Here is a 60,948-nt window from a genome sequence, read left to right as displayed (position 1 = left end):
TATATATATATGTGTGTGTGTGTGTGTGTATATATATATATATATATATATATATGTATATATATATATATATATATATATACTGTATATAAATATAATTTATTTTGTTTGATTTCAGTTCAAAACATCCATCAAATTAAATAAAATTTTGGTGTGATATTTTTTGTAATGTTGTAATCATCATTACTGAATAGCATTTTATATATATATATATATATATATATATATATATATATATATATATATATATACACACACACACACATTTAACATAATTAGATGTATTTACACATGTATGTATGTTTATATATATGTATATTAATCTATGTATATACATACATATATAAACATACACATTTATGTGTAAATATATATAATTATGTTAAATGTGTTATTTTGCACAGAATAACACATTTAACATAAGTATATGTATTTGCACATAAATGCATGTATGTTTATATATATATGTATGTATATGTATAACACATTTAACATAATTATATGTATTTACACGTAAATGTATATATGTTTGTATATGTATGTATATGTATATACATATGTGTATATACATATACATACATATACAAACATATATACATTTACGTGTAAATACATATAATTATGTTAAATGTGTTATATATATAATACATTTACGTGTAAATACATATAATTATGTTAAATGCCATCCATCCATCCATTTTCTACCGCTTATTCCATTTGGGGTCGCTGGAGCCTATCTCAGCTACAATCGGGCGGAAGGCCTGGACAAGTCGCCACCTCATCGCAGGGCCTATGTTAAATGTGTTATCCATTTTCTACCGCTTATTCCATTTGGGGTCGCTGGAGCCTATCTCAGCTACAATCGGGCGGAAGGCCTGGACAAGTCGCCACCTCATCGCAGGGCCTATGTTAAATGTGTTATCCATTTTCTACCGCTTATTCCATTTGGGGTCGCTGGAGCCTATCTCAGCTACAATCGGGCGGAAGGCCTGGACAAGTCGCCACCTCATCGCAGGGCCTATGTTAAATGTGTTATATATATATATATATATATATATATATATATATATATATATATATAAAACCTAATTTAGCTAGGGGTGGCCCTGTTCACCTACAAAGGTCAATAAAGTCAACCTTAACATTGTGAGCAGTGTTTTTTTTTAACACAGTGACTCGAAGGACAAGAAAATAATTCCACAAAACAAATCTGTTCACGTCGTCATCTACTGGTGAATGTTTGTATCACAACAACACTTCGAACGTGCATTCTCCACACAGTTTGCACAGTCGTGCATACATTAAAAGGCAGTTCGAGGTTATTGCATATATTGAGTGTGTGTCCGTGACACAAGCTTTGCAGTCCAATGACGGTAAAAAAAAAAAAAAAAAAAAAAAGCGGCAGTAAAAATGATATAGTGCAATGTTGTGGCTGAAGCGTGTTGCTGCTCTCTGATTGGTCAGAAAGACCCAGCCCCCTCCCCTCTTCTGGCCACTCCCCTTTCGCGCTGCACCCCACGTGACTCTGAAAGTTAAAAAGAGACTTTGTTTATCTTGTAGGCTGTTTTCCTCATCAAATGCCTGAGCGTTCACCTGCTTCGCTGGCAGCCTGGCCTCCATGTTGTTTCCTCCAGTCTCCTGCTAGCTGCACCCACGCTTCGCCATAACTCGCAGCTGTTCATAGTCAACCTTCTTTGTGCTATTTAGCGTGCCACGTGCGCTTCTCCTCCCGCCTAAAATTCGCTTATCGTTTCCGCGTTTGACTCGCTGTTTTTCCAGTGGATTGTGTTGCTCCTCCGTGGAAGAAGAAAACACGTCGGAGGAGCGAGATATCAAGCGAGTCTCGTCATGGCGACCGAAGTGGGCGCTTTGTCTTCAGCTCAGCAGGCGGAGGGTGAGTCACTCCTGCGGTTAACGAGTGCTCAATGTCGGGGGTACGTCCTCCATCCTTCTCTCCGCGGGGCCTGCTGGCATGTTGTGGCCGTCCTCCATTGTCCACGCATGGGATGGGCTGCAGAGTTAGCATGTCCGACCATGTGCTTCGCAGAGCCCCCCCCCCCCCTTACCTAACCACCACTCCTCCACGCGCATACCCACTCGTGGTAAACATCGTGCTTGTAACGCTGCAAAAACATCTGTCCTTTTTTTTTTTTTTTGCATTCAAACAAACTTGATTAATCGAGCTTGTTTATGTATTTATTGTGTGTTAAACCTTCGTCGCTGCTGATTGGACGAGAGCTCATCGCTCACTTCCGCCCTGAGCTACACCCACGCAAGTCTCCACAGCCAAAAAAAAAAAAAAAAAAAATCAAAACAACACGCTAGTCATCACGGCGGATGTTTATTTTTATTTTTTTAAGCCAAATTGTGGACCTTTAAATAATTTTACATCACTTTGTGACCCACTCGACGTCACTCATAGATGACAATGACGTCATTATGGTAGCCTTCTATGGGGTGTGTTTATGTAACCGCCTGTGTTTAAATGTTACATAAGCTGCAGAAATGTATTATTAGCGGCTGGTTGTGGTGAATTAAAGACCACACATATATTTATTTGTATAAATTGAATAAAGTATTTATATTATTAACCTATAATACTAATGACATGCGACACACTACTACAGTACATGCATGTTGTTGCTGTGCATGGCTGTAATAATGAAGTGCAAGTTAATGCACATGCACAATACCAACCCTTATCACACTAGATTTTGTTACAACCGAATTGTCCAATATCCGCTTATCACTACTGTGACACCGTTTAATCAGTGCATGGCAACTGATTGTGCAACAACCCACACTGCCATACTTACCGGTACTTTTCCACACATGTATATAAACGGTACAATGCACCTGTTATTTCTTATACATTTTCTTTATCTAATTGCACTATTTTTTTTCCTTTCTTTTTTCCAAAAAATAAATATTTTTAATCTCATGACAACAAATCAACGTGACAATTAAAGGCATTCTAGTCTATTCTATAAATAGCTTAATAACTACGTAATTAAAAGAATAAAGGAGTGTTTTAAAAATGCTGCTAAGTTACTGTGAAATTTCAGTAGTTGCTGCAAGATGAGTACCGGTAAGTCCAAAACACGTCTATGTAAGATCAGCAAAAACATAAAGCAGGGGTGTCAAACCTACGGCCCGCAGGCCGGATCAGAGTTTGCCAAGTATTAAAATGAGCTGCTTTTTTTTTTTTTTTTTAACAAAAGAAACTGCTGTTCTAAATGTGTCCACTGGATGTCACAATAGCAATTCTGTTCGGCAAGCAAACGGTTTATACTGGGGCCAAGCAAGAGGTACACAGTAAAGGGGGACTGTGGCTCCTCCTCTTCGACCCACATGAAACTTAAAACCTGCCGTTTTATGTCTTCTGCTTCGAACACATCGTCATTTGCCCCAAAATGTCTGTCAAACACGAGAAAAGTGAACTTAACCCTTTTGAATAGTTTTACCTCCGTTTCTTACGGTTTGTTGAGTTAGCACTGGATTGATACGTGGACATAACAAAGGAGGTATTTGATACCTCGAACAGTTTACATGTTGTGTTTTTTCTTCAATCCCAGAAAGACTGACTTAAAGTTTTAATCCTGGCTTTGTAGATACACTGAGACAAAGTTTAAGCTCACTGGGTTTTTGAAACGGCACCAATTTCCTCAGAATTTTCAACAAACTTGGATTATTTGTGATTTGTATGTTTTCTTAATGTGCTTGTTCTATTTTTGGCCATAGTAAAACAAAGTCATCAACCTGGAGTTGTCTTTATTTTTAAGTTATCATTCCATGATTTTACCATTCCGGCCCACTTGGGAATAGATTTTCCTGCCTGCGGTCCCTGAGCTAAAATGAGTTTGACACCCCTGCCCTAAATGGTATTAAAAATACTGCGAGATGGTTGGGTAATCCTAGTTATCTGCAAGTTGTGTACTGTGGATTTTTTAATATTTATATTTAATTATTACAAAAAAGTAGGGCTGTCAAACTATTAAAACATTGAATCAAGATTAACTGCAATTAGAGATTGTTTTTTACTATCTTTATGTGTATTTTATTAAAATGCACTCCCATCATGGCCCGGTACCGGTCCGTGGATCGATTGGTACCGGGCCGCACTAGAAAAAAATAAATATATATATATATATATATATATTTTTTTTTATTATTAAATCAACATAAAAAACACAAGATACACTTACAAATAGTGCACCAACCCAAAAAACCTCCCTCCCCCATTTACACTCATTCACACTCATTCGCACAAAAGGGTTTTTTCTTTCTGTTAATATTTCTGGTTCCTACATTATATATCAATATAGATCAATCTGGATGATGAACACCTCAACACAAAATGGACAAAATCACTCTTTTACACGCACAGCCGTAAGACATTTTCCACCTGGGGTTGTCACGTTTGGTGTATCAGGTCAACCGCGACGAATGGGGCCATATGAATCCTCTTTCCACTGTATTTTTCCCCCCCAAAGCTTATTAAATCTCTAGAGCAACTTCAGACCTGTCTGTCGATATAACGTTTTTTTTTTTTTTTTAGGTTTAATGCCCTTTAGGTTAAAAGAAAACCCTGTTTTTCTGGCAAAAACGATGCAACATTTTCCCTAAAAATAGTTTCAAAGAAGAATATTTGATGTAAAGTAAGTGAAATGTTAAATAGGTCAATAATATGTAAATATTGATTTTGATTCATTATATTTTGAGCAATGAGTTAAACAAAGTTTAGGGATCCAAAGGGGCCCCACTCATTAAAGTGTTAGTCATACAATTTATTTTTTTACTTAAATCTCTAGATCAATTTCAGATCTATCCGGCAATTATACGTTTTTTTAAAAATTATTTTTTAAATTTTTTTGTTTGTTAAATGCCCTTTTTATCATAGAAAACGTGTTTTTTATTGCAAACACAAAATATGCAATATTTCCCCAAAAAATACTTTAAAGTGGAATATTTGATGTGAATTAATTGGAGCCTTCCATAGGTCAATAATGCATAAGTAACATTGATATTGATGTGTTTGATTTAAATGCTTGCAGAGGCCCTGCACTATTAACATAGTCCCATTTTATATGAAGGTAACATATAAAAGTTTGCCTGGCTTCACTTTTCAACACGAGTTGTGCAAGTCCTGTTTTGGCAGAACTTTTTCTTCCTTCTCGATTTTCTACTGTACTGTGATTGGTCGGCTGCGTGTTTTGGCACAGGGCGTTGGGTCGGTTCCTAATTTACGGCCTTGTGACCTACATATGGGAGGGGAGGACCAACTGTAGCGGGAGGCGGCGACACATGGGCAGTTGTTTACGCACTCTGAAGGCATCGGGTGTGGCCGTAAAGAGTTGAATCATTTTTTTTTTTTACTGCAGTTTATATACAGTGCAAATGTTTTCCTAGAAGTCCTGGGCATGGCTTTAGTTGTGGTTTGGACTTCTTCCCATACTCTCTCGGGCAATGCGACCTGTAATCTCTCGCTCCAGAAGAGCTCTCACTATCCTTTAGGCCTGTGCATAAGTATTTATTACCCCACCGTCCTGCAAACCAGTCATGTGACCAGCTATGATCCCTACCATACCATATGTAGTCAGGTCAGCTGCTATGAGCAAAGCGTGCAAGGAGTGGCGGGGGCAATATGATAATAAAAAAAAAACAGGCGTCAGCATTTCTTCGCCATGTGCTCCACGCCTGCAGGAACACGCAACTTCCGCCTGTTGTTGCTTCTCACACGTGTGCACACATTCCTAGAACTCAACCAGTGTTTTTTAAACAAGCCACCTAAACAAACACTGCAGCTTCAGCCATTGAGTGTCACATGTACTGTAAGTGCAGGAGGGTGTTGGACTGTGTTCAAGCACAATCTGTTCCATTGACTTCCATGTTCTAAGTCTTAAAACGTATTGAACAGGAAATGATGCAAGGTGGATGAATCTGTCAATCAGTCAAAACTATGACAACATCGGAAATTAGGGGTGGGAACCGTAAACCGGTTCTGTACAAGGGTTTGGATTGCTGAGAATCATTTTGTTTACAATTCCTGAGGGCTGGGCGATATGGCTGAAAACTATCACCATGTACCGCATTTTTCGGACTACAAGGCGCACTTAAAATCCTTTTAATTTTCTCAAAAATCGACAGTGTGCCTTATAACCCGGTGCGTCTAATGTAGGGAACGATTCTGGTTGTGCTTACCGACCTCGAAGCAACGTTATTTGGTACATGGTGTAATAAGTGTGACCAGTACATGGCAGTCACACATAAGAGATACGTGTAGACTGCAATATGACGCCAGTAAACAACACCAAAACTTTAAATGTTCCATTGAAAATGAAGAACATTACACACGGCACTCAAAAATCTGTCAAAATGTTTCAGTACGACTTTGAAGCCGCACCGCTTGATGGATTGTTGGCCCATTACGGCTACCGTAGTCAGAGATACAAGTATTACTATGGTGTGTCATACCTGCCAACTACTCCGGTTTTCCCGTAATTAGTACGGTTTTCATCAACCTATTCCGGGTTACGGTTGCAGTGATAAAAAATACGGTTTTTCATTAATTAAAAAAAATAAATGTTTTAAGTTTTATTCACGAAATCGCGTAACAACAATGACAATCGACACTGCTTCCCGTAACTTCCTATCGAGCCATTCCGAATGCCATGCGCGAGGCTATTTATAGCACCGCTGCCAAGCACGAGGCACCAGTTGCCATTGTTTGCAAACAAGCGAACGATCATGGAATCAGCCGGAGAAAAATCGCAAACGAGTCTTAAACCGAAAAGAAAACTGCAGTCATTCCGTGAAGAATATTCAAAAGCCTATCCGGGAATAATTATCCGTTCCAAAAAGGGTGAAAACTACGCGAATTGCACCTTGTGCAGACAAGATTTTTCGATCGGACACGGAGGAATTAGCGATGTAAAAGACCACGTTGGGACAAAAAAACACAAGTCTAATGCCGTTGCTAGCGATACAAGTGGAAAACTTTCAACGTTGGACCCTGGCTACTAGGTTTTTCTGATTTCAAAAGTTGGCAGGTATGGTGTGTGTATAAGGACCACAAAATGGCACCCATTAGCAGACATATTATCTGGCGTTTTGTTTCACAATATTATGCAAAACCACCTTTTCTTACCTTCTGGTACCTGCTGATGTGTATTTGAGATCTGCATAAGTCCTGAAAATTTGCGCACGTCCGCCACTGTAGTTAGTGGTGATGCCGTAGTCGATAAGCTTCTTCTTTTTAACTATCTTCTTGTTATGGGGCATTCACCCTCTGCTGTTGCCATTTCTAATATAAAGTAGTGTACAATTCTAACTTGTATCTGTATCTTATATTATACATAATTCACCCACGGAACTTTAGTTATTAGAGTTCCGGTCGGATTGTTTTTCACGGGACACATTTCCGGCGTTGTTGCACTAGTGAGCTACAGATGAGAAGATGCTGCTCCGTTGTTGATTTAAGTAAAGTCTGAATATCATTAAAACAGTTAGCTCCATCTTTTGACACTTCTTCAACTCCCACCCTACAACAAAGATGACGGGGGGAAGACTCTCTCGAAGGTGAACCACGTAAATAAGATCGCCCACAAAACGGCGCATCCTGAAGCAACTGTCAGAAAGCAACTTGAAGATGATCTGTATTTTGACCAAGGAACCACCATTACATACTATGTAGACCAGTGGTCCCCAACCGCCGGGCCACGGCCCGGTACCTGTCCGTGGATCGATTGGTACCGGGCCGCACAAGAAAAAAAAAATATATATATATATATTTTTTAATTAAATCAACATAAAAAACACAAGATACACTTACAATTAGTGCACCAACCCAAAAAACCTCCCTCCCCCATTTATACTCATTCACACTCATTCGCACAAAAGGGTTGTTTCTTTCTGTTATTAATATTTCTGGTTCCTACATTATATATCAATATATATCAATACAGTCTGCAGGGATACAGTCCGTAAGCACACATGATTGTATTTTTTTATGACAAAAAAATAAAAAAAACCATACCAAACATACTGGCTCTCAGTCTCCGTTCTAATTCATTCCAAAGGCGTTCTATCGGGTTCAGATCAGGACTCTGTGCAGGCCAGTCAAGGGGCCCGCTCCAAACTGTTCCCACAAGGTTGGGAGCATGGAATTGTCCGAAATGTTTTGATATCCTGGAGCATTCAAAGTTCCTTTCACTGGAACTAAGGAGCCATGTCTAGCTCCTGAAAAACAACCCCACATCATAATTCCTCCTTCACCAAATTTCACACTCTGCACAATGCAGTCTAAAATGTAGCGTTCTCCTGGCAACCTCCAAACCTAGACTCCTCCATCAGATTGCCAGATGGAAAAGCGTGACTCATCACTCCAGAGAAGGCGTCTCCACTGCTCTAGAGTTCAGTGGCGACGTGCTTTACACCACTGCATCCCACGCTTTGCAATGGACTTGGTGACGTATGGCTTAGATGCAGCTGCTCGGCCATGGAAATCCATTCCAGGAAGCTCTCTGCGTATTGTACGTGGGCTAATTGGAAGGTCACATGAAGTTTGGGAGCCCTGTAGCAACTGACTGTGCAGAAAGTCTTTGCACTATGCGCTTTAGCATCCACTGACCCCTCTGTCAGTTTACGTGGCCTACCACTTCGTGGCTGAGTTTCTGTTGTTCCCAAGCTCTTCCATTTTCTTATAATAAAGCCGACAGTTGACTTGGGAATATTTAGGAGCGAGGACATTTCACGACTGGATTTGTTGCACAGGTGGCATCCTATGACAGTTCCACGCTGGAAATCACTGAGAGCGGCCCATTCTTTCACAAATGTTTGTAGAAACGGTCTCCATGGCTAAGTGCTTGATTTTATACACCTGTGGCTGGACCAGGTGATTAGGACACCTGATTCTAATCATTTGGATGGGTGGCCAAATACTTTTGGCAATTTTTTTTTTTTTTTATAGAAAAAAGAATAGAGGTCTCGGTAAGCAGAAACATTTAAGTTTATTCCGGCTTGTTCGTATTTTCCCTTTTACAGGGAATAGTTCTCCCAGATTATTTTGTTCTTAAGGCTGAGATGAAGCTGTCTCAAGTTTGGGGCATCCCCTGTAAATGTTCGCTCCCCACCTATGCGTTCGTCCATCTTGCTGCGCTACCTTGGCGGAGATCGAAACCGAAAGTTAACTACACATCCGTCCACTCTTCCCTTGTCTTGTTCTTGGTTTCTTTTCTTCCAGAACCTAAATGAGGTACAATATGTGCATTTGAAAGGATAGAAAACACAGGGTGTATTCATTGCTTTGTCTGTACATAATGTGCTGCACAAGAAGGGAGACTTCATGTGCAGTTCACTCTGTCCCAAGGTTAGAAAATATTCTCATAACAGGCCAAGTACGCATTAAGGCTATAAAGTGAGTGTTATCCAATTAATGGAAGAAACTAAGCAATAGATTACTAAAATAATCAACAACTGCAGCCCTGTCTTATTGGACACTCTAAAATGAAAGCACTCAATCCCCATATTTGTTTTGATTTTCATGTTTTTTCACTAAACAATAATCATGCTGTCTGAAGTTTCAAGTGGAAAATGCACCAAATGACTGCAATTGGTGGTTTCATTTGAGCAGAGATTGCTTTTCATGGGGCAGATGAGTAGAAAATGCTATTTAAAAAAAAAAAAAGAAGAAGTGGTGCGATAAGTTCCTTCGTTAGTTTAGATGCCATAACTGCTGACAGACACGTCAAACAAGTCGGCTATCAGTACTATCTTCACACTAAGTGGTTCAACTGAAATGTGGCAGTTTGTCTCCCGGGGCAACATTACAACTCAAGACCCCCCCCTCACTCTGCAAACAGGCTTGTTAACAGCCATGGTATGGTCTTCTGTCCGCTCGCAGGGAAGCTCTCTCAGGACAACAAGCAGGAAAAGGCGGCGCGGGCCTACGACGACGACAACGACGACGAACTGAACGAGGCGGAGGTGAACGGAAACTGGACGCCCCAGGAGAAAGCCCTTCACGAGGCGCGTCTCAAAGCCAAAGCCAAGCGACGCCTGCGCAAGACCTCGTCCCGAAACTCCACCAGCGAGTCCCTCTCGGAGTCGGGGGACCCCACTGGAGGCGACAGTCCGAAAGGGAAGGTCTGCACCAATGACCGCAAATCTAGAACAGGCAAAGGCAGGGGCCTGCCGAAAAAAGGTACTTGACACAAATAGACAACCTCCACTAACACGTTTTTATGTTTTTGTCCCATGTCTACGGACTTGCTTACAAAACCGTTGTATTAAAATGATGCACAGTGCATGCCGAAGCAGCAGGTGGTGCCATAGCTCTTAACTGGAAAGCCAGATTAGCCAATCAGGAGCTTGAATTTTGCAAAAAAGTGCTTTCTGGTAAGACGCATAAAATAATGTGAAATTGCCAAAGGATGGAATTTCTATGCGAAAAGTTTAACAAAAACAATCGTCATTTTTTTCATGAAAAATTATTTATTCTAGTTTGTTAATTTAACATAATATTAGGAGTATCTCAATACAAATTGTTCACTTCCGATACCCTACTTCAGTGTTTTTTAGGGATGTCCCGATACAACTTTTTCACTTCCGATACGATACCGATATTGTCGCCTTGAGTATTGGCCGATACCAATATCAATACGATACGATATAGGCACGAATCATACATATATTTATTCCTTATTTTGTTGTGTGGAATGTTAGAAAAGGCCTGATAAAGTGATGTTACTGTTACTGATGTTGTAGTGTTAAAACAGAAAACAATAGTCAGCAAGAGTAGGTATAGGAAAAACTGACCCATTTATTATTAACCAATTGGTTACATAAATTTTAACCTTCAACATAAGAGTATTACCTCAACAAATCCAATAAAAACAAAATGTTATATTTAAAGTGCAAAATAACCACTAATACCAACATAATTATAGAATTAAATAGAATAAATTAAAAATAAATTAGAAGACCCTGAAAAATAACCTAAATACATCCAATTAAAAAAAAAAAAAAAAAAACGTTTTAAAGTGCAAACAATTCAAGTTCACTTCAGTTATTTTTTTTACTGTCAGCATATGTTGGATAGTATAGTTTTGTCTACAATGTAGTGGCGGCTAGGAATAATGTAGCGAGGTTCGAGGTGCTCCATTAAGCGTTTAAACCCGACATTACTCACCACCGACAGGGGCTGGTCATCAAGCACAATAAACTGGGCTATCTTTTCTGTTATGGCCATTGCCTTTTTGCTGTCCCGTGGTAGTTTGTCACGTCTTGCAAAGCTTTCGGCCAGTGTGGGTTGCTGCTTCGCCTTGCTGCTCTCCTCATGTTCTTTTTTGTGGTGTTTTTTCAAATGTGCGATGAGGTTGCTTGTATTGAACCTTCCCGGTTCTGTCCCTCCACGGGACACTTGCGCCTGACAAATGTTGCATTTAGCGGCAACGTCTTTGTCCGAGTTTAGGTTAAAATACTTCCACACAGCCGACATCACTACACTTTGCTGCAAGCACACGCGTTGTCGCTGTTGTGATCACCTGGGCTGTGCATGCTGGATCAGAGATGCTCTTCTTCCGCGGCCGGCACCAACGTTAATTAAGGGGCATTGCCGCCACCTACTGTGTTGGAGTGTGATCAAACCCGAGTCACCTATTATAGACGTGCTGCAGCGGTAAATGGACCGCTTATATCGGAGCGCTTATATCGGAGTTTTTAGATTCAGTCCGATAAAATCCGATATTCACTTTTTTGGCTAATATCGGACTGATTTCCGATATCAATATCGGATCGGGACATCCCTAGTGTTTTTCAACCTTTTTTGAGCCAAGGCACATTTGTTTCATAAAAAAAATACAGAGGCACACCACCAGCAGAAAAGGTTAAAAAATTAAACTCCACCAGGTTGTTGTGCCTTATTTTGAGTTTGTTGTTGTTTCCTGGGTGTAGTGCTTTAGTTCCTGTCTTGCGCTGTTATTTTGGTGAACTTTCCTGTTTTGTTGGTGTTCTCCTGTAGCAGCTTCACGCCTTCCTTTGAGTGCTATTGCCCGCACCTGCTTTGTTTTCGCAATCAAGACTATTTAAGTTGTGCGTACGCTATCCTTCTTTGTGGGGACATTGTTGATTGTCATGTCATGTACGGATGTACTTTGTGGACGCCGTCTCTGCTCCACACGCTGTAAGTTTTTGCTGTTGTCCAGCATTCTGTTTTTGTTTACTTTGTAGCCAGTTCAGTTTTACTTTTGTTTTGCATAGCCATCCCTATTCTTCAGTGCCTTTTTCCTAGCGGGACTTGCCTTTTGTTCATTTTTGGTTTAAGCGTTACATACCTTTTTTACCTGCACGCTGTCTCCCGCATATTGGGATCTCGACAAACCATCCTTGATGCGTTCCGACTTCTACAAAGCAATGAACTACCTGCTGCCACCTACTGATATGGAGTTTTACATGGTTACCCTGCCAAGCTCTACACAGCACAGACTCTAGACAACGGCACATTATTAGCAGATTATAATTATTGATTTTCAAAATATATTTTTTGGACCAATTAGGTGAAGTTGCATAATTTCCCACGGCACACCAGACAATATCTCACGGCACACGTGTGTTCCGCGGCACAGTGGTTGAAAAACATTGCCCTACTTGAGTATTGGCTGGTACTAATATTGATCCAATACGATATCAACAGGAATCATACATATTTGTATTATTTTGTAGCATTGAATGTTAAAGGTTTGCTTAGGGCAGGGGTCGGCAACCCAAAATGTTGAAAGAGCCATATTGGACCAAAAATTCAAAAAAAAATCTGTCTGGAGCCGCAAAAAAATTAAAAGCCTTATATAAGTCTTATACTGAAGGCAACACAGGGTGTTGAAATGTAATATTTACTCTACACATTTTTGCAACATTGGAAAACATTAGGAAAACGGAGCCTTCTCGGAGGGTAAGATAACTTCTGGAAATGACTGGCGTAGAATGGCCACAGGTATAGATGTGTGTGTCCAAGTGAAAAGGAAACGGCAGGCTATCTTCTTCTAATGGATTTATTACAATCTTTGTAAACTGGGTAACGTTTGCTGTGGTCTGGAACAACATGGCACACAAACAACTATCAGAAATGCAGCCAATATTACATACAGATAATGTGTCATGAGACATGCAAATATAAATTAAATACACAGTGGACATAAGTAAAGGAAATGAAATGATCTCAAATATACCTACAGACAACGTATAATGATGCAATATGTACACACGGCTAGCCTAAATAGCATGTTAGCATTGATTAGCTTGCAGTCATGCACTGACCAAATATGCCTGATTAGCACTCCAACAAGTCAAAAAACATCAACAAAGCTCACATTTGTGTATTCACGCACAACATAAAAAGTTTGGTGGACAAAATGAGACAAAGGAGTGGCTAAAAAATGTCTTACTGTGGAAGCCTCTGAGAAAATTGTACATGTAAACTAACTACGGTGCGTTCAAGGTGCACCAAAATTAGTAAGACAAAACGGCATGTTTAAAATAAACAGTGGGATTTTTAACCATTAGGAAGGTTTGTGTCATGTTTGTCAACCTACAGAAATCATATTAAAACAAAAAATTGATATTTTTCCCTCATCTTTTTCCATTTTCATACATTTTTTAAATAGCTCTGGGCGGCTCTAGGGCAGCGGGTTGCCGACCCCCGGCTTAGTCGAAATGACTCAAAATGAGTACAATGGTAGTTAAAAAAACAACATTAACCTATTTATTATTAACTGTCTGTAATGGACCTTAAAGGGGAACTGCACTTTTTTTTGGAAGTTTGCTTATCATTCACTATCCTCCTTATGTAAGACAAGAACGCATATGTTTTTATTTTTTTATGCATTCTTAATTGTAAATAAACATTAGCAAAAATCAGCTAACAATGTAGCCAACGGGAGTCTATAAAGCACTCTAAAAAAACCTCCAAAAGCCACTATCAAGGTTTTATATACCGGTACATGCTCTTAAGAATGTATGTAATGTAGTAACAGGCACATTCATAATAAAGTAATATTTATGTATTTTGCCTTTTTTAAGCATACGGCAGTGTATTAATTTTCCAAATGTATCATAACGTTTGCTATCCCCTTCAACAACATCACTGATAATTACTCACTGCACACTTCATGAGAGCAAACAAACATAAGAAAACATCACTTACTGTACAATGTCTGTTCTCACTGGGATACCGAGTTTTAGGATGTTCATATATTCCCGTTTAGAAGAAGAATGACTCATAATCCTCGCAAAGGGTTTAATTAAAAAAAAGATTGGGTGCAAACCAGCGACTTGCGTGTCTCTCTCTCGCCACCCTGGGTCTAAATTGGCTGTCAAAGTTGACCAACTTGTCAGTTTATGTCCACATCATTTTACTATCAAGGTGAGAGACACTATTTATGATTTAGAAATAACTTTCATGAGCTCCGAGGCGAGAAAGCAGCTCACCAGCGGAGGATGTCACTATAGCAGCATAAGAAAGTTGTCTCTCTCTGACCACTGCTCGCTAAATGTAGGTCTTTAACATTAGCGCTTATTATAAATATCGCTAATACTTGATAGTATTCAGGTCACGAAATGTAAATGGAGTGCTGTTGGCGCTTTTTGAATTGTTATTTATTGGGTTTTATGGTCTGAATAAACGCATTGATGTCATAGTTGCCATTGGCTCTATTGTCAGCGGACTTTAATTTATGTTTATTAATGAGTTAAAATGCATTAAAAAAAGAAATGGGTTCTTGTCCCTCATAAGGATTGTGAATTGTAGGCAAAATTAAAAAAAAAAGCGCAGTTGCCCTTTTAAGTTGTGTCCACAACAATTCATTAGGTTAAGCTCAAGGTGCAGTAAATTGAATGATGCAGACACATTTCTTACTGGGTACTTTCTAATATGCTTCTGCCTTGGAGGCTTTGTATCTGTAAGTAATATTAAATATCCTATGATTTACTACAGTAAACATAGTTTAACCCATTTTTAAATGCCTGAAGCATAAAATGATAATTTGAATCGTCTAAATGTAACCTGTTCATTAGAGGTGTCCAGATTCAACTTTGTCACTTCCAGTGCAATACAGATATTGCTATAATTATTTATTTGAAATATTGTAACTATAATTATTTGATCATTTGTGTGAGCTATGAGTTCCAAGTAGCCTGCAGCCTACCCATGTTTACCTTTTGTAAATGACTCCAAAGACCAACATTTTATGCTTATTGGAGTATATTTAGATGTTAACTGACTGCTGAGTGTTCCACAAATAAAAAATAAAAAAGATTTTAGATGCAAGCCGATATCCCATCCTTTTTTTTGCGGATTATCGGGCCAATATTCAATATCAATATATGATTGTGACACCTCAGAATAGTACGATATGGCCCTAATGTACCTTTTGCAGCATGCAACACATACTGAAACGACTGTATACATATTTAATTATGCATTTAAGACACTAATACACAAAATTGCCATTCTGCTGAGTTTTCAGTTTATCCCTTTGGAGTTCCCATGTGTTCCTATTATTTACCATCCATCCATCCATTTTCTACTGCTTGTACAATTAAGAATATATTTTTGTTTTTTGCTGTACTTCCAGGTGGAGCGGGTGGTAAAGGAGTTTGGGGCGCTGCCGGGATGGTTTATGAGATGGAGGAACCTGATGCACACGACCCCAACTACGATGAATCTGCTCAGGTCAGAAATATGTCCAGTTGTGTTCAAAATAATAGCAGTCCCGCATCACTAGCAAGATAAATCACTGTTTTTGTTAGAATTTCAACTTCTACACTGCAAGTAAGTTTCTAGAATGTTTAGTAAAGGTTTAGAAAATCAACAGACCCAACAGGCATGACGTGCATGCTGCTGATTCTGTGAAACTGAATAATTTACTGAAAGGGGCGTGTTCAAAAAAATAGCAGTGCGTAGTTAAATTAGTGAGGTCATTGATTATGTGGGAAAAAAAGGTGTTAAACAAGTGGCCCTTATTTAAGGATAAAGGCAACTGACGCTGCATATGCTGGCTGTGCATTTGTCCTTGGAAAAACAGAGTAAAATGGGTCGTTGAAGACACTGTTCAAAAGAAAAGCGTTCTTTGATTAAGAATTTAATAAAAGAGGGGAAAACCTATAAAGAAGTGCAGAAAATGATAGGCTGTTCAGCTAAAATTTTATCAAACGCTTTAAAATGGCAGCCAAAACCAAAAAGGCGAGGAAGAAGAAGAAAAACGACTATTGGAATGGATGGGAGAATAACCAAAATGGCAAAGGCTCAGCCAATGATCAGCTCCAGTAGGATCAAAGATCTAAGATGGCCTGTGAGTACTGTAACAATCAGACCACGTCTACGTGAAGCCAAGGTACCTGCAAGAAGCCCCCGCAAAGTCCCATTGTTAAAAAAAGACGTGTGCTGATTTGCTAAAGAACGCATTGACTGGCCAAAAAAGAAATAGCGTAATATTTGGGGACTGATGAGAGTAAGATTGTTCTTCTTGGGTGTAAGGGCCACAGACAGTTTGTCAGACGTCCTGTAAACACTGAATTCAAGCCCCAGTACACAGTGAAGACGGTGAAGCATGGTGGTGCAAGCATCATGATATGGGGATTTTTCTCGTACTATAGTGTTGGTCCTATTTATTATCGTGTACCAGGGATCATGGATCAGTTTGAGTACATCAGAATACTGGAAGAAGTCATGTTGCCGTATGCTGAAGAGGAAATGCCCTTGAAATGGGTGTTTCAACAAGACAATGACCCCAAACACACCAGCAAGCGAGCAAAATCCTGGTTCCAGACAAACAGAATTCAAGTAATGGAGAGGCCAGCACAATCTCCAAATCTTAATCCCATTGAAAACTCATAAAAAATGCTGTTCATGAGGCAAAACCAAAAAATGCAGAGGAATTGTGGAACGTAGTACAATTGTCCTGAGCTGCAATACCTGTTGACCGGTGCCAGAAGTTGGTGGACTCCATGTGCCACAGATGTGAAGCAGTTATCAGAAACCGTGGTTATGCAACTAAATTATAGTTAATAATTCTAAGGAAAGTTGAATCTGCAAGCCTTTCTTCGTTTATACAGTACATTTGAGTTTTGTAAAGAAATATGTCAACACTGCTATTTTTTTGTTTTATATTTCTTGACTTTCTGTAAAATATTGTGAAATTTAATTACATTTGTTCCAATTTTCTGGCTTTGAAATAGAATGTGCAGTGCCCCCAATGCATTTGTGTTCATTAAAATACAATTTATTTGAAGAATTTTGAGGTTTACTCACCTTTTTAAACACACTGCTATTATTATGAACATAACTGTATGAATATCAATATTGGGACACACCTCTTTATCTATTAGTCAATCAATCAAGGGTTCCACTTTAACCTCTTAAACCTAGATGATGCTCCTGTGCAGTCACCATGCCGTCCCCTCCGATGCCATTTTAATTGTTTTTCAGTTCCTTGTCTGAGTTCACCATGTGACGTTCAATTCTATTTTGAAACGCCAGGGGGACAGTGTTTTTCTGAGCGACCACCTTCACTCTCGTTTACAAACTATTTCGCATCCTTGGTAGTGGGAATGAACATTGGCGACAGATGCAACGTCGAGATCGTTGTGGAGCATCAATCGCTTCTATTGTACATATTGCACTTAAACCTTCTTATTTCCATTATTTTTAATTTTTTTTAACTGAAAATGCCAGTAGAGTGGAACAACAAGTTTATATGCATAAATGTGTTTCATAGTATCCATTAAACCATATCCAATTGTATTTAAAATCCACAAAGTATGTGAAAATATTGTCTAAATATCAAAAATGCAACAAATTCAGTCGGCTTTATTGAATGTTCCGCTCTGAATATATTCAGCAAATTTCCGTAGATAATACGTCACTGGAGTAACGCTTTTGGACTCTGACCATATTATCAGCTCATTTTTACTGGAAATACACAATAATTGGAAAGAGATGTGCTGTTTATCATTCACAATCCTTATATAAAACAAAAACACATATGCTTGGCTTTTTTAAGCAGTTGAAAACGTAAATAAATAGCTAACAATTGAGTCGACAGATGGAGGGTCCTCTATTGCGCCCATTATACCCTCAAAAACATCCAGACAAAACATCTTCAAAACGTGCTCATTGTAGCCATTAATCCTGACTTCATCATTTTGATTAAAAAAAGTAATAATAGTTTTTTTTCCCTTTTTGATTTGTTGGTTTGAAAAGTGTCTTATATATTGTGCTCCTGAGTTAAAGATGCTGATCAATTTTAATTTATTGTTATTTATTGGGTTTAATTGTATTTTTCAGTATCAAATGGCTTAGGTCAGTCAAAAAATGTTTACTTTTTTTTTTTTTTTGGCAAATACATGCACTTCAAATATTTTCTGTTAGACTAAAACAATGCCAATAACATATTATTTAAACTATATATGTTTTGTTTTATTTAATGTTAAGCATACAATGTTATGCAGAGGTGTACTTATAACAATTGAATAGACAAATTATACTATTCATAGTCTGTAGTGATGTGCGGATTGATACTGAAAAACGATACTGCCGATACCAAATCTTTATGCTCTACTGTACTATCGATTCATAAACCAAAATATTTGATCATTTTGCTACTTTAGTTAATTCAGATAATGTATATCCTTATCAAGAACACACTGTAAATTAACTTAAATCATTGGGATCTTGTCTAAATGAACAGCGATTGGTGGCAAAAAAAAAATATATGCATAAAATACAGTATATGACACTACACTAATCTCACATAGGATTTATGCAGGTAAAGTTTCATAAATAATTCATAACCGAGGTATCATTAAATTATACATAGCAATTGCAATAAAACAGCAATTGCAAACTTTGTTTAAGAAGATTACTGGCAAGTAAAAACAAGTCACTCTGTATTCTAAAGGAGCAAAATATGTATCCTTTTATTGTAGGCTATTTGGAGACTACATGCAGCGTTGAATATGAATAACAACATATTCAGTGCAGAAAACCACTATAATTTGTTTCGCCCTGTGATTTCATTTTGTTCGAAGATGATTCCCCAAGAGCAGCAACATTTTTAAATTTTACCAGACACATTTGGTATATTTGCACAAAGTGTCTGTATCAAATCGGTTAAGAAAATCAGTGTTATCGCACATCACGAATAGTCGCGGATGATAAAAATAATAATAAATGACAAACATTGTCTTGTCTAATCCTTGTCATACTAGTTTTCTTTTGAGCAGGGACACTGTCAGGAATTCTGGGTCCCTCTGATTTCCCTCTCCCTCCTAACACCTGCCAGTCTGGGGCCCTCGTAATTGTCCCCACTCTGCCGACCTATTTGACCCCCCTGCTTAAACCCAATATTGTGTATAGTCAACCCCCTGTAAATTACTATGTTGTTTTTGTTATGTGGGAGGCCCCAATGACTAGGTTTGCCTTGGGCCCCCAATGATGCACCAAATGAATATAAAATGAATGAATACGTGAGCATATGATTATTTGGTCCAGATGGCCGTTTCCCATGTCAACCGACTGAGCGTTCAATGTTTAATCTCGTTATCAAGCGACGGGTGAAAGGCAGCAGTGGGAACGGAACCTCTGTGGGCAAGAAAAGGGAGAAAAAAAAGTTTAACGGTTTGAAAACTGTTTGATTTTGGCCTTGAATGTTGGATCTCTGTCTGTGGGGAAGTAGAGCGCACAGCCCACAGTGTGAAAGGGGATCCTCTGACAATTAGGTCAACCTGTTCTCGGAAACATTCCAAATTGTACTGATAAACCTTGAGGTTAAATTTGGTGGAGTACTGATAACTCTTTTATTGTAGGCTTGACCGGCCAAGCATGTTAAGAATGAGTATATTATTAGGAATTGTGACAGTTATTAGCAATTTATTGTCGTTTTGAAGCGGTTGAGGCAAAATGGAGTATACTATTTGGCTGCAACCAGCAGAGGCTTAGAATTACGCGATAAAAAAATTGCTCATTCATGTCCCCAGTTATATATTATTTATTGAAAATATGAATTTTAAATGAACTTGTTTGATTTACTATTTATTTTAAAGTTATTTTATGATTATCACGAAGGATGTCCGATAATATCGGACTGCCGATATTATCGGCCGATAAATGCTTTAAAATGTAATATCGGAAATTATCGGTATCTGTTTCAAAATTATCGGTATCTGTTTCAAAAAGTTAAATTTATTACTTTTTAAAACGCCGCTGTGTACACTGACGTAGGGAGAAGTACAGAGCGCCAATAAACCTTAAAGGCACTTCCTTTGCGTGCCGGCCCAGTCAACAGCCATACAGGTCACACTGAGGGTGGCCGTATAAACAACTTTAACACTGTTACAAATATGCGCCACACTGGGAACCCACACCAAACAAGAATGACAAACACATTTCGAGAGAACATCCGCACCGTAACACAACATAAACACAACAGAACAAATACCCAGAACCCCTTGCAGCACTAACTCTTCCGGGATGCTACAATATACTCAATCCCGCCCACCTCAACCTCCTCATGCTCTCTCAGGGAGAGCATGTCCCAAATTCCAAGCTGCTGTTTTGAGGCATGTTAAAAAAAAATAATGCACTTTGTGACTTCAATAACAAATATGGCAGTGCCATGTTGGCATTTTTTTCCATAACTTGAGTTGATTTATTTTGGAAAACCTTGTTACATTGTTTAATGCATCCAGCGGGGCATCACAACAAAATCGGTTGATATCGGAATTGGTAATTAAGAGTTGGACAATATCAGGATATCGGCAAAAAAGCCATTATTGGACATTATTATCACAGCAAGTGTTAACCAATGAGTAATATTGCCACAATAATACACACACACACATAACAAAATAATAAAAAGAGAGTTGCGATTATGTGCAATTATGATTTGATAAGTAATCTAATATTTTTGGGGTTATTCTCCCAAATTTGTTCATAATACTGCTTTTTACATGTTTCAATGACTCATGACTATGTTGTACCACACATGTCTAAAATACAGAAATTAAATCTAAAACCAAATGCTTAAATTTAAAGTGATTATTTGACAATTACCATCGGGAGTCAAATTTTCTGCCGTCATATTTTTATTTTTGACGAAACAATGTTAAATCTATAATCAGGGGTGGTTAGAGTAACCAAAAATTGTACTCACGTAAAAAGTGTAATGTTACTTTCAAGCAGTCCTTCTCAAATAATTTGGCCATTTTAATCATTGCCGGAACTAATTCCTCCGCACATTGATTTCCGTTTCCTTAACAGCACACTTATCAAAGCAGATTTGGTAAACAACAAAGACGACTACTTTTGGACAAATGAGGATTCTCAACCTTATATTTTTGAAGCTGAACATACGGAGGATGAACTGCTGCTTCTAGAAGCCAGCACGGAGGAAGAGTGAGATGTTGGAGCAGACAGAAGCCGAGAGAGTGAGGTGAAAGTGAATCAAAGCTGCAAAATGTGGAACTTTAGGCCAAGCTATTTCGACTTGAATGGCTTACTTATCCCACCCACATCAACAGGAAAAATGTTTGGCGTAACAGAAAATAATTACAAAGCCCTGCTTTAGAGTAATAAGACTCAAGTAAAAGTAAAACATAGTCATCCAAATAATTAATTGAGTAAAAGTATTTACTGAAAAACTACTCAGTAACTGGTGAGTAACTTATTGTTTATTCAGTTACTATCCACCTCTGTCTGTAGTGTTGAATGCATTTTGATTTGCAAAGCTTCTTTGTGTCTCTTAAAACAATATCTAATGTGTCTTTTCTTTATCCTTTAAAGGGAGATACAGTTTACGCAACAGTTGTTCCCGAAGTAGATGAGAAGGAACTAGAAAAATTGGTCAACCCAATCGTCCAGGAGTACTTTGAACATGGAGATACGAAAGAAGTCCAGGTATGGAATGTCTGAAGTCGTTTAGTAATGAACAAGTTAAAAGGTGCACGATATGAGATGAGAAGAGATTAGAATGATTACAGTCATAGTAAAATAGTAGTGAAAGTACAGTTTGTGTATATTATGTAAATATGTACTGTATATGTGTGTACGTGTGTGTGTGTGTGTATATATATATATATGTATGTGTGTGTGTGTGTGTGTGTGTGTGTGTGTGTGTGTGTGTGTGTGTGTGTGTGTGTGTGTATATATATATACTGTACGTACGTTTATATATGTATGTATACACATATATGTATATATACATACAGTACATGTATATGTATATATGTATACATATATATGTATGCATATATATGTGTGTGTGTATATATATATGTATGTATGTATATACTGTGTGTGTATATATATATATATATATATATATGTATATATATGTATATATATGTATATGTATATTTGTGTGTATATATATTAGGGATGTCCCGATCCGATATTTGGATCGGATCGGCTGCCGATATTTGCCAAAAATTGCGTATCGGCAAGGCATGGGAAAATGCCGATCCAGATCCAGTTTAAAAAAAAAACTCCGGTCCGTGTTTTCCAATGCACCGATTTAAATAATACATTCCACTTTTCTGCTGCTCCGTAATTTCAGTTCCGCATTTTCCAGCACACCTTCAACACATCCACAGGTCTGTGGATTCTCACGCAGTTGCTTTTAGCTGCTGGCAGTACACGACAGGCTCTTCTCACTCTTTCCTGTGTCTCCCTCTCACAGACAGCAAGTGCACCTTCTTACACACGTCACATACTGTCACGTCATACGTCACATACGTTTACGTCCTCCCCGAGCAGAGAGGTAGCAGCATGGCTAACGTTAGCTGTGATGCTAGCGCAGCCGTGCGAGCAACGCTCCCTCTAAGGTGCTCGCCTGTGCAATTGCGCACTGTTTAAGCGTCCTCTGCGCATAGCAAATCTATGCCACGCACAAAATCAAATAAAAAAATAAGCGCATAACAATTTTCGACACACGGACACGACAGAGAAAACAGTTTTCGTCATCATTGTTCAAATATTGTGACGTCTGTCGAGACGCTTATCTCCATTCGGTGCCACACGTCCACACCATCAAAATGCCGAGGCAAAAATTTCCACATCAACACCGTATGAAAAAATTAGTGATTTTTTTAGTTGTGATTTCCTTCTCTGCATGAAAGTTTAAAAGTAGCATATATTAATGCAGTATGAAGAAGAATGTTTTAATGTAGACATGCAAGCCTTGAAAGAAAATTTTGAAAATCAAGACTACATTTCCTGCAAATGGATGCATTTCTACCCTAAATTTTAACTTTAGATTTATTCTCATATCAAACTCTTTTGTCTGTCTTTTTGACACTTACATCCGACGCCCCCCTCCACACCCTGGATTATAAATAATGTAAATAATTCAATGTGATTATCTTGTGTGATGACTGTATTATGATGATAGTATATATCTGATAGTATATATCTGTATCATGAATCAATATAAGTGGACCCCGACTTAAACAAGTTGAAAAACTTATTGGGGTGTTACCATTTAGTGGTCAATTGTACGGAATATGTACTTCACTGTGCAACCTACTAATAAAAGTCTCAATCAATCAATCAAAACACATAGAATCATCATACTGCTGTGATTATATGCATCAAGTGTTCATTCAAGGCTAAGGCAAAATATCGAGATATATATTGTGTATCGCAATATGGCCTTAAAATATCGCAATATTAAAAAAAGGCCATATCGCCCAGCCCTAGTTCAATGATGCCATTTCTGTTTGTCATGTATAATTTTGTCTATTTTGTGTTTATCCTTGAATAAACAGGTCAGTTTCTTGTTACCAACCATTGTGTATTATTCAAACTCCCCTAATTCAGCTGGCTAATTGTTATCAAGAGTACTAAAACCCTTTTCAACATGATTCTGACAACTAAGTAGGCTAAATAACTTTAAACTTTATTACATGCTCACACAGTATATATATATGTATGTGTGTATATATTTATATGTGTGTGTGTGTATATATATATGTATATACACACACACACACACACACCAAAAGTAACATCACAACGGCCGCAATACATCTTCTGGGCACAGCCGCACACGTCTGTGGTGGCAAACATGGCGCCTGTTGTTTAGTTGGTCATACTCTATTTATACATGACACTGACTGTAGTGGTACGCAGGTCCTATCTAGTGGCCAAATAATTACTTGATTAAGTCAATAGTGTTTTTTTCCTGTATTCAAACAGTGTTACTGTTTAAATAGTGTCTAACGTTAAAAATACTCTGCCTTGTTTTTAATGAATACCTAGGCCTACTAGGCTGCTGTATTTCAATGTTGGTCATTATGGTGGTACTTGGAGAGCCATGTTTTTTTTCTGAGGTGGTACTTAGTGAAAAGAGTTTGAGAACCACTGATGTAAGACATTGCTAATACAATACTCTGGACCTCAAAAGGTGTCCGGTCGTGATTTCAAAATATTACATGATTCCGTTATGTTATGACTCACATTTCTGTTTAAGTGCCGCTTTCCTGCATTGGAGGGTGATCATCTAAGCAGGTGTGCCTAATGAAGTGTCCAATTCTTTGTGTAATCAGATGCTACTGAAGGGGCTCAACCTGGGACCCCACAAGTACGAGTTCTCCTCCGTGGCCGTCTCCTTGTCCCTGGAAGGCAAAGCCAGCCACCGAGAGCTGACCTCCCGTCTACTGTCCGACTTGTCCGTGAAGCTGCTGACCCAAAGCGACATGGCCCGAGCCTTCGACAAGATGCTCAAAGAGCTGCCCGACCTCATACTGGACACGCCCGAGGCTCCTCAGGTACGTGCGGAAACATTGCTTTGTTAAAGGGGAACATTATCACCAGACCTATGTAAGCGTCAATATATACCTTGATGTTGCAGAAAAAAGACCATATATTTTTTTAACCGATTTCCAAACTCTAAATGGGTGAATTTTGGCGAATTAAATATTCGCTCTCAGAGCGATGACGTCACAATGTGACGTCGCATCGGGAAGCAATCCGCCATTTTCTCAAACACCGGGTCAAAACAGCTCTGTTATTTTCCGTTTTTTCGACTGTTTTCCGTACCTTGGAGACATCATGCCTCGTCGGTGTGTTGTCGGAGGGTGCAACAACACGAACAGGGACGGATTCAAGTTGCACCAGTGGCCCAAAGATGCGAAAGTGGCAAGAAATTGGACGTTTGTTCCGCACACTTTACCGACGAAAGCTATGCTACGACAGAGATGGCAAGAATGTGTGGATATCCTGCGACACTCAAAGCAGATGCATTTCCAACGATAAAGTCAAAGAAATCTGCCGCCAGACCCCCATTGAATCTGCCGGAGTGTGTGAGCAATTCAGGGACAAAGGACCTCGGTAGCACGGCAAGCAATGGCGGCAGTTTGTTCCCGCAGACGAGCGAGCTAAACCCCCTAGATGTCTTGGCTCACACCGTCCCAAGATGATCAAGAGAAGATTATCGACCCTAGCTTCCCTGGCCTGCTGACTTGAGGGTATGTCTGCAGAATATATTAATTGATGAAAATTGGGCTGTCTGCACTCTCAAAGTGCATGTTGTTGCCAAATGTATTTCATATGCTGTAAACCTAGTTCATAGTTGTTAGTTTCCTTTAATGCCAAACAAACACTTACCAATCGTTGTTTAGAAGGCGATCGCCAAATTCGTCCTCGCTTTGTCCCGTGTCGCTGGCTGTCATGTCGTTTTCGTCGGTTTCGCTTGCATATGGTTCAAAACGATATGGCTCAATAGCTTCAGTTTCTTCTTCAATTTCGTTTTCGCTACCTGCCTCCACACTACAACCATCCGTTTCAATACATTCGTAATCTGTTGAATCGCTTAAGCCGGTGAAATCCGAGTCTGAATCCGAGCTAATGTCGCTATAGCTTGCTGTTCTTTCCGCCATGTTTGTTTGTGTTGGCTTCACTATGTGACGTCACAGGAAAATGGACGGGTGTTTATAACGATGGTTAAAATCAGGCACTTTGAAGCTTTTTTTAGGGATATTGCGTGATGGGTAAAATTTTGAAAAAAACTTCGAAAAATATAATAAGCCACTGGGAACTGATTTTTAATGGTTTTAACAATTCTGAAATTGTGATAATGTTCCCCTTTAATGTTGGATTTGACAACAAACACGTGCACTAAAAAAGACTTCAGTTCAAATTACAGTCTAAAAATATTGAATTCCGCTTCTGCTGAGAGCTTTATCTGTAGCCTACTTTTAAACACACTGGGGCGCTAATTAGTTTTTGTACTAACACTGCAGCTAAAAATATTCTAAAATAATTTAACAAATTGTTATTCTGCTGTTTTACGACAGTAAAATAATTGTATCTATTTTTTAATACCTGTTATTTAAGAACACTTATGTACGTATTTTGTAGGCTAGTGTGTGCTTAGCTGTTGTGTAGTTGCTAGCTCCTAGTAGCCTATAGCCTACCATGTTTACCTTTTGTGAGGACATTTAGATATTAATTGGCTGTCCAGCTTTGCGCAAGTAAACGTGCTGCAGAACTGCTTGTATCGGAGCTTGTATCGGAGAATTTAGACTTGAGCCGATTGGACCAATATCAATATGGGATCGGGATACCCTAGGGTTTTTTTGTTCAAATTTTCTGTTATCACTCGTAGCTTTGACCAGCATTTTAAGTCAATGCATAATCATTTTGGAAATGTATGCTTTGTTAAGTACATTATGCTTGTGTTAGGTCATTTTTTCGAACCTTTATTTTGTTAGCACAGTCAGACCCGATGTGACGCACCGCGCTATTGTTGTGACTGGAGGTAGTGTGCTGTACTGTTGTTCTTAAATTAATGAGTAAAAGGGGACTTAAACTGTAAAAAAAAAAAAAAAAAAAAAAAAAGAGAGAGAGAGAGAGCGCCTCTTAAGTTGCGAATGCTGTACTGTTTTTGTCAATTGATCTTCTATCGGTGATGTCGTTCACAACAACACAAGCAGATGAGATGTGTTATGGCTGTATGGATTGTTCTTGTTAGCTTCAAAGTTTAGTCGCTTTTTGAAGTGGCCGTCTCCACATTGTTTAGTTCAGGACGGGGCGGTTGAGTCTATGAATGAGTGGTATCGGACAAATTAATTTCTAATATAAATGTCTCCTCTCCTCACAATGACAACATTTCACCTACATTGTCAATTTCCCTGATATTCTGCGTTTACCAGCGGATTTCGTTTTATCAGCCAATTATTTGACTCTGTTCGTGAAAGCAGAAATCCTATGCCTTATTTTTTTTTATTGAGTTTAGGGATTGATTAGGCTGTGCGTGTGCGCGTGCGCGTGCGTGTGCGTGTGCGTGCGTGCGTGCGTGTGTGTGCCAATCATCATAAGAAGAAGAAAAAAGCAGGTGGTGAAATGCCAAACTTCTAGTATACATGCCCTTCTTTTCACTCATTTGCTCCTCATCCGTTTCACAGTCACAAGCTCCGAAATTTGCATGCAGGTTGCGTGGCCCATTAATGTTTTTTTTCTTCTGATTATTATATTTTCATGGTTGTGAGAAGCCATAATCGAAGTCGAAATTTGATTAATTGTCCAGCTCTATTATGGCCTAATATTTATGAATCGATCTGTGCAGTAGGAAAACCAGTATTGATAAAGCTTCTTGACTGCATTTTCTTGTATTTTCTGCATAATAAAAAAGGTATTTCCTTTATCCCCTCCCCCTTCTTGCATATACCAGATGTTGGGCCAGTTTATAGCCAGAGCCGTAGCGGATCACGTCCTTCCCATGTCGTTCCTGGACTGTTACAAAGGCACAGTGGACTGTGAGCATGCCAGGTGAACATTTTATTCATCTTGTGAATGATTTGTATACACATTTAGAATCAGGCTTCGGGGATGTAACGATGTGAACATTACATATTTAAACATAGCGATCTTCTTTCTTTTGAATTTGCAAACGTTTCAAAATGATTTTTAAGGATAAAGTCAAAATGAGCCTTGCACGTCCGGTTCATGTGACATCACGTCAAGTTCACTTCCTGCTGTAGACACACCTGTGCCGTATTATTTGGAGTATAGAACGATCACTCTATTCCAAGAGAGCACAGCTTGTAGGTTCGATGTGCACAGTTGAATATCTTACTTGCTCAGACAGTGTTTGTGTAAGTTTAGATTGGGGTATGTCGTTTTTTTAGTGGGGAAATATGTTAATGTCTCTTGAATTAACGTTAACATTTAGAGTAGTAGTACCACTGGTCTGTTATTTTATCAAAGCGCAGTTATCAATTAAGGTTGTATGATCATTTTATTTTCAGAACGGTAATGCTAACTGGAGTATTCCCGCGTTTTAGCATTATTTACAATTTATCTTTACATCCTTATGCAGCTATAATCTCTCTCAGGTGGGTAATCTATATTTTTTTTGTTTTTATCAATTACAAATGTTGTATTTTCAACCCAAAAAACCTCAACTAAATGTGTACTCTTTTTTTCATTACAAACCCAACTCAATAACATCGGTATTACTAACTGTGGCTGTAGGCAACTCCCTAATGTTTAAAGTTTTAAAATGTTTGTGAAGCATTAGCTATATTTGAATTATTATGGGTGGTCAGCAAACAGTGGATTTATCTACCTTTGTATGTGCTTTAAAACATTTGTTGCGCTAATGAGCTGAGCTGTTGGTGTGCGTGTAAATCTTGTTGTACTGTTTTTTTGTTTTGTTTTTTACTCCAAACCTATCGGAAATAATAAAAGAGAACTTCATTTTTTGGGGGCTTTTGTCTATCATTCACAATCCTTATGTAAGACAAGAACTCACTTCCCAGGGGGTGATCAAGGGTGATGGGTCAAATGCAGAGAATCATTTCACCACACCTAGTGTGTGTGAAATGGTACATTATTTTAACATAGTTTTTTTTAAATGCATTCTAACTTGTAAATAAATGCTAGCAAAAGTCAGCTAACAATGGAGTCAATAGGAGAAGCTGTATTCCGCCTATAAAGCGCCCTAAAAAATACCCCAAAACCTCCATCAGCGTTTTGTATACACGCTGTAAGTACCGTATTTTTCGGAGTATAAGTCGCACCGGAGTATAAGTCGCACCTGCCGAAAATGCATAATAAAGAAGGAAAAAAACATATAAGTTGCACTGGAGCCCGGCCAAACTATGAAAAAAAATGCGACTTATAGTCCGAAAAATACGGTATATATGTAAAGTAGTAACAAGCACATTAATATTAATGTAATATTTATGTATTTTGCCGATTTTAAGCATACAACGGCGTGTCATTTTCACAGACATATCACAATGTTTGCTTTTTCCCTTAAACAACAAACCTACTAATCGCGGCAGACTTTGTGAGAGACGACTACTACTTTAGGGCAAATATTGAACCAGAACCTTAAATTTTTGAGACTGAACATAAGGAGGATGAGCTACAAGTTTGAGAAGCTGTGCGCAAAACAAATGCTGCAGTATTGCTATGTGCTGAACAAGAAATACAAACATGAACATAATAAAACAATCACTTACTGTACAATGTCTGCTCTCACTGGGATGCCGACTGATGGTATGTTTTTATCTTCCCGTTCAGGTGAAGAATTAATCATAATCCTCACGCAGGGTTAAAACAAGTTGCCGTAAAGTGAACGTCTTTTCATGTCTTTCTCGCCATCTGCGGGTAGAAGTTAAATGTCAAAGTTTACCAACTTCTCGGTTTATGGCTACAACCTTTTGCTAGCCAGGTGAGAGGCATGATTTATAATCTATAATTAATTTTCATCAACTCAGAGGCGATGCAGCAGCAGCTTAGTCTGCCAATATAGCAGCATGAGCTAGTTAACACTCTGTGATCAATGCGCCGCTAAAATAGATTGTCTGCGTTAGCGCTTATAATAACAACTTTGTCAATACTTGGTTAATATTTAGGTTACGAGTATTGTTGCCGGTTTTTGGATTTTTTTTTTAAAAGGCCTTATGGGCGGAATACAGTATCTCCCATTGACTGCATTGTTAGCTGACTTTTGCTAACGTTTATTTACGTTTTAGAATGCACTGGGGAAAAAAACATGTGTCCTTGTCTTGCATAGGAATTGTGAATGATAGGCAACATTTCTTTAAAAGTGCAGTTTCTCTTAAATGCTCTTTCAGCAGTTTGCTCATTAAACATTGATTCTGTTGCTGCTGTGTTGTGTAATATACTCGGTTATAAATGAGAGCTACATTTTAATCTTTAAATCATAACGGCTTTAAAATACCTGTTTATATATGTATATATATATATATATATATATATATGTATATATATATATATATATATATATATATATATATATATATAATGATTTTAATTTTGGAAATCTTTGTTTCACAGGGACACTATGTCGTTTAGTGCTGTTATTTTTCCCCCCCACACATTTAAGAAAAAAGAAAGACACTAACCCTATTTTCTGTGACGGTCAGAGCGGCTTTGGACCGTGCCGAAGTGCTGCTGTCCATGAAGAGAGGAATGGTGCGTCTGGACAACGTGTGGGGAGTGGGAGGCGGCCTCAAACCTGTCAAACATCTCGTCAAAGAGGTACGATAACCAAAGTGTTATTTTGATATCAAACGTGAGGCAAAAACATGCAAGCATGTCCTTTTTTTAGAAAATGTGTGCAGAAGACCAAATACTATCGTCTTAGCGGCGTGCAACTTGTCAGGTTCCACTGCACAGGTGCAAAACAGCCGTAATATTCTCCATAGGTGACACTTAAGTGTGTGGACTGGTTGACAGAGTTTAGTGTTGACATTATGTAAGACAAACAGAAGGCGTTCTGGCCTTTGCAGCGCTCCTTCCCCACAGGGATGTGTGTATTCTCAACGTGGGGGCGCACATTAGCCTGACAAAAACACACAATTCATGCATACGGCTGCACACCGTGGCTGTCTTTTCACTCATTTTATTTCATAAGATGGATTTTCTGGAATTTTTAATGCAGCCACATGTGGGTGTTGTCTCGCGAAGTAAATAAAGGAAGAAGGTTACGCAACCGTGAAGATGAGCTTTTAAGGAAGGAGAGTGCGTCGACAGTTTGCACTCAGTTGTGTCTTTGTGTCTGACTTTGCTTCACTACCTAAATGTCTGCAGCTTCTGCACTCTCCACCTCAGACTACTTTCCTTTACATTTGTTAGTGTATGTAAAAATATGCACTACAACCACATAATTTCCCCATTGTGGGATGAATTAAAGTATATCCTAAAATCAGGGCACTTCAAATGGGGCAGAATTAAATGAATAAAGACACATTTAAATAATTGCTTACATGTCATTAATTAAAATTGAACTAAAATGCAAAAATGTGTCATTAAATGTAGTTTAATGATAATGTGTATGTATATCATACTTGCCAACCTTGAGACCTCCGAATTCGGGAGATGGGGGCGGGGGGTGTGGGGTTGAGGTGGCCGGGGTTTGGTGGTACGGGGGTTGTATATTGTAGCGTCCCTGAAGAGTTAGTGCTGCAAGGGGTTCTGGGTATTTGTTCTGTTGTGTTTATGTTGTGTTACGGTGCGGATGTTCTCCCGAAACGTGTTTGTCATTCTTGTTTGGTGGGGGTTCACAGTGTGGCGCATATTTGTAACAGTGTTAAAGTTGTTTATACGGCCACCCTCAGTGTGACCTGTATGGCTGTTGATCAAGTATGCTTTGCATTCACTTATGTGTGTGTAAAAGCCGCATACATTATGTGACTGGGCCAGCATGCTGTTAGTATGTAGGAAAAGCGGACGTGACCACAGGTTGTAGAGGACGCTAAAGGCAGTGCCTTTAAGGCACGCCCCCAATATTGTTGTCCGGGTGGAAATCGGGAGAAATTTGGGAGAATGGTTGCCCCAGGAGATTTTCGGGAGGGGCACTGAAATTCGGGAGTCTCCCGGGAAAATCGGGAGGGTTGGCAAGTATGATGTATATATGTTTTTTAATGTATTTAATTATTTTAAAATGTAAGTAATAGTTTCAATATTAACTAATTCACAATGTAATTATATAGGCAGCACGGTGGAGGAGGGGTTAGTGCATCTGCCTCACTATACGAAGGTCCTGAGTAGTCTTGGGTTCAATCCCGGGCTCGGGATCTTTTTGTGTGGAGTTTGCATGTTCTCCCCGTGACTGCGTGGGTTCCCTCCGGGTACTCCGGCTTTTTCCCACCTCCAAAGACATGCACCTGGGGATAGGTTGATTGGCAACACTAAATTGGCCCTAGTGTGTGGATGTGAGTGTGAATGTTGTCTGTCTATCTGTGTTGGCCCTGCGATGAGGTGGCGACCTGTCCAGGGTGTACCCCGCCTTCCGCCCGATTGTAGCTGAGATAGGCCCCAGCGCCCCCCATGACCCCAAAAGGGAATAAGCGGCAGAAAATAGATGGATGGATGGATGTTTTATGTGTCATGTTTTAATAAATGAATTCATGATTTAATTATTTCACTGTTTAATTATTCATGTATTTCATTAATCTGTGTGGCAGCGCTTCATAAATGTATTTTATCTGTCAAACTCACCCATCAAAGTCAGGGGGCGGGACTGGCACAAATCTAGTCAAATGATTGCATAGGTCTGAAAATAAATGAATAAAGTGCTGCCACACAGGTTTAATGATTAAAAGAAATAATTCAGGAAATTGTGGAATGATTAAACCATTAAATTATTAATTATGATCTCGAGAAATTAATCCACGCTTTTATCTCGACTCGCCTTGACTACTGCAACGCCCTGTATGTAGGCATTAGCCAGGCCTCCCTCGCCCGCCTGCAGCTCGTGCAGAACTCTGCTGCTCGTCTGCTAACACAGACCCGCAGACGTGAGCACATCACCCCTATATTAGCGTCCCTTCACTGGCTCCCTGTGCGTTATCGAATCAATTTTAAACTCCTTTTATTTGTTTTTAAATGTCTAAACAACCTCGCGCCAACCTATCTCTCCGACCTCCTTCAGCCTTACTGCCCCACCCGATCCTTAAGATCAGCCGATCAGCTGCTGTTGACGGTCCCTGACACAAGGCTGAAGCTTAGAGGTGACAGAGCTTTCGCCGTTGCTGCTCCCAATCTCTGGAACAACCTACCTCTGAGTATTAGACAAGCCTCCTCTCTTCCTGTTTTTAAATCTCTCTTAAAAACGTACTTTTATTCCATGGCTTTTAACACTGAGTGATATCCATCCTGCAATGGCGCCCCATAATACACATGCTGTGAACCTGTTTTTATGTTTTTATTTATTCTATTTTATTTATTTATATTTTATCGTGTTTTGTTTGTGTTGTGTTGTGTTTGCTCGGTACTCGTATTATCTTTTAACCTGCCCATTGTACAGCACTTTGGCTACCCCTGTGGTAAATTTTAAATGTGCTTTATAAATAAAGTTGATTTGATTTGATTAATTAAAACATTAAATAATTTAATTGTGAAATAAATAATTGAATTAAAAAATAAATACATAATTAATTAAATATTTTAAATACATTTTAAAAAAGTATTAATTATGAACACATTTATGACATTTTTTAAAGATGTATTTATTTATTTCATCCTGTCTCGTTTGACCGTGCATACTTTCCCAACTGTGATGATGACTTTTCTTCTTGTGTCAGATTAATCTTCTGCTGAAGGAGTACCTGACCTCAGGAGACGTGTCGGAGGCGGAGCGCTGCCTACGAGAATTGGAGGTCCCCCACTTTCACCATGAGCTGGTCTATGAGGTATCAAAACACAAGGCTAACATGCTGACCAACAACCCATAATGTCACAGTCATAGAGGTTTCAGTTTAACAAGATCGCTCTTTGGCGTTTCTAATATTCAGTCCTCTCGTGTACTGTAAATAAGACCTCCCAAAAGTTGGAAGCAGTTGGAAGTATGATGCGGTGCAGTTGTACACCACTGTAAACTACTACCACAGTGACTAACTCATTTTGTAATCAATAACTTTCTGACAGGTGTCCGTCAAAGCCGACAAAAAGACCATTTTCTAGTGTTTGATAAAATTACATTGCGCCAGTGTATCTAATCAAGTGTCTGGTATGTTGGCGCACAGAACAGCAGGGAAAAAAATATATTCCTATTGTTCAGTTTTCTGCCAAGGACATGGTGTGTGTTTTTTTGGCAGGGACGAAACTCCCTTTGCGGATGTATGAGCCCATTTTGATCAATCCAAAATAAATCGGGAACATTGTGTGGCGTCGTCTTTGCCTAACGATGTAACTGTAATTTTGGGAGTGGGTGTTTCTGAATAATAATTTGAAGTAGCTCTGAAATACTTCTCAATGTATACAGTACTATGCAAAGGCCCCCCCAGTAAATGTGTTGTTTTCGCGATGGAAAACGTGACTATAATTACCATTGAGGTAAATAATGAATAATTTGTAAATAATGAAAAAAATAATAAGCCGGACCCACTAAATTTTAGGGAAAAAAATGTTTGCCCATATTTTAGCCCCATTTTATGGTCTTCACATCAAACTATAACCTGAATAATACATTAGGTCGTTTAACAGTTTGTAGTGTGATATGTATATTCCATCCATCCATTTGCTACCGCGTGTCCCTTTTGGGGACGCGGGGGGTGCTGGAGCTATCTCGGCTGCATTCGGGCGGAAGGCGGTGTACACCCTGGACAAGTCGCCACCTCATCGAAGGGCCAACACAGATAGACAACATTCACACACTAGGGCCAACTTAGTGTTGCCAATCAACCTATCCCCAGGTGCATGTTTTTGGAGGCGGGAGGAAGCCGGAGTACCCGGAGGGAACCCACGCAGTCACGGGGAGAACATGCAAACTCCACACGGAAAGATCCCGAGCCCAGGATTGAATTCAGGACCTTCGTATTGTGAGGCACATGCAATAACCCCTGTTCCACCGTGCTGCCCGTGATATGTATCTTAAATGACAAAATACAAAAAACCTCTTCTTATTTAGTCTAACGATTGTACTCATGTGAAAGATTTTTATGCACAATTCTGCATTCTTTGGATTCATACACATGCATGAATGCAGGGGGCGCATGAATTCCATTGGTGAGCATGACGGTCCCTTTGTCCCTCATCTTGGAACATCCTCCCAACACACTGTCTGTATGCGGGGTTCTTTGTCCGACGATTCGACTGCAAGATCAAACTCTTCCGAGTCGAAGCTTCGAATAGTAACCTTTCTTAGGCACACAATCAATCAATCAATCAATCAATCAATCAATCAATGTTTATTTATATAGCCCTAAATCACAAGTGTCTCAAAGGGCTGCACAAGCCACAACGACATCCTCGGTACAAAGCCCACATAAGGGCAAGGAAAAACTCACCCCAGTGGGACGTCGATGTGAATGACTATGAGAAACCTTGGAGAGGACCGCATATGTGGGTAACCCCCCCCCCTCTAGGGGAGACCGAAAGCAATGGATGTCGAGTGGGTCTGACATAATATTGTGAGAGTCCAGTCCATAGTGGATTCAACATAATAGTAAGAGTCCAGTCCATAGTGGGGCCAGCAGGACACCATCCCGAGCGGAGACGGGTCAGCAGCCATCCATCCATCACTGTAGCAATTCAATGAGACTTCACTGCCATCGGACCAACCTAATATATAACAATAATAATAATAATAGTAATAATAATATGGAGGTTTGTACATGCAAAAAACAATCAAGTGGTGCCAAAAAACATCTCCAAGAAAGTCAGAGCTTTTCTTTCTGTCACTCAAAAACCAGTGACCTGGAGATAATTAGCTTTTAGCACCAGATATAATCCAAATATAATTTTACTATGTCTCCACAACTCCGAGAGGGAGTGGTAAAAAATGGGTGATGAATGGGTAATCAATGAAGTCAATGAGTCATCAAACAAGCCAAGCAGCTTATACATTAGATATACAGTCGTGGTCAAAAGTTTACATACACTTGTAAAGAAAATAATGACATGGCTGTCTTAGAGTTTCCAATAATTTCTACAACTCTTATTTTTTTGTGATAAAGTGATTTGAGCACATACTTGTTGGTCACAAAAAGACATTCATGAAGTTTGGTTCTTTTATGAGTTTATTATGGGTCTACTGAAAATGTGACCAAATCTGCTGGGTCAAAAGTATACATACAGCAATGTTAATATTTGCTTACATGTCCCTTGGCAAGTTTCACTGAAATAAGGCGCTTTTGGTAGCCATCCACAAGCTTCTGGCAAGCTTCTGGTTGAATTTTTGACCACTCCTCTTGACAAAATTGGTGCAGTTCAGCTAAATTTGTTGGTTTTCTGACATGGACTTGTTTCTTCAGCATTGTCCACACGTTTAAATCAGGGCTTTGGGAAGGCCATTCTAAAACCTTAATTCTAGCCTGATTTAGCCATTCCTTTAGCACTTTTAATGTGTGTTTGGGGTCATTGTTCTGTTGGAACACCCAAATGCGCCCAAGACCCAACCTCCGGGCTGATGATTTTAGGTTGTCCTGAAGAATTTGGAGGTAATCCTCCTTTTTCATTGTCCGATTTACTCTCTGTAAAGCACCAGTTCCATTGGCAGCAAAACAAGGTGTTCCTGGGATTAAAGGTCTTCACCTTTTCTCCTCCAAACATATTGCTGGGTATTGTGGCTAAACAGCTCATTTTTTGTTTCATCTGACATCCCATGGACAAAGATAAGACCTGTAGGAAAGTTCTGTGGAAAACATGACACTAAAATGGATAAATATTGTCTTTTAAAAAAATTTTCTCCCAAAAATTTTATGAAAAGGGAGGATTTGTTAATTCATAATCAACATCTGTTTGGGTTATATTAGAATTATTACCCATGTTACTTTTGTTGAACCTAACCAGTTTTGTTATACACGATATTAGGGCTGCACCTATTGATTATTGTAGTAGTCAACAATCTATCGATTCGTTTGTTCGATTAATCGAGTTATCGGACAAAACACATTTTTTCGTCTGAATGCGTATTTGAAGGAGAATGAAATGAAAAATGTTTTTGCTTGTCATAACCTTCATTCTTTTCTAATAAATGCATAATATTGAAATCGCATTTGTGCATTAATACAGATTAAAAATGTAACACTTTGCTATTCGCTGCCACACAGATCACGGCGCACACACACACCACCGCTCTTATGTGCACTTATTGTAGAAACTATGTCCGCGTTTTTAAAATTGCTGCCACTCAATGTGGTCCGGATTTTATATATTTTTTATTAGACTCATTCAACGATTCATCAAAGCAACAGAATATAAATAAGAGTGTTACACTACACAATGAAAAAAATTATGTTTATTAGCATGAACCAGCCTCTCTTAAGTAACATCCTCATCATGTCATCCCTGATCAATAAAGCAACAACGCATGTGGCAGCTTTTGTGCTAAGCTCGAACTGCAACACATGACACACATTTTGCCTTTTTAGGCTATAGTAATGGTGCTGGAGTCCAAAGGGGACACTGCGAGCCATATGATGATAAAGCTGCTGCAGTCCTTCTGGAAAACAGGCCTCATCACTGTGGACCAGATGAACAGGGTCAGTATATTCTTGTGTGAATATGGAATCGCTCTGTAACGCGTCTCATCGAATAACACGCTCTTCGACACGTTTTACTTCTCCGCAGGGCTTCCAGCGCGTCTACGATGAGCTGCCCGAAATAAACCTCGACGTTCCACACGCCCACTCCATCATGGAGACGTTTGTGGACCTCTGCTACCAGGAATCTGTTATCACCAAGCAGCTAAGAGACGACTGCCCCTCCAGGTTTGTCACTGCTACATTCAAATCCAACAAGTCCACCGTTTTAACTTAAGAATTTGGCTAGTTTAGTCGTGAAAAATTCTGAATTGGAGAGCAAATGACATGACTTAATACCAAGAGTGTCCACACTTTTTCCAATAAGGACCACTTGAAAGAATGAAGGATATGAGTTAGGGATGTCCGATAATGGCTTTTTTGCCGATATCCGATATTCCGATTTTGTCCAACTCTTTAATTACCGATACCGATATCAACCGATATATACAGTCGTGGAATTAACACATTATTATGCCTAATTTGGACAACCAGGTATGGTGAAGATAAGGTACTTTTAAATTTTTTTTATAAAATAAGTTAAATAAATTAAAAACATTTTCTTGAATAAAAAAGAAAGTAAAACAATATAAAACAGTTACATAGAAACTAGTAATTAATGAAAATTAACTGTTAAAGATTAGTACTATTAGTGGACCAGCAGCACACACAATCATGTGTGCTTACGGACTGTATCCCTTGCAGACTGTATTGATATATATTGATATATAATGTAGGAACCAGAATATTAATAAGAAAGAAACAACCCTTTTGTGTGAATGGGGGAGGGAGGGGTTTTGGGTTGGTGCACTAATTGTAAGTGTATCTTGTGTTTTTTTATGTTGATTTAATAAAAAATAAAAAAACCATACCGATAATTTAAAAAAAACCGATACCGATAATTTCCGATATTACATTTTAACGCATTTATCGGCCGATAATATCGGCAGGCTGATATTATCGGACATCTCTAGTGTGAGTTTATTTATTTGATAACATTAACCCAGTGTCGGTTAAGATATGATAAGCTATAAAATAGGTGGGGGAAAAAAATGTCAGTAGTGGTGTTTGAAATCTTGCTTTATTCTTTCATTTTGACCTGAAATATACAATTTATCTTTCCTAAATGATCACAATAAACCTGTATGATCAAATTAATCCTGCAATAATAATATACACAATGCTTAGCAAATGTAAGGTTTATGACAGGAATGGTAATTACGAAAAACACCTATTTGTCTGTAATAGTTATTACATAACAATAAAATTACATTTTATTACTAAAATATCATTATTATTATTATTGTTTATGATAATAGTGTTCATTGTAATAATTGTAGTGCTAATGCATACAATAATTAGTAATTAGTAAATATATGGGGCGGTATAGCTCGGTTGGTAGAGTGGTCGTGCCAGCAACTTGAGGGTTCCAGGTTCGATCCCCGCTTGCGCCATCCTAGTCACTGCCGTTGTGTCCTTGGGCAAGACACTTTACCCACCTGCTCCCAGTGCCACCCACACTGGCTTAAATGTAACTTAGATATTGGGTTTCACTATGTAAAAGCGCTTTGAGTCACTAGAGAAAAGCGCTATATAAATATAATTCACTTCACTTTAATAACATGAACAATATTATTTTTAATGATAATATTAACTGTAATGATGATGATGATAACAACAGTAATTGTTTTAACAAAAACCTTTTTGCAAATATAAAAGGACATTATAATTTCTGGTTTAATTTGTCAAATTATGGTTAATAAATAAGTGAATTTTACAGTTTTTTTATGAAGACCAAATGAGAATATTTCTAAATTCCAGGGAAAATATAATAATTTGGGTAACCATGTGTGAATAATTAAACACAATGAATACGAAAACCTAAATGAATAACATGAACATCTTTATTGCCAAACAAGCTTTTGAGAGATTTCTAAAATATACATTTTTGTTTTTGATGACCAGTGGCATCAATAGGTTTGCTAAGCACTACATATTTATTATGATGGGTGTATTCAAAAAACATATTTTTTGAAATATATTAAATGTAAATTCTGTCATCAAAATAAATACATCTGTTATATGCGACCGTCATACATGCCAAATATGCATTTGTTTATGTAGAGTATGACTCCTTAAAGACTTTAATTGTAAATGTATCATTATTATATATACATATATTTATCTTACAGATTGAATACAGAAAGTTAACAAAAGTATTAGTAATAGCTGTTAAACGGAGAAGGAGTAGGATTAAATAAACAGTGCTTCTTCCTGCTCCTTTTTGGACATGCTGAACTTGGTGTGACACTGTAAATATGCCTTAAAAATGCTGTTATCTCGATTCCACGTTTGACATAAACATAAAAAGCATTTTTCCATACAAATACGTCCTCTGAGACTGAAGACTTACAGTATTCCAGTGGTTCTTAAACCTCAGAAAACACGTAGTTCTCCAAGTACCACCATCATTACCAACATTAAAATGCAGTAGCAAATCAGGTCTAAATATTCATTAAAAACAAGGCAGAGGGTTTATTTACCAAATATATTTAATATCGTTGGTCATTGTAACATTACACACAGTTTGAACAGTCAGTGTTTAAATATTTACTTAAATGATTATTTAGTGCGTCTGCCTCACAATACGAAGGTCCTGAGTAGTCGTGAGTTCAATTCCGGCCTCGGGATCTTTCTGTGTGGAGTTTGCATGTTCTCCCCGTGACTGTGTGGGTTCCCTCCGGGTACTCCGGCTTCCTCCCACCTCCAAAAACATGCACCTGGGGATAAGTTGATTGGCAACACTAAATTTGCCATAGTGTGTGAATGTGAGTGTGAATGTTGTCTGTCTATCCGTGCTGGCCCTGCGATGAGGTTGCGACTTGTCCAGGGTGTACCCCGCCTTCCGCCCGATTGCAGCTGAGATAGGCTCCAGCGCCCCCCGCAACCCCGAAGGGAATAAGCGGTAGAAAATGGATGGATGGATGGATTTTTTGGCATACCACTAGATGAGCAGTTTTTCTAAAAACAAAGGATTAAAGACTTTTAACCCACAAATGCTCCTAATGCACAATAATAGCCATGCTGTTTGATCATTGCATCATGTCCATCATTCATTTTCTACCGCTTGTCCCTTTTGGGGTGACGGGGGGGGGGGGGGGGGGGTGCTGGAGCCTATCTCAGCTGCATTCAGGCGGAAGGCGGCGTACACCCTGGACAAGTCGCCACCTCATCGCAGGGCCAATACAGATAGACAGACAACATTCACACTCACATTCACACTCTAGGGCCAATTTAGTGTTGCCAATCATGTAAAACCTCTTATTTACTATGTACAGTACATTAGGTTCCTGCAACATGCTTTTCATATTTTGCTCCACCAGAGGGCGGAAGCGTTTCGTAAGCGAAGGCGACGGAGGCGTGATTAAAAACTAATCCACGCAATGAAGACACAACTCAGGAGGAGGAGAGGTAGTACGGGATACCTCTGTGTATAATCTGGACAGGAGGCTGCAAGTTCCTCCCTTGATGACATCATCATCATCATCATCACACAGCTTTTGGTGAAAGGAGACCTAAGAGCTCCCCTTTCCCTTCATCTTGTTCATCACTCTTTTTGAGCTTTTTTTTGTAAGAATGATCATATTTTTGGGGGGTTGAGTCCCTCACACCTCTCTTGTTACCCAGCGTTTTTGTACCTGGTAAATAATTCAAATCACAGCTTCAAAAGACGGGAAGCGGACCTATTGGGTGTGTTGGAGATAAACAAGGGTGTTTTTCCTTTTGCATTGCTTCACCAAATGTAACTTATCAGGTTTTATTAAATGGACAAAGCACTTAAAAGAAAACATCCTATCCAGTCAGTGAGCACTTTGTAATGCAGCTCACCAAAAAGGATCAAAGCATCGTATTTTTTCCAACCCCAAATTCGATCAAGTGCTTGTAAATTTTTTTTTTTTTTTTTTTTGCAAAGCAAAAGGTGTTTGGGCGGTGATTTGAATATCTTGCATCAGGGGACACTTATTGCAAGAACGTTCTGAAAATGACAATACATTGGGTGTGTGGTGTTAAAAGGCTGGGGGAGATGAGCAAGTCAGCAGGTAAATGCAAAGCAAGAGAGAACCAGGCTGGAAAGTGTTTAAACATGCAATCTGTTCATGTCCGTGCGTTGGCAAAAAGCCTTTTGGTTCTGTTCAACATTCAGACTTCATTGCTTTTCTGTCTGTATCCGTTTTACTCGTTGACCAAAGTTTATGTACAAAAAATGTTATTTCATTCATTAAAAAGGCAACACAAGAATGTTTCAGTATTATTTGGTTCTTGGAAAATATAATCTGTAAAATATTTGTAAAAAGGAATTTTGGACATGTGTAGTAGAACATGTGGATACAAATCATGTTATTTATTCAAGGATACTATTAAACTGATCAAAGGGGGTAAAACATTTAAAAATATTTAAATTTATAAAAATATGAATATGTAAATATTTTTTTCAAAATCAAGTATTTTGCCATGATAAATGTAGTATGTGTGTGTGTGTGTGTATATATATATATATATATATATATATATATATATAATTTATTTATTTATTTATATATATATATATATATATATTTATTTATTTATTTATATACACACACACACACACACACTATATTGCCAAAAGTATTTGGCCACCCATCCAAATGATGAGAATCAGGTGTCCTAATCACTTGGCCCGGCTACAGGTGTATAAAATCAAGCACTTAGGCATGGAGACTGTTTCTACAAACATTTGTGAAAAAATGGGCCGCTCTCAGGATCTCATTGATTGGAACCGTCATAGGATGCCACCTGTGCAACTAATCCAGTCGTGAAATTTCCTCGCTCCTAAATATTCCAAAGTCAACTGTCGGCTTTATTATGAGAAAATGGAAGAGTTTGGGAACAACAGCAACTCAGCGCATAGTGCAAAGAGGTCGCCAACTTTCTGCACAGTCAGTTGCTACAGAGCTCCAAACTTCATCTGACTTTCCAATTAGCCCACGTACAGTACGCAGAGAGCTTCATGGAATGGGTTTCTATGGCCGAGCAGCTGCATCTAAGCCATACATCACCAAGTCCAATGCAATGCGTGGGATGCAGTGGTGTAAAGCACGTCTCCACTGGACTCTAGAGCAGTGGAGACTCGTTCTCTGGAGTGATGAATCACGCGTTTCCATCTGGCAATCTGATGGAGTCTGGGTTTAGAGGTTGCCAGGAGAACGCTACATTTCGGATTGCATTGCGCCGAGTGTGAAATTTGGTGGAGGAGGAATTATGTTGTGGGGTTGATTTTCAGGAGTTGGGCTTGGCCCCTTAGTTCCAGTGAAAGGAACTTTGAATGCTCCAGGATACCAAAACATTTTGGGCAATTCCATGCTCCCAACATTGTGAGAACACTTTGGAGCGGGCCCCTTCCTCTTCCAACATGACTGCACCAGTGCACAAAGCAAGGTCCATAAAGACATGGATGACAGAGTCTGGTGTGGATGAACTTGACTGGCCTGCACAGAGTCCTGACTTGAGCCCGATAGAACACCTTTGGGATGAATTAGAACGGAGACTGAGAGCCAGGCCTTCTCGACCAACATCAGTGTGTGACCTCACCAATGCGCTTTTGGAAGAATGGTGGAAAATTTCTATAAACACACTTTGCAACCTTCTGGACAGCCTTCCCAGAAGAGTTGAAGCTGTAATAGCTGCAAAAGGTGGACCGACATCTATTGAACCCTATGGGTTAGGAATGGGACGGCACTTCAAGTGCATATGTGAGTCAAGGCAGGTGGCCAAATACTTTTGGCAATATAGTGTATGTAGGAGAACATGTGGACATGAATGACGTTATTTATTCGAAGATACTATTAAATTGATCAAAGGGGGTAAAACATCCATCCATCCATTTTCTACCGCTTGTCCCTTTCGGGGTCACGGGGGGTGTTGGATCTCAGCTGCATTCGGGCGCAAGGCGAGGTACACCCTGGACAAGTCGCCACCTCATCACAGGGCTAACAGATAGACAGACAACATTCACACTCACATTCACACACTAGGGCCAATTTAGTGTTGCCAATCACCCTATCTATTTAAAAAATGTTTTTTTATTTATTAAATATTTTAATATATAGAAATATGAATGTCAATTTTTTTTTTCAAAATCAAGTCTTGCCATGATAAATGCATTTATATATATATGTATATATATATATATACATACATAGTGTGTATGTATGTATGTATATATATATGTTCTGCAAAAACATGGCGCTTGTTCACTGTGATTAAGGAAAGGGGTCAAACCGTCACAATAGTTTCGAATTACGAGATATACATCCATCAACCATTTATTCTACAATAAATATTACATATTGTCTAGTCAAATTCATCAGTGGACCTTCACGAATAAATACTAATACCTGCCCCGCGACCCCAAAAGGGAATAAGCGGTAGAAAATGGATGGATGGATGTATAGACCAGAGAAGACAGACGACCTAGTAACGTCATTAAAGTGCGACCCCCACCTCCCAACAGACGACGTCATTAAGAGTGGCGCGAACCCGGAAGCGGCTCGTAACCGACCAAGCTACCATCGGATAATGACAAGCTGAAACTGGGAAATTTGAAAGGTAGGGAGCCATTCACTCAATGAACATTCACTCTGCGAACATTCATATAGTCTAGGATTAAATAAAACACCGTGTTTTGGTGTCGACTGAACGTGTATGACAGGAGAAAAAAACGTGAGCGTGTCGGCACTACGAGCTAGCTTGCAACGTTGCATTAAAGTCGACTTCAACGGAAACACCAGAACTGTTCCTCTCAACGTTGTGTTTATTTGCGATGCTTTGCACAAATGCGTTAAAGAAGCAGTTCACCCTCTGCATAAAACAATGCACGCTAGATTGCATGTCATGGCGTGTGTTAACTATCACCAACAATAAGACAATGGGCCGTGTCTCCTGAGCCCTGAGCCTATAAATCAGTGTTTTTTAGAGATGTCCGATAATGGCTTTTTTGCCCATATTCCGATATTGTCCAACTCTTAATTACCGATTCCGATATCAACCGATACCGATATATACAGTCGTGGAATGAACACATTATTATGCTTAATTTTGTTGTGATGCCCCGCTGGACGCATTAAACAATGTAACAAGGTTTTCCAAAATAAATCAACTCAAGTTATGGAAAAAAATGCCAACATGGCACTGCCATATTTATTATTGAAGCCACAAAGTGCATTATTTTTTTAACATGCCTCAAAACAGCAGCTTGGAGAGCATGAGGAGGTTGAGGTGGGCGGGGTTGAAGTGGGGGGGTGGGGGTGTATATTGTAGCGTCCCGGAAGAGTTAGTGCTGCAAGGGGTTCTGGGTATTTGTTCTGTTGTGTTTATGTTGTGTTACGGTGCGGATGTTCTCCCGAAATGTGTTTGTCATTCTTGTTTGGTGTGGGTTCACAGTGTAGCACATATTTGTATCAGTATTAAAGTTGTTTATACGGCCACCCTCAGTGTGACCTGTATGGCTGTTGACCAAGTATGCATTGCATTCACTTGTGTGTGTGAAAAGTAAAGAATATATCGAGTGGATGCTATCCTCCTTTGTAGGGACATTGTTGATTGTCTTGTACGAATGTACTTTGTGGACGCCGTCTGCTCCACGCGCCGTAAGTCTTTGCTGTCCTCCAGCATTCTGTTATTGTTTACTTTGCAGCCAGTTCAGTTTTAGTTTTGTTTTGCATAGCCATCCCTAAGCTTCAATGGGTCCCATTCAGCAACCGTTCTTAAGAACACATTTTTTTTCTTTGGCCCACTTTCGAAGTTTTTAAGGAGATTTTTGTATTCACCAATGTTTTCATAGCTGGGATTTGTTCGTAGGTAAGAACAAAATCTACAAGTGCTCCAGAGCACTCTTAGGGGGGCCTATTTGTTCTTAAGTGTGACAAGTTCCCTTACTTTTATTGTCTAATGTTATATTAATATCATAGATACATATAAATACAGATAGATGGATAGAGAGATATAGATAAGACAGACAGACATACAGCAAAATGAGCAACATATAGACATTTCAAAATACACACACACACACGCATACACAATCTCATGTTATTTATTCAAGGATACTATTAAACTGATCAAAGGGGTAAAACATTTAAAAATATTTGAATTTATAAAAATATGAATATATAAATATTTTTTTCAAAATCAAGTATTTTGCCATGATAAATGTAGTATGCATATATATATATATATATATTTATATATATATATATATATATATATATATATACACACACACACACACACTATATTGCCAAAAGTATTTGGCCACCCATCCAAATGATCAGAATCAGGTGTCCTAATGATGAGAATCAGGTGTCCTAATCACTTGGCCCGGCCACAGGTGTATAAAATCAAGCACTTAGGCATGGACACTGTTTCTACAAACATTTATGAAAAAATAGGCCGCGCTCAGAATCTCATTGATTGGAACTGTCATAGGATGGATGCCACCTGTGCAACTAATCCAGTCGTGAAATTTCCTCGCTCCTAAATATTCCAAAGTCAACTGTCAGCTTTATTATGAGAAAATGGAAGAGTTTGGGAACAACAGCAACTCAGCACATAGTGCAAAGAGGTCGCCAACTTTCTGCACAGTCAGTTGCTACAGAGCTCCAAACTTCATCTGACCTTCCAATTAGCCCACGTACAGTACGCAGAGAGCTTCATGGAATGGGTTTCTATGGCCGAGCAGCTGCATCTAAGCCATACATCACCAAGTATGTTGATTTAGTGATTGGTGACTCTTTAAAAGACCAACATGCCTCTCACACCCTGTTGCAACTCATCTCACATAATGGCAATACTTTTGCTGCCACTGCAAGATACCGCAGATCGCGCCCTGAGGATGGCGCGCATATTTCACGACCATATAGACCTATTTGCCCGAAGTGACAAATATTTATTTGAACGCTTTAGGCTACCTCAGCAGTCCCCCATTTCTTAAACATACGTTTTGACATTATGTATTTACCCCGCGGGATAATACAAATTTGTCTTCTGTAATGTGTTTGTGTTTTCTCCGTGTGTTTGATGTTCGGCTTTTCCGCCGGAATTGTGCCCTTATATGGGGAATTAAGGGCGTTTACCTATGCAAATTACGGAATTACGGGTGTTTACATATGCATATTGAGAAAATAAGGGTGTTTTTATATGCAAATTATGATAGACACGCATGCGCAGCTCAATGATTTTTGTTTACATCATGCAACGTGCGTTTGCGAGAAGAGCGGGTGTGGCCGCTGTGTCAAGAGTGGCAGGATGTGAGGCTGAAGAGAAGGGAGGCGTACGTGTGTGTTTAGGGGTTAAATTATGTGCCTGTTGGCAGGTCTGTTGGTCATTCTAGGAATGGGGGTGTCACTGATCTCATATTAATACTTTTTTTCCTAATATTTTCGAGATCGACTGGTAGGGTCCCAAAGCTCGACAAGTCGATGGCAATCGACGGGTTGGTGACCCCTGTTTTAGATATTCGCTGTATTTGGGAGAACTGTTATTTGAATAGAAATTGTACAAAAAAAAGTATTTTTTTATGCATTTTATTTTGGATAAACCAGATGTACCTTATTGTGAAGGGAACTAAACAGATTGAGTGTTTGGTTGATGTATTTACTTACAAGTGGTAAGTTGCTACTACTTTGTAGCTAAGTTTAAAAAAAAAAAAAAAAAAAAAAGGCAACGTGTACATTTTGGCATAGGACAAAACGCCTATCAGTAAGAATCTTTCACTCCGCTACAAAAACAAAGCATTTCTTGTTGAAAAGCAAAAAAAAGGTTAGATTTTGTTTAGGGCTGCAACTAACAATTAATTTGATAATCGATTAATCTGTCGATTATTACTTCGATTAATCGATTAATAATCGGATAAAAGAGACAAACTACATTTCTATCCTATCCAGTATTTTATTGAGAGAAAAAAACAGCATACTGGCACCATACTTATTTTGATTATTGTTTCTCAGGTGTTTGTAAATGTTGCAGTTTACAAATAAAGGTTTATAAAAAATAAAAAATAAATTATATAAAAAAAAAAAAAAGCATAGATCAACGAATCGATGACTAAATTAATCGGCAACTATTTTTATAATCGATTTTAATCGATTTAATCGATTAGTTGTTGCAGCCCTAATTTTGTTATGCCATCTCCACATGTTCCCTTCTTTTTCCCAGGTTGAGAAGGGCAGGATGGGCAGACAGCGGAAGAGGGTGGTGACGGGGGAGGCTGCCCCTCCTCTGAGAAAAGACGATAAGCCCCTTGCGTTCCACCGCAAGGAGAAAAAAAAGAAAATCGACATTGGCAAAATTTTCATCAACATCTCAATAGGCCTTTGTGTGGTCAGCCTGATCTGGTTCTTCTATGCCCTGTACATGCGGTCCAGTCTGGCCAAGCGAGTCGTGACCCTGCACCCGTCACCTCGTGTTCTTGATGCCAATTCCAGCAGTGCCCAGGTCTCACCAGAGAGATTCTGGGGTTCTTACAGGCCACAGGTCTACTTTGGTATGAAAACAAGGAGTCCCAGGTCAATTGTGACAGGTATGCATACTCAAGCCAATAAGTAATAGTTAAAACTGTCACTTAAAAATATAGTACAATTAAAGTAACACTTTGATTATTGGTAACATTTTTCTGTTTTTGAAACTGGGTGAGTGTGAATGCTGTCTGTCTATCTGTGTTGGCCCTGCGATGAGGTGGCGACATGTCCAGGCAGGGTGTACGCCTTCCCCTGTGATCCCGAGAGGGACAAGCAGTAGAAAATGAATGAATAGATGGATGGGTCTATTCACCTAGCCTCTCTCTGGCTCTACAATCAGGTATGATGTGGATGCGTCAGTTTTCGGACATGGACGTAATCCTGAGGCACACCTGCGAGCAAGGAGATCGCTTGCAGGGTTACGGCTGGTTGATGCATGATGGGATCACCTTTGGCGTCCAGGAGATCAGAGACAGCGATTTCACACTGACCACAGAGTTTGTCAAGAGAATGGGAGGAGATCACGGTGGGGACTGGACTTGGCGGGTCACTGCTAAACAGCACGTGAGTACTGGATTGCTCTGGTCAGCTTTTGTTGTAAAGTGGTACCTCAACGTATGAGTAATTTGAGACACCAACTGTCTCTCAGCTTTTTGTTATGCTTTTAAGTTGAGAGCATATATTTTAGTTACCAAATGTTTTCACCCAGTTTGAGTAATATTTGTAACGGGCCCGTGTCCAACCATCGGAACTAAGGGAGTTAGTTAGAAAGAGAAGAAGCGTACAAACTAGTGATGGGTCCGGCGACACCGATGCATCGGCGCATGCGTCGAGCTCATAGAGCAAAACCCTGTGTCGGTGCGCGTACCGCTTTTAGAAAGTCACGTGACCGATCATGAGCTGTTTCGGTCACGTGACCGATACGCAAACTGTGTCGCACTGACGCCTCCTCTGTGCCCTGTGAGCGGGTCTTTTCTACAGCCGGAGAAATAATAACTAAGAAGAGAAATCGTCTAAAATTGAATACGTTGGAAAAACTGTTTAAAAAAAAAAAAAAAAAAAAAAGTGTAAAAAAATAATAACATTAATTCCCAGTCCACAAGCATCCCCATTCACAACACGTTCTCTTAGATTTCCATGTTATGATACATGTTCAAATTATTTATTGACTGTATCTAAAAAAGATAAAAATATATTTTTATTTTAATGAAGATATGAAATAATCCTAAATGAAATACAATGACTTGGTTTATATTATTGTATATACTAGGTCAGTGGTTCCCAAAACTTTTTTCAGTGATGTACCGCCTGTGAACATTATTTTAATTCAAGTACCCCCTAATCAGAGCAAAGCATTTTTGGTTGAAGAAAAGAGATAAAGAAGTAAAATACAGCACTATGTCATCAGTTTCGGATTTATTAAATTGTATAACAGTGCAAAATATTGCTCATTTGTAGTGGTCTTTTTTGAACTATTTGGAAAAAAAGACATACAAATAACTAAAAACGTGTTGAAAAATAAACAAGTGATTCAATTATAAAAAATAAAGATTTCTACACATCAACTTAAAGTGCCCTCTTTGGGGATTGTAATAGAGATCCATCTGGATTCATGAACTTAATTCTAAACATCCATCCATCCATTTTCTACCGCTTTTTCCCTTCGGGGTCGCGGGGAGCGCTGGAGCCTATCTCAGCTACAATCGGGCGAAAGGCGGGGTACACCCTGGACAAGTCGCCACCTCATCGCAGGACCAACGCAGATAGACAGACAACATTCACACTCACATTCACACACTAGGGCCAATTTAGTGTTGCCAATCAACCGCTAAACATTTCTTCACAAAAAAAGTAATCTTTAACATCAATATGTATGGAACATGTCCACAAAAAATATTATCTGTCAACACTGAATATTCCATTGTTGCATTTCTTTTCACAGTTCTTTTTAACAGACTTTTTAGTGAGGGTCAAACCATCATGGCATGGGGGAAACTCTGGGTTTTTGGTAAGGAATGGAATAGCCTACTTGATTTGATGTTCAGTTTATGAACTTACATTCATATTTTGTTGAAGTATTATTCAATAAATATATTTATAAAGGATTTTTGAATTGTTGCTATTTTTAGAATAGTTTTTAAAAATCTCACGTACCCCTTGGCATACCTTCAAGTACCCCCAGGGGTACGCGTACCCCCATTTGAGAAACACTGTACTAGGTCATAAAATCAGTGTCAGTTGAGTCGGTCCATAGGTTGCCTGTAGGGATTTTTAATGTCCAGCAGATGTCAGTATTTAGTGACACAGTATCAATACAGTTTTGCAATGTGTCGAAACGCTTCATGAAGCCTCATCAACCCATCACTTGTACAAACCATTAAAAACATGTCCCAGCTGTTAGCGAGTCAGCCCTGCCGTAGCGTCCGTCCGCAACACAGAAGCTGCATTCATAAAAATATTGAAAAGCTGCAGATGCCGTGTTTGACGTGTTTCAATTTGTTCTGTCTCGTCCAAGAGTCTACAACCTTCAGCATACAAAAGCCATATGAGCCCATTTCCCACCAAATAAAACCCACGTGAGCCGTTTGAGCCTTAATATGCCACTTGTAGTTTCATTACACATATGCTATAGTATTTATGAAATCAAACACTAGACAGAAAACGACTCAAGTACTTTTGCTCTAATCAGCTTTCCGCAGCAGTTTCGAAACTACTCTTTCAGTCATTTGGGACGGCGTGGCGAAGTTGGTAGAGTGGCCGTGCCAGCAATCGGAGGGTTGCTGGTTACTGGGGTTCAATCCCCACCTTCTACCATCCTAGTCACGTCCGTTGTGTCCTTGGGCAAGACACTTCACCCCTTGCTCCTGATGGCTGCTGGTTAGCGCCTTGCATGGCAGCTCCCGCCATCAGTGTGTGAATGTGTGTGTGAATGGGTAAATGTGGAAATACTGTCAAAGCGCTTTGAGTACCTTGAAGGTAGAAAAGCGCTATACAATTTATCATTTATTATTATTTATCTCTAGCGAGCTATTTTTCCACGAATGCTGTGTGTTTGTTCAGGAAATGTCTTTCAACATTAGATTTTAAGTTGTTTGCGGTTTTCTCCTCACATATTAGCACACAATTGAACCAACCTTATCAACTGGGAAAGCGAATTAATCTGTCGAAGAAGCATTGAATGTTCTATTTCATTAGAAATTGTTTTATCTGTCCATTGCTAGTTTACCAGGGGTTGACCGCTAAAAACAATACAATGGCTTGGAAGCAAAAGATGACTCATTGGTGGTGTGACGTACATTTCAATCGACAAAATCCATCCATCCATTTTCTACCGCTTATCCCTTTCGGGGTCGCGGGGGGTGCTGGAGCCAATCTCCGCTGCATTAGGGCGGAAGGCGGGGTACACCCTGGACCAGTCGCCACCTCATTGCAGGCAGAGGGGTTAGTGCGTCTGCCTCACAATACGAAGATCCTGGGTTCGATCCTGCGCTCAGGTTCGACAAAATATTACCGTATTTTTCTGATTATAAATCGCAGTTTTTTTCATAGTTTGGCCGGGGGTGTGACTTATACTCAGGAGCGACTTATGTGTGAAATTATTAACACATTACCGTTAAATATAAAATAATATTATTTATCTCATTCACGTAAGAGACTAGGCATATATCAGCAATCGTCACACACGGGGGGCGGGTCATGGCAGAAGTGCATTGTGGAAAAAAAGATGCTACCCGCTACTATTTCCGTACCTATGAAAATTGATAATTTCAACATTGGCGGTAACTTATAAAAACTGAGAAGGGCTGAACAAAAATGGCACTGAAAAGGAAATCATATACTGCAGGTTACAAGCTGGAAGTAGTGAAATATGCAGCAGAAAACGGCAATCGAGCAGCAGAAAGAAAGTTTGGAGTAAGCGAGAAATTGTAAGGGACTGGCGAAAAGGAGTGACAGATTGTTTGGTAAACGTATAGCATATTCTATATGTTATAGTTATTTGAATGACTCTTACAATAATATGTTACGTTAACATACAAGGCACGTTCTCAGTTCGTTATTTATGCGTCATATAACGTACACTTATTCAGCCTGTTGTTCACTATTCTTTATGTATTTTAAATTGCCTTTCAAATGTCTATTCTTGGTGTTGGATTTTATCACATAAATTTCCGCAAAAAATGCGACTTACACTCTAGTGCGACTTATATATGTTTTTTTTTTCTTCTTTATTATGCATTTTCGGCCGGTGCGATTTATACTCCGGAGCGATTTATAATCCGCAAAATACGGTAAATATATTTTATTTTTATTTTACGAGATCCCTGAACGCCCCAAAATAACAATTGTTACATTGAAATACACTTAACTAAATAAAAAATAAAAAAATTGAGTAGCCAATATTTATTGACATTTTGTTTCAAAGCCAAAGGGAGCGAGGGCAGAGGCATGAAAGAGCCACATGATCTGCGGGTTGCAGATCCCTGGTCTAGTCCTAACTCAACAAACTGGTTGGTCGAGCATTAGCTTTGGTACACATACATACATATCCCTTGTTAACTCTGACCTCCCAGATCCAAAGCAAATGCTGAACAATAGTATTAAGTTATTTCATAAAAATACTGTAGCCAATTGTAGTACATGTTATTGTAATGTTTTTCAAACAATATTTATTGTCTAAAAGCAAGTTTTTCTTTTTATAAGGCATGTTACATGGTAAACTTGTGGTGTTTCGGGAGTGCCAAACACAGATTAAATTGTTCTCAATTCATTTCAATAAGCGGGGCTGCTTTGAGTTATGAGTGTTCTGAGGTACGAGCTCTGTCGTGGAACGCAATGTGCTCGTAAGTTGAGGCACCACTCTACGTGCATCTACTGCTTGTTCCTTTCAATGAGTTTGAGTTTAACTGGACGTTATTTTTTTGTTTGATATCCATCAGAGCTCTGCCCCAAAGGCACCAGTCCTCTCTCTGATGTTATATGCAGCTGCAGATACCCAAGGGTCACTGGAGGCTCATGTAGAGGAGAAAAGCCGCCTTGCTTCCATCACCGGCGTCTCCGAAGAGCTTGGCAATTTCAAAATCACATTTCGAAAACCTGTCACCGGGGAATTATCCAGTCCTAAATATGCAAGGTAAGCATATAAGTATACAAAGTAAAAATAGTATCTGTAGTGTTTGCAAGGGATGACTTTGTACAAAGAACCCAAAATAATTATTTTCATGATAAAATCTTTGATTACCACCAGTGTGGTTCTGATTGGTGTTGTAATTATGAATTTTTTTGTATTTGTCTAAAATTGTGGGGATTATTGAAATGTTTAATATTCTAATGCACAACCTTATACCAACCACAGAAGTATGGTGCCTATAGGGTGCAGTATGTTATGGTTATGTGTTCCAATAGAAACAGTTATAGTTAAATTACTTATCAGGTCATGATGATGGTTGTTAACGATAAACCAATGCGACCAGATATCCGGCTGGAGAAGTGGCCGGTTCCGCTACATCCGTTACAACCCCCTCAATCGATAAGATTCAGCTGTGAATTATTAGGTCAATCGAGTGTAGAGACATAAACCTGTTATCGCGTCGAACTAAAAATCAGTTGACTGTTTTTGTCTTGAAAACGACACAAGAGCAGGGTTGTGTGTGAAAACAGTCACGCTCTTTTTACCTAACTGTAGACTAGAATAAGCGTAGATGCGTGGACCGGATATTGCCCGAGACTAACAATCAGTAGACAGTTTAAAAGAATGCGAGAGTCTCGGCTGCCCACCAAACAATTACCTGCAAGATTCGTAAGGTCAACACTGCGGACCGTCTCTGTGCTGTGCCGTGCGTCAATATTGTAACATCCCAAGTAATGGAGGTTCAGACAGATTCCCAGTTTGTCTTTCTTTATTTCACAAAATGCAACGTTCTCGTACAACGGGCTCATATTCCGTGTCTCGCTCTCTTTTCCGACATCATTCAAACGACCTTTCAACTCCACAACACACGTCACTTCCCATCCTTATCCTGGAAGTCTCGACCTCCAGTCTAAATTATTCATACACTAAATCAAATTGTTCTGATTTATAAATTAATCTTTTTTGAATCGCATCGTCCATCAGAGATTTACATCCCTAGTCATGATCCACATTATGGCAGTATAAAGCAGGTATTTGTTGTGACAAATGTTTAGAGCACTGACAGTTACAAGTATATAGAGAAAGAAATGGACTCTGACAGGATAAGCAGTAAACCACAATATATATCTCATATAACACTATGAATGGAGGCCTTCATACAACAAAGTTAGACAATCTGGATGGAAAAATAATATGTTTGATATTTAATTCATGGTGAATAATGAATGGTTTCCTGCCTTTTCAGTTATAACTACCTTCAGACTGTCTCTCCTGGCTTGGAGAAGCTGACCGAAATTGTGAAGCACAGTCTGAACCGCAGGTTTGTCTACAGCCCACCATCAGGCGAAAAGAGGCATTACATTGCTGTAGACACCTACAAGCCCCCGCATCCCCAACATAAGCCACCCGATGCGAGGAAAGAGAGCGACTTTGTGGTTCACCAAGTCACGGTCCAAACACCGTTTCAAATGGAAGTTCTCTTTGAGTCTGGAAGCTTTCGCAGCCGGCACGACCAGCTCGTGGGCCCGATTATGACCCAGGAGCTGGAGAAGAGGAAATCTGAGTTTGACGCCAAGTTTGAGGAGACGTTTGGACTTGAAAGCAAAGGCTACAGTCAGCCACATATCAGGTTGGGTAAGGCGGCACTTAGCAACATGTTGGGTGGAATGGGTTACTTCCACGGCCAGTCAGTGGTACAGTCCATCTACAACGAATACCCACTCCTGTACCCCCAAGGTGTGTTATTCACTGCAGTCCCATCACGCTCTTTCTTTCCCAGGGGTTTTCTTTGGGATGAGGGTTTTCACCAACTGCTGCTGAGTAAGTGGGATCCACAGGTGACGAGAGAGGCAGTTTCCCACTGGATAGACTTAATGAATATGGAGGGCTGGATCCCCCGTGAGCAGATACTCGGCGACGAGGCTCACAGTAAGGTCCCTGCTGAGTTTGTAGTTCAGCGGAACGAGAACGCCAATCCGCCCACTCTCTTTTTAGCTCTTGAAAAACTAATTGAACAGTTCTCTTTAAATTCGGCCAGCATGGAGTCTCAGCCAACCTTGCCTTTTCTCAAACGACTCTACCCAAGACTAAAAACCTGGTTTGAGTGGTACAATACCACTCAGTCGGGACCCTTGCCTAACTCGTACCGGTGGCGTGGACGTGACAAGGACACCAATGTCTTCCTCAATCCTAAGACTCTGACATCGGGTCTTGACGATTACCCACGAGCCTCACATCCGTCCGCAGATGAGCGCCATGTGGACTTGCACTGCTGGATGGCTTTGTCCTCTGGCATCATGGCTCGAATCGCTCAGCTTTTAGGTGAACCCCACCAGGACTATGAAGCTACCCACAAAATGCTCACGGACAACAATCTGCTGAATGAACTTCACTGGTCCGTGCAGCTCCATGCTTTCAGCGACTATGGCAACCACACAGCGGCTGTGACCTTGCAGCAGGAAAAGGTGTACATCTCCCCCGGAGAACGCCGCCATCAGTTCCCTGTGGCACGTCTTGTGCGCCATGTCCGCAAGGCTCCCAAACTCCAATATGTCAACGCTTTGGGTTACGTTAGTTTGTTCCCCTTCTTACTACATGTTCTCCAGCCGGACTCGCCCAAAATAGAACACATTCTTAATGACATGAAAGACCCTAATAAGCTGTGGACACCTTACGGCCTGCGTTCTCTTTCAAAGACCGATCCCATGTATATGAAACGCAACACGGAACACGATGCCCCCTACTGGAGGGGACCGGTATGGATTAATATAAACTACCTGGCAGTGAGAGCCCTTCACCACTACAGCAATACACAGGGGCCCTATCAAGAGCGGGCAGCTGCTCTTTATGAGGAACTCAGGACTAACATTATCAGTAATGTGTACAGACAGTATGTCGAAACAGGTTATATCTGGGAACAGTACAATGATACAACTGGCAGGGGTCAAGGTAGTCACCCCTTTACTGGCTGGTCGGCCCTAACTTTGTTAATGATGGCTGAACAGTAATAATATAATTTTTGTCCACAGTACATGATTTGAAGAAGAAAAACAATCTAGCTTTGATTCATGAACAGTGTTAAGAGTAACAGCATTACAAAATAACTGTTATTACCACTTCCGCTAGGTGGTTATGTGTTCGCCGGCAACAACAAAACTCATAATGAAACTTTCAGGAAATGTCAGAAATAAGATAAGGGACAAGTGATTTAAGTTTTAGGGGTGATCCAGATGATTTCTACTACGTCACCTTACGTTTAGGTTACAAGCTTCAACTTCCTTGTGTGTGTATGCTACCAACCACGCCTCCACCCACAGAGACTAAAACAGTGCAGTCTGTTTTGAAGCGACAGGGCGACAAGAAACACGCACAGACATGCCAATTTTACTTATCCTTCAATAAATTAGGTTATGTTATCGCTGGGGTTTTGTTGTCTCTTTGTTAGTTGGCAACATAGCTCAAACAATTATTGGTGGATTTTAATAAAACCTTTATGAAATGTCAAAAATGGAATAAGGAACACGTTTTTAGATGTTGGGGGTAATCCGGATCACCGTCTACAGTCAGGATTTTTCAAAATAATTCTTTAATATTGGGAGACAGGGCCTGGCGGAGGTCTGCGTACTCTGGGTGCTTTTCTAGTTATCGTGGTTTTCTGATAATGTGTATTTTAAATACTATTTCAAATGTTGCAACACTCTTACCGTTAGCGTCAGTGTGGTCAAGGAGAGGCCCGGCCGTAGACGCATTTTCAATTGCTTTATTAACTTGCGGTAACAACAACATGCAGTGAACCCATTCAGCAGTCGCTGCTGTTGGTCGTGACTTACGCCAGTCACTCCACACGCAAACTGGTAACCAGGGATGGGTACCGAATTCTGTACTTTTGTAGATATCGAGCCGTCCAAATTCCGTTGGGACTGCCGGGTACCGATTCATGTAAACTCAAACGGTATCATATTTCGATACCTCGGTTGCTTGTGACGTCACGCTCAGTTGCAGACTACCAAGCCCTTAGCCGGAGTGCCTCTAGATAGTGTTACAATTTTACATGCCAACAAACAAAGCAAGCATCCCTGATAGAAAATGCTCACAAGTAAGGCTCTGCTTTTCAAAATGTGTTATCTTGATGCTAATTTACATTGGAAATGCCATATGCCAGTGTTTAATATACATCAACAACAATCCAAAAGTTCGAAAATCGAGGTCCAGCTGTACCAGAAAGCCAGTGTTGTTTACAAGTGCACTATGAAAATGACGGCAAGAAGAATCCATAATTCTCCGTTTAAGCCCTTTTGCAAGTGTGAGTTTTAAGGACAAACGTATGCAGTTGCGTGTTGACAAGAGGCCAAAATTAACAAGTATGACTTTCAAAAGTATCCATGTTCGTGTGGACATGGGCTAAGATGCACGTACAATCAAACAACTGCTATGTAATAAATACAATACTTTGTAAACATTTTGTAGGGCTCAACCAAAGATAAGACTGGCACCTTCAACTAAATGGCAAAGAATACTTCCTGGCTGTATTAACACATCGAGGACAAATTGTACATGCTGTGATATTTCAGTATATCCACTATAAAAAAGAGAAACCTGTCTTCAGTTTTGTTGGCTTTAATTGCAGCAACATTCTGACACTTGCAATGCTCTGCAAAAATGCCCCCCGTGTTGCAAAGTGGACTTGCAAGAAATAACTGCACAGCATTAAATTGAATTAAAACATCTAGATGATTTATCAAACAATTAACCACACACACACACACAAAGTACCAAAAATTGGTACTGTTGAGTACCGTTATCGAGTCCCAGGTATACCGAGACTCTGTACCTAATTACATTTATTAAGGAGTAAATCCGTTACTTCCATCTATTTTCTACCGCTTGTCCCTTTCTGGATTGCGGGGGTCTGGAGCCTATCCCAGCTGCACTCGGGTGGAAGGCAGCGTACACGCTGAACAAGTCTGCACCGCAACGCAGGCCCAACACAGAAATTCGTTACTTATAGATAAACTTTTTGGGAAAGTACCGGTACCTGAATAATTACATTTTTTTTTAGATAACACTGTTCATGAATGTACTAATTGACCAATGCAGGTCAGTTGTATTGTGTAAAACAGGGGTGTCAAACTCATTTTAGCTCAGGGGCCACATGGAGGAAAATCTATTCCCAGGTGGGCCGGACTGGTAAAATCATGGCATGATAACTTAAAAACAAAGACGACCACAGATTGTTCGCTTTGTTTTACTTTGGCCAGAAATAGAAGAAACACATTCTGAAAATGTACAAATCACGAATAATCCTTTTGACAAAACACTTCAAATTCTGAGGGGAAAAAAATGTGTGCGGTTTGAAAAACACAACAAACTTAGACTTTGTCTCAGTGTATCTACAAAGCCAATAAACATGAAGTCACAGCCTATCTGGGATTGAACAGAATAAATATACTTCTAGGTGTCAAATATCTCATTTGTCATGTCCAGGTATTAACCCTGTGCTAACTCGACAAACTACGCACACGGATGTAGAAACTGTTGAACGGTTGAGTTACACTCACGTTTCTCGTTTTTGACAGAAACATTTAGGGGCAATGAGGGCGCCAAAGAACAATGCGTTTGAAGCAGAAGACCTAAAACTGCAGGTTTTGCATTTAATTTGTTCGAGAGGAGGAGCCACAGCCACGCGTTACCACAGCTTTATGCGCTTTACTGTGTACCTCTTGCTGGGCCCCGGTATCAAGCGTTTGCTTGCCCAACAGAGTTGTTATTGTGACACCCAGTGGACACATTTAGATCAGCAGTTTCTTTCATTAAACAATCTCAGCTCAATTTTTTTTACTTGGCAAACTCATCTATCAGGCCCACGGGCCGTACATTTGACATCCCTGGTGTAAAAGTATGTACTGTACAAAGTGTAGCTACCCTGTCTCTATGAAGCCATTCATTTACAGTCGTCCCTCACCACATCATGCTTCACTCTTATCGCAGGTTTTAAAGTATTTTACAAGTATTTTTGGCCTAAATTAAGCATTTTGAAGCATTATGCACCTGGGGATAAGTTGATTGGCAACACTAAATTGGCCCTAGTGTGTGGATGTTAGTGTGAATGTTGTCTGTCTATCTGTGTTGGCCCTGCGATGAGGTGGCGACTTGTCCAGGGTGTACCCCGCCTTCCGCCCGATTGTAGCTGAGATAGGCTCCAGCGCCCCCCGCGACCCCAAAGGGAATAAGCGGTAGAAAATGGATGGATGGACAATGGCTAAATGAACTGAACATACTACATTAGTATTGGCCACCATCGAGACCAAACCAATCAGCGCACTGTTCTGTATCGTGGACAATGATTGGCTCAAATTCAGGCAGCATCCAGTCCCGCCTTTACGGGTGTAAAGGTGATTACATGGGTGTTATTTGATGCTCAGAGGGCTCTCGTTGTGTTGAAAAAACTTATTTTGAAGGTTGTAAACCGTTTTTTTATGCTGTGTATTTGATTTATAATAATGAATCTTACTTCGCGGAAATTAATTGACCACGATCAGGACCGGAACAAATTTACTGTAGCGAAACATGCTGTTTTATTTAAATATCAGGGAGTGGCTTTCTACTTCCATTAAACCTGCCATGCATAAATGAACGTTTACTTGACATTTGTACTGTTTTCTCATCATGACTGCTTATTTGGATTATTGCATAGGCTTTCATTCACTCACTCACTGCTTTTGAAAGCAGTCGTGTTTTGTATTTGCCGAATCAGCATTTACTTTGCCATCGATCATGTTAGTGTCAACGTTGTGTCAAAAGAATAAATGATTTGCATATGGATTTGCTTATATTTATGATTTATGAATGATATCTCCCTAAACTAACTTTGGTTAGTTGGCTTGGCTGGTTTTTAAAATGTGTCTTTATTTTTCTCAAACACAGGAGTGTTGAGGCACATATTTTGGGGAAGCACAGATCAGAGGTTCTTAACCTTTTTGACCTCATGGTCCAAGTTTTTCACTACAGAGGTATTAGTGAAGCTAATACAACAGAAAAAAACAGGACAAAATCTTACAAAATACACAAAAATGTTTCAAACCATAAATAAAGGAAATGAGTAAAAAAATAAAAGCATAAAAATACTAAACATGTAAATAACACTCAACTAGAGCATCCAACTTTAACACAAGTTTAGTATGGAAGTATAATTGTCTCACATCAACTTATATGTATCAATATGATATTAATACATATGCATATATTAATAAATATACAAATACAAATGTGATATACAAATACATTTGTATAAACACGTATTTGTAAATATATTTTTGAGATTTGAAAATGTATACATAATATATATTGTTACTTTTGATATGGTTTTGCCACGCTTTACTTGCTTATTTATTTATTTATTTTTGTGTGACTTTTTATTTTGTATTTTTTTGCATCTGATCAATTTCTGTGACTTTCCTTTTCTTTTTTAAGTGTGAACGATGGAGAGGTCCTCGGGAGGTGATCTTGGGATCACTTCCTGAGGATCCTTGATGCCGAGGAATGTTCATCCATCTTGCTATGGTCTGGATAGCCTGCTGATCCTGAGCCAGAGCAGGATGGATGGATATAAATATAATATCTGGGTATTTTTTCTAATCATGTTTATATTGTAAACCTTGAGTATTAAAGTTTAAGTGCAACTCTCTCATCAAGTGTGCATGTGTGTGTGTGTGTATG

General features: G+C 39.4%; 2 protein-coding genes across 3 annotated transcripts; both read left to right on the top strand.

Moving 5' to 3' along the window:
- The first annotated feature begins 1,548 nt into the window (after nucleotides 1-1,548).
- On the top strand, nucleotides 1,549-41,847 carry pdcd4a (programmed cell death 4a). Its single transcript, XM_061984030.1, has 11 exons — nucleotides 1,549-1,894; nucleotides 9,902-10,201; nucleotides 15,627-15,724; nucleotides 21,833-21,946; nucleotides 24,595-24,816; nucleotides 27,720-27,817; nucleotides 30,448-30,562; nucleotides 33,610-33,717; nucleotides 37,399-37,509; nucleotides 37,598-37,737; nucleotides 40,932-41,847. The coding sequence occupies exons 1-11, from the start codon at nucleotides 1,849-1,851 to the stop codon at nucleotides 40,981-40,983; spliced, it is 1,404 nt and encodes a 467-aa protein (XP_061840014.1). The 5' UTR covers nucleotides 1,549-1,848; the 3' UTR covers nucleotides 40,984-41,847.
- A 2,222-nt stretch (nucleotides 41,848-44,069) lies between these two features.
- mogs (mannosyl-oligosaccharide glucosidase) lies at nucleotides 44,070-60,054 on the top strand. Of its 2 annotated transcripts, XM_061984029.1 has the most exons (5): nucleotides 44,070-44,196; nucleotides 47,803-48,166; nucleotides 48,445-48,668; nucleotides 53,042-53,235; nucleotides 54,479-60,054. In XM_061984029.1, exons 2-5 carry the CDS (start codon nucleotides 47,818-47,820, stop codon nucleotides 56,238-56,240), a joined length of 2,529 nt encoding a protein of 842 aa, XP_061840013.1. In that variant the 5' UTR covers nucleotides 44,070-44,196; nucleotides 47,803-47,817; the 3' UTR covers nucleotides 56,241-60,054. The 2 variants fall into 2 exon arrangements, with proteins under 2 accessions (XP_061840013.1, XP_061840012.1); XM_061984028.2 differs by lacking the exon at nucleotides 44,070-44,196 and having other exon boundaries at nucleotides 44,911-48,166.
- Nucleotides 60,055-60,948: the final 894 nt, after the last annotated feature.

This window comes from Nerophis lumbriciformis, linkage group LG25 (genome assembly GCF_033978685.3).
Source record: "Nerophis lumbriciformis linkage group LG25, RoL_Nlum_v2.1, whole genome shotgun sequence".
Lineage (NCBI taxonomy): Eukaryota > Metazoa > Chordata > Actinopteri > Syngnathiformes > Syngnathidae > Nerophis > Nerophis lumbriciformis.
This window is presented reverse-complemented; position numbering and strand designations above follow the sequence as displayed.

Bases quoted from the DNA above. Each gene is read 5' to 3' on its own strand.
- pdcd4a (XM_061984030.1), top strand. From the start codon at position 1,849: ATGGCGACCGAAGTGGGCGCTTTGTCTTCAGCTCAGCAGGCGGAGG. The intron at 1,895-9,901 runs GTGAGTCACTCC...GTCCGCTCGCAG, and splicing joins TTCAGCTCAGCAGGCGGAGG to GGAAGCTCTCTCAGGACAAC. The intron at 30,563-33,609 runs GTACGATAACCA...TTCTTGTGTCAG, and splicing joins TCAAACATCTCGTCAAAGAG to ATTAATCTTCTGCTGAAGGA.
- mogs (XM_061984028.2), top strand. From the start codon at position 47,782: ATGTTCCCTTCTTTTTCCCAGGTTGAGAAGGGCAGGATGGGCAGACAG. The intron at 48,669-53,041 runs GTGAGTACTGGA...GATATCCATCAG, and splicing joins GGGTCACTGCTAAACAGCAC to AGCTCTGCCCCAAAGGCACC. The intron at 53,236-54,478 runs GTAAGCATATAA...CTGCCTTTTCAG, and splicing joins TCCAGTCCTAAATATGCAAG to TTATAACTACCTTCAGACTG.